Genomic DNA, 72,089 nt, shown 5'->3' on the forward strand with positions numbered 1-72,089 from the left:
ACGTATTAAACATGTCAAAAACGTGTTCAACGTGACAAAAACGTGAAAAACGTGTTATTAGTGTGAAAATGTGTTAAACATGTCAAAAACGTGTTAAACGTGTCAAAAACGTGAAAACATGTCAAAAACGTGAAAACGTGTTAAACGTGTCAAAAACGTGAAAACGTGTCAAAAATGTGAAAACGTGTGAAAAACGTATTAAACGTATGAAAAACGTGTTAAACGTGTTAAACGTGTGAAAAACGTGTTAAACATGTGAAAAACATGTTATAAGTGAAACGTGTTAAAAATATTAAAAACGTGTTAAATGTGTGCCAAACGTGTTAAACGTATGAAAAATATGTTAAATATGTCAAAAACGTGTTCGACTTAAAGTTGAAAGATGATTAGTTTATATTGGATTAATAATAGAGAATTAAACTAAATTTATATAATTTGGGTAATTTGGGTAACCCTAACCCAGCCCAAATTAAACTCAACCCATACTCAACCCAACCCATACTCAACCCAACCCATATTAACCAACCCAAATTAATATTTTGGGTTTGGGTTAGGGTTGGGTTTGGGTAAACCCATATTATGCTCACCCCTAGCTACCTGCGTTGTTTGGGGAGTCGAGAGTCAAGGGAGTTACAGCGTTGGGGAAATAAAATAAGGGTAATTTAGTCTTTTGATAGAACAAAATCTTTTGTCAGAAGAAAAAGGTTATTTTTGTAAATGACATTTGAGGCAAGTAACTTTCATCAAATTTCCCGTGCATTAGGCTTCGGGCTGAAGCCATTATCTATGACCCATAAGGGTCAAAACACAGCGACTCCACCAGCCACGGCCACCGCTCCATCCGTCATCTCCGTCGCCGACTTCTCTCTTTTCCCAGCGACTTCTATTAAACCCATTCCCCGCCTTTCTATTCTCTCTCTCATAACCACAAATGTCGACGCCAGAGTCTTCTCAAGAACATGACCAAGATTTCCACCACCAACCCATTCTCTCACCGAAGCCAGAGATCCACATCTCAGACTCACCGCCTTCCTCCGCCTCCACTCCGCCGCACCTATCAATCCCAATCCAAGCAGAGCCTATCCAATCTCTATCACATCCCAAGAAATCCACTCCTTTGCCCTGGTCCAACAAAGAAACCGTCAATCTAATACTCGCCTATCAGGAGAAATGGTACTCCCTCAAGAGAGGCCAATTGAAAGCAAATCAATGGGAGGAAGTATCCGTCACCGTCGCCATCCACTGCGGCTACGACGAACCATCTAAAACCGCCACTCAATGTCGCCACAAGATTGAGAAACTTCGAAAGCGATTTAAGGCTGAGAAGCAGAGACCAAACCCTCGAGCTTGGGAATTCTTTGACTTCATGGATAGTTTAGAGAAAGGCCCACTTCCAATTTCCGCTCGCCCTGTGGAGAACTATAGCGCTGATGAAGGCAACGGAGATGATGAGATCTACGAAGCTTTCTGCAATAGAAACCAGTCAAAAGCGGACGACCTAGATCACAACGTTCGAAGTAGGAAAGTTAGTAGATTTAGTGAGAGCTTTTCCGATTTTGGGAACAATAATCCGAACCCAAGTAACTTGAAAAGAAACAGATTCAAGAGATTTCAGACTGTAAGTGAGGATGAAGAAGATGGTGATGATGATGAAGAAGAAGAAGTAGCTGAGAAGAAAGAAGAGAATAAGGCTGCGTGGGCATTGGCTGGGGAAGTAAGGGCGTTTGCTGGGAAGTTTCAACAAATGGAGAATAAGAAAATTGAGATGATGAGGGAGATAGAGAAGTACAAATTGGATATGGAGACCAAGAGGTTCGACATGATCCGACAGTCTCAGAGGAGGATTATTGACACCATTAGCAAGGCTTTAGCAACTCGGAAAAATTGAATCTTTCCCAAGAAACAACTTGAAGGTTTCCTCCTATTATACCTCTGCCTTCTTATTGATTGATTAATTATATCTTTGTTTGGTAAAGTTAATCTATCTAGAAATGGGTATTCTTTGATGATTTTCTTTTGGTGTAGCCTCATGTAGTGAAGAATGAAAAGATCTCATTAGTGTCAGATACATTCATCAAATAAAGAAAATAAATAAATATTCTTCTAGATATTAGTTTCCTTCTATAAACTAACTATAGAGGTTATATGATTTCAAGTGAGCAGCAGAAATGAAGACATTTTATTAATTTGAAGCTGGGTTTTGTTCATCTTGGATTAACTTATTATGTTTCAATTGTTGAATCGAGCTAGTTTTTGAAGTCAAGACAAGTTTTCAGTTTCATAGAATTGAGTTTACTACTGTTTTCTTTGATGTTAAAGGGTTCATTGTTCAGGGAATGTATCAGAACAGTATGTAGTAATGAGGCATGTATAATGCAAATGATGAATTTTATTTTATTTATTGCACCTGGCCATTTGTTATTGGAGTCAATTGATGAGATTTATTTATTTTTTTACCAACTTTATCTTTGATCATCAATTGTTGTAACATGTCATTTATCATCATGCTTTATAGTTTTCTATCAAGCTCTTGCCATTTTCTTCTGGATTCTTAGTGCCTGTCAATAGTTAAATCCAAATATTGTGATTTCATTGATTGATGATGGGATAAGAGATTATTTAAATCCAAATAACACTTCATCAAACAAGGTCTAGAACAGGTCAATGCTTCTGAAGCACCATATTTGAGAGATGTTGAATATAACGGCCTTGTTTGATATGAGGTTATTTGAATAACTAGATGGGTATTTTCAAATAACCTTGTTTGATGTAGATTATGTAAAATCAGGTTAATACCGGGTTATTTGAGTAAAATGATATTAGGAATATAAATATATAATATTTTTCTTCCAAATAGATGATATTTTGATGGATGATTTCAATGATGTGATTATGACCTTACATTCCTAGGTATGGTAGGAACTGGGACACTTTGTTTTTGTTGGATCCTTGGTTAATAGTGGGAGGGTGTTCATAGATTCTCCAAACTTGAGAAATGATGTATTTGAGCATACAGTTGAATCGAAATAGATGATACCGGAATGGGGAAATTATAGAGACAGATGAATCAAAGTATAGAGGGGAATAAATGAGTTGAACCTAAAGGTGAATAATATCTGGAGTTCTGGTGTGTGAAGTTAGTTGGAGGAAGATTGTTTGGAACTGACTAAAGATCTTTTTTTTTGTCTTATTTTCGGATAAAAGATATGTTGTGCCCCATATGCAGATGACATGATTAAAGCCTTGAACATCTTAATCTTAGGTTTTATTGTTATGATTCTTAAAGGTTATTTGGAGATATATGATGATGAGAATAGCTTCATCTCAGGAGCTATTTGCACATGGATTATGAAGGATTTTACATTTTACATTCTATCCAAAAGAAATGATACATGTGTTCAAAGTTAAAAAGGTTGATTTTTTTAAAGTTAGGTTAAAAAGAGTTACTTGTTAGGGACATCACTATTCTTTGATTATTTTGGAAATTAATTATGTCATTACTCAAAACTAGTAGAATGGCCTTGCCTTGTAAGAAATTTCATACAAAGTGGTCATATCTCACTTCACAAGTTGATTGTCAAAGAACCATCTTTGTTTGATTACCCACAGAGGGATTGGACTGCACTTTTATTCGGTAAATTTGTAAAATTATCATAACATACTATTTATAGTTATATCTTACACTTTATGTATACAATAATCAAATGTAATCTTCAATGATTATTAGATTCATAAGTCGCATGAGTGTAATGAAAATATATATATCTTTCCATATAGAGGAATTGTATTACAATTTTCTTCTGTATATTGTAGAAACAATATAACACGCTATCTTTTAATAGTTATATTCAACACTTATATATATGACATTGACATTGGATTATAATTCGAAATATATGACATGTGTTACGTTTTTTTTTTTATAAAATTCGAAATATATGACATGTGTTACGTTTTCTTTTATAAAAAATTGAAACTGGATTATAATTCGAAGGATAATATTGATTAAGAATAACCATTTTTTTTTAAAATAAACTTAATTCTACCCTATGAGGTTTCATAATAACAAAAAAGATCACGATATTTTACATATTTTCTATTTAACTCTAGATATTAAAGATAAATCATAAATTGAAAGAAAAAATGGAAGTGAGAACTCACAAATATCAAAAGCACCTAAATTGCATGAGTGTAAAATAGAAAAACATATATCTTTTCATATAAGGAATTGTAATATAACTTTCTTTTGTATGTTTTTTAAAAATAATATAGCACACTATTTGTCAATAGTTATATTCAACACTTACCGCTTTGACATTTGTTGAGTTCTTTTTCATAAAAAAATTGACACTAAATTATAATTTGGAAAAAAATGCAATTACAAACTCACAAACATCATAATTATCTTATTCTTCAAAGTTTTGTTATTAACATCACTCTCACAATTCAAATCAAAATTTCAACAATCCCTCGAATTTGCACTCCTTCAAAGATTCATTATTAATATCACTCTTGATTCAAACTATAATTTCCCCCCAAATACCATAATATCTTATTGTTCAAAGATTTATTATTATATCACTTTTACAATTCAAACCACAATTTCATAAATCCCTCAAGTTCGTACCCCTTCAATGATTCATTATTAATATCACCCTTAATTCAAACAATAATTTTTTTGAAATTCGCACCCAATTCCATCCATATCATTGTTCATCCCTCTAATTTAAACTCTCACATATATCATCATATTTTATCATTAAAGGATTCATCACCTTCAAATTCGCATCATGCATTATTTCCCTCCATTTACATTCAAATATACTACCATCATTATCATTTTAAATTTTATAATACCCACTCTAAAATTTGAATATGAATATTTTAATTATTAGACCACTTGTGATGGTTGAATTTAATTTATAATTTTATGAATTTACATATATTTAACCCTCATTAATGAAGAAACAATATTTTTTTTGAAATTCGCACCCAATTCCATCCATATCATTGTTCATCCCTCTAATTTAAACTCTTGTATATATCATCATATTTTATCATTAAAGGGTCAAATTCGCATCATGCATTATTTCCCTCTATTTACATTTAAATATACTACCATCATTATCATTTTAAATTTTATAATACCCACTCTAAAATTTGCATATGAATATTTTAATTATTGGACATGTGATGGTTGAATTTAATTTATAATTTTATGAATTTATATATATTTAACCATCATTAATGAATAACAAATAAAAGATAGAATGAATAAAAGAAATTAAATTAATTATATAAATAATAAATATGCAGAAAGAATGTATAAAAAATTATTATTTTTTAATAAATTATTTGAACATTTTAGTTATATAGTGATGTGAAAATATTTTTAAAATTTATAAAAATAATTATATATTATAAAATAATTAATACAAATATAATTATTGATATGAACATGTAGGTATAACAAAAATAATAGAAGCAAAAGAATCTTCGCTCCATACCGTATCTCTAACTTCCTTTTTACATTGCGCCTAGACGAAGAATGTTTCGTTCGATACAGAAGTGAAGCATGCTTCACTGAAAACTGTCTTTTCATAATTTTTACATTGCACCTGGACGAAGAATGTTTCGCTCGATACAGAAGCGAAGCATGCTTCACTGAAAACTGTCTTTCCATAATTTTTACATTGCGCCTGGACGAAGAATGTTTCGCTCCATACAATATCTCTACTTTCCGTTAAGAGTGTTTATGGCTTTAAATATGAAAACGTAGATGTAAAAATTAATGATTGATTTCTGGTTGACATGAACTGATCAATAGGTTTTCATTCATTTGGTCATTTTTTACATAAACCCCCCATGCATACATTCTACCTTGTTCATGGTTTGAAATCAAATTTATATACAAATACATTTCAGCTTTCACATGAAACTGGAATTCGATAGTTGAGCTGACAAAAGAATAGTGAACGGAGTATCGGCGTCCATGCTGAAACTTTCGTCCCATTGTTGAGGAGTTGAGAATTGAGTAGTTGCAGTTGTTGTTGTTGGCATTGCATTTGATGGCTGGAACGGTATAACAACTTAAAGATTGTTAATAAATGAAGAGTAATAACCCAATTATTATTAAAGTAGTTAAGTCAGCAAATTCATACCAGATTTATTGGTGATTCGCTTGTTTTTCTTGTTAATTTTCTTTTTCTTGAATTTTTCTCTAGTCCACCTTTCCTTCTCTTACCAGACTTTGTTGTCTTCTTAGTTTTGATTTCTTTCGCTCAAACATGGGCACCCTCGGCAGACCATGATACAACTGGTGGAGTTTGCGTATTTATATCCTCTTGTAATTTTTTATCCACAAACTTACACTAGCTAAGCATTATTTCTTTCACATTCCTATACGTGTCATCTCTTTCTGCTGCCTTTGTAAATAAATGCATGAACAAGCCACACAAATCTCTGTATCCTATATTTTGAAGCTCACTCGGATCAACATTACTATTGTCCACTAGTGAATCAGTTCCAAAATATCTATCTTTTTTTGTTCTTATCCACCTCTTTAATATCAATGCAGGAGGAATCTTCAACACGTCAATCATCTTAAAAATCTTTAGAGTGTGAGCACCCATAATCCCGCCAAATTCAAATTTACAGCAGCTACACTCAATATTATCATCATTCTTATGAACTGTAAATGTATGAGAGTATCTCCTAGTGTGGGGGGTTACTTTATATTTTTTGTGTGTGTCGACATCCTCTATCATTTCTACACCACAATCATGCGACATAAATCATTGTTGTTCAAAGCACTTAAATACCTCTAGAGTGTAAACATTGCCTGCATCCTTTAAGATTAAAACTGGATAGTTCAGACTTGGTTGGCTAGTAATTGATTTGAAATCATCTTTCAACACATCATATATATCTTCTTTCGTCAATTAGTCTTTCAAAGTGTTTAAAAAATTCTAAGAACTTGTGTTTGTAGGAGCAATACATTTTTAGCACACTGTTTATGCTCTCACTTCTCTGTGTTGTCGTCATATCAGCACAAAATATATGTCGTCCATACACTAATGCCCACTTTTGCCTAATGCAAAACATACGTTTCAACCAATCGTTGTTTTTAAGCCCGTAGTTTGTCAACATTTGATTCCAAGCTTCAAGAAACTCTATCTCTTCTTCAAAATTATATATACATGAAGAAAAATCCTTTGAAAATTCTTTGAAATTATGAAACACGGAGCTTAGATGTATGGCTGCATTTTGAAATATGTGCCAAATACAGAGACGATGATTTGTTTCAGGCCATGTAGACGTTAAGGCCTTAGTCATGGCCGCATCTGGATCTGTAAGAATGATTTTAGGTTTTTTCCCACGCATAGCTGTGGTGAAAGTCTCAAACAATTATTCAAAAGTCATAGCAATTTCATCTTATAATAGAGCTGTACCAAAAATAATAGATTGTTTGTGATGATTCACACCTACAAAAATCACAATTAGACGACCTTCTTTATTCTTCTTGTAGGTCGTGTCAAAACTAACAACGTCTCCGAAGTATGAATAATCATATCGCATGTTGGAATCACACCAAAAAATATTCGTTATCAAATCCTCTACATCAAGTTGAAAAACATTATAAAAACCTAGATCATTCGATTGCTTTTTCTGCAAATACTCTAATACACCCCCTATATCCCCAAAATTATAGTCTTTGGTTCTTTTCGTTCGCAAGTAATTTTTATAATCATCAGGAAGAAAACCAATATTTTCCCGGCCACCGATTTGTTTGGCCATTAGAGCATGGGATGCCTTTGGAGGTATTCCCACATGAGTGGCCATCTCAATATGTAAGCCTGCAGCTGCAGAAATATTCCTATGGAATTTATACAGGTGAGTTTTCTTTGGACTTGCAAGAGGATGACAATGCTCACTAATAAAAGTTACCACTTCAAACTTTCCATTTGAAGACCTTTTTATCCTCAACTTCGTTTCACAACCGAACCTCATCAAAGAACGGCTACGTTTCACATAAACATCCCGTTTGTCTTTTCCCCGTTCACCCTGTGCACTACAACAAAAAACTCTATCCTATAATTTACCATCTTTGTCAACATATTTTGAACTGCGCCTTATACCAAACCCTATTAGTTTAGCGTATGCTAAATAGAATTCGTAGGCATCTTCTTCACTCTCAAATTCCCGACCTAAATGTGGAACCAAGTTGGCTGCAATATCCTCCAAAGGTTGACAATTTTCATCGAAATTCATTTGACGCCAACAACTCACAGATTCGCTGGTAAATTATAAAACATGGAGAAAATAAATATTGATCTCAACAAAATATAAAAATGCTTGTAAAATGAATGAAATATAAGTGAAGAGCGCTTCACTTCACTAGTATTTACAGTAATTCTATAAGTGAAGAGCGCTTCACTTCACTAGTATTCACATCAATCCTATAAGTGAAGAGTGCTTCACTTCACTAGTATTCACAACAATCCTATAAGTGAAGAGAGCTTCAATTTACTAGTATTTACAGCAATCCTATAAGTGAAGAGCGTTTCACTTCACTAGTATTTACAGCAATCCTATAAGTGAAGAGCACTTCACTTCACTAGTATTTACAGCAATCTTATAAGTGAAGAGCGTTTCACTTCAATATGAATAAAAACATCTTATAGTATTAGACAAAAGAAACACAAAAATATACCTTAAATCATGATTATCATTCTCGTTCATGTGGATTCCTTCCTGATAATTAACAAGAACAGAACATTTCAAGTCAAGTATTCAAAAAACAAACATTTATGAAGAAAACTTGAGAAGAAGATGACATTGAAAAACGTACCATTGTCACTCCAAGATTTTAATTTAGGAAAATGGATTGATTATCGTGAAGTATATTTTCGGCGAAGAAAAGTCGAAATACTGCTTCGCAGACCGAAGAGAGAGAAAATCATACAAAGCTAGACGACATGGCTGTATGGCAGCATTAAATGAAAATAGGTGTTAGGTGGGTTGAGGTGACTTGATAAAAATAATTTTGAATTTTAATAATTAAATGAATAACATAATTATAAATTAATATTAATCAATGTCAACACTTGATCAGAAAGTGAAGATTGCTTCACAATATTTGACAATTGAAAAACATGTACAACACATCACATTTAATTGAGATTTGTAAATACTTTAGGTGCGTTGGCTGCATAGATTGTTATGTATTAATCAAATTTATACTTTACTTTATATTACATGATTATTTCATGTTCAAAGATTTCATATTTGGTAATTTTTATATTACAAACTCATTCCATTGTTCATATATTAAATGAATATTACTACAATACTAAGAACCAAAAAATGAAATCTGAAATCATAAATACAGAAAACAAATTCCATTAGGAATGCAAATATTCAGTATTGTCAATAAAACAAGTCTAAGTAAACAAATGCTGCAAATCACAAGCAACAATAGATTCAAGCAAGCTTGTGTGAGGAACACCATATTCATCCAAATATGCTGACAAAGGATCCACTACCTCAAATATCCAAATGACTTCATTAATATCGTGTCTCGTCTCATCGTATACTACTATAGTTTTTTCGTCCTCGGGCTCAACAAATGGATTCTCCATTTCTTTAGTGGTACCTCCTCCAGCAATTACAAACTCTATCAAATCCTATTTGTAAGTCGAGATGAAATCCCCTATAAAAATGAAAGTGTAACTGTCGAACAGTTTTGACAGCTGAAAAACAAACAAAACATTTTTATTTAACATGGAGAATAATGAAGATATAGAGGAGGAATCAGATCAAACTTACATTGTTCAAATACCACATTCTGCCAGCTTTTGGACCGCCTACAGCCCCATGATTATCTTGTTGCACCTCGTACGGTTTCTCATCAACTTAACATTTTGATCTCATTGATGATTTTATCCCTGTACAAAAACAATTGGTATTTAGTTTCATATATGTGAAAATAAATATTGCGTTAAGAGTTAAGACTAACAGAGTCTCACAATCAATGGTAAGGACCCATCTCCCGTTCAATATTGCCTTCAATACTTTGATAGTTCGACCACATCCACCATTAGCATCGGTGGAAGCTATGACGTGAGTTACATTGTCTCGCCACCTCATTGTCACCATGGCACCACAAGTATCAGCATATTGCACCATTAACTACTGTGTAAAAACAATAATATTATCTCATACAAACATGGTCATTACAATGAAAACTTACACAATATGAATAAAATGGATATAGGTCAAGAATAGTACTATATCTTCACTTGTTAATTGATTTGGGCATAAAATTCATTCTTTGCCAATAGTGTTTTGGATGATTGCGTTGTTGGTTGCCTGCACATGAAAAAAATAGTAGTTGTTAATAAATACTAGAGTTTTGTGGAAATAATATACACAACCCTAACCCTATGTACGTTTTCCTAAATACGAAGAATTTTCATTGAACGTGATATTTTCGAAGTAGGGTTTTCTAATTATGAACGAGATAACGACCTCATTGTGGGTACATAATCCTAGGGTTTAGTGGTTTCATAATCCTAAATATGAAAAGTTTACTATTTTGGTGTACGTACCATTGTCGAGACGTCAAGATCTTCTAGTCTGGTAGACGGGGAGAGCTGAATGCTAATAGCCGTGAAAGGAGACAGAAGCTTGAAGAGAGAGAGAGATTAATCGGACGGAAGTGTTTATAAAATAATCATATTATGGTTTATATATATTAATGATGTTAATACAAGTGAAGTATGCTTCACTGAAAAGCGTCTCTTCAGAATTTAACATGTCACCTGGACGAGGGAGTCTTTGCTCGAAAAGCGTCTATTCATTACATTTAACATGGCACCTGGGCGAAGGATGGTTCGCTCGAAAAGAGTCTTTTCAATACGTTTTACATGACACCTGGGCGAAGGACAGTTCGCTCGAAAATATTCTATTCAATACGTTTTACATGGCACCTGGGCGAAGGGCGGTTTGCTCGAAACTAGTATATTCATTAAATCTTACATGGCGCATGGGCGAAGTATGCTTCGCTGCAAAGCGTCTCCTCATAAATAAATTTTTTAACTTTTTTTATATAAAAATAAGTAACTGAAGCGAATGATGCTTCACTGAAAAGCGTCTATTCATAAATTTATTAATTTAAAAATATTTTATTTTTGTTAATTTTTGTATTTACATAAATGAGTAAGTGTATTTACATGATAGATAAACAGTCTTTTCATGGGTGTGTTGGGAGTTTTACATGAACGTTAGAGTACGTCATGTTATTAAAATAATGGAAGCGAAGTATGCTTCGCTGCAAAACGTCTCCTCGTAAATAAAATTTTTAAATTTTTTTCAATATAAAAATAAGTAATTGAAGCGAAGTATGCTTCGCTGCAAAGCGTCTCCTCGTAAATAAAATTTTAATTTTTTTTAAATATGAAAATAAGTAATTGAAGCGAAGAATGCTTCACTGAATGTTATTTTTAATAATTTTTTTAATTTTTAATATAAAAATATTTTATTTTTATTAATTTTTGTATTTACATACATGAGTAAGTGTATTTTTTTTTTGAGAACGCTGGGTTCCGCTGCTCCCATGGAGTGCGACTAATCCCCGCGGGATAAGTACATAGCCCGCAAACATACTTATCCATTTAACCAGGCGCAGAACTTGCCGCCTGACAGGCTCGAACCCAGGACCTCATAGTGTATTTACATGATAGGTAAACGGTCTTTTCATGGGTGTCTAGGGGTTTTACATGAACATCAGGGTATTAAAAACATTTGATGCGAAGTATGCTTCGATCTAAAAGCATTTCTTCATTCCGTTGAACGGGGCGCCTGTGCGGAGTATGCTTCGCTCCTTACCGCTTCTCTCCATTCCTTCTTACATGGTGCCTGGAGAGAAGTGAGCTTCGCTCGTAACAATATATCTTTATTCCTTTTGACCTGGAAGCTGGGGGAAGGGAGCTTCGCTCCATATGTTATCTAGACATTCCGTTAACGCCGTTTGGGGTGAACCCAGAATGAAACTCGGGTTCCGGATTCTCCCTCCATTCTTTTCAACCCAGCTTGATTTATTAATATAATAATGCTCCTGCATTTTGATTGGTCCGCAACAGGGGAACACGACAATCGGTAGCAGAGGATCCTGATTGTTTTTATAATGTCTTTTTCGGTTGGAATTATAAATAAATTAAAATTTATTTTTATTTCTTTATTATTAATTATATTATTTAATTCATTACCTAAAATACTAATATAAATCATTTATTTTAAATTTTAAAATTTTATTATATATATATATATATATATATATATATATATTCCCTTTTATTTTTTTACTAAAAAAATAATTACTTTCTTAAAACAGAACTAGCTTAATTGACAACGCAAACAACCTTTTGTTTTTTATTTTGATTCAAAATCCAAATTCCACCTTCTGTTTCTTCTTTGATCTGATCCCAGCCTTTTGTTTTATTTTGATTGAAAGTCCAATTCCACCTTCTGTCTCTTATTAAGTCGGAATTTAAGGGAAATTTGACAAAATGAACCTTATAATAAGGATAGATGAGCGGTTGATGAGCGCATAATTTTAAATGCGCGTAATTTTAAATGCGCTAGTGACCACTTCATATTTTTTTGACGAAATTGTCCCTGTCGCGAAACGCAACCAGATGCCATGTGAAAAATCCACAATCGCGAGATGCACCCCGGTTGCGAGAAGCAACCGGCATTCGCAAGACACAACCGGCAATCGCGAGACGCAACCGGTAATCGCGAGACGCAACCGGCAATCGCGAAAGGCAACCGACAATTTCGAGATGCATTCGCGAGACGCAACCGGAAATCGCGAGACGCAATCCAATCACGAGACGTAACCGACAATCCGAGTGTGAACTTTTCACATGACATCCGGTTTCGTCGACAGGGACAATTTCTTTAAAAAAATATGAAATGATCACCAGTGCAGTCACCCGCTCATTTACTCCCTATTTTAGGGTTATTTCGTCAAATTTTCCGAAATTTAATGGATGCAAAGTTATTTTTAAAATAATTATTTATTTTGTTTTTATTCAAGATTTTAATTTGAATTATATAATTAATTATTACAAATATTATCTCAATTAATTATTTCTTTTAACCCTTATATTAATTATTTTTAATTTATAATTTCAACATTTATTTAAAAATAATTTTAAAATTTATAAATTAGGATATGAGAATTTCAGTGCTTAATAAATTTTTAAATTACATTCATATTAAGTTATCATACCCAACAAATTGAACAAATTACAAACAACAATTAGCTAAACATATCATTACAGGTACCTGGTACCTCGAGAAAGAATAAAACAAAAAAAAAACAACCCAAAAAAAAAATTAGGATTCAAACAAATCATTTGTTGAGACAAAAAAATTCCCATAATTGGTTGAAATGCAAGATCATAAAGTCGGGTAGTTTACTCCAAAAGAATAAAGTCGGGTAAAAGAAAATCAATATTAATACCAAAATTTATCGAATTTAAAGAAAAACCATGCTTAAAGTACAGTAATCCTTTGTAAAACAAAAAATACCTTCCATTATATATTACAGTCAGTTTAAACTTATTATTACAAAAGGCAAGTCAATTATTATACACTTTAATGTACTATAAACGTGTTATCTTCAAATGGGTAAGTTTGGATAAACAGAAAACCAAATTAAAGAAATCCGACTGGTCATATAAGCTACATATTTTGTGTGTTCTTCTGATGATTCCCTTAAGATAGATCTTCAATGCTGTAACAGGCAATAAATTAATTATATCATTGCCTTTCTAGATATAAAATGGCTTCACTAAAAGCTCTCACTCTAATTTAAGATATAAAAGATAATTTGAAAGTGGGTAATTTGAGACTAATTTCAAATAACCTGCAATTTAATCAACCAAAATACCCTACTTTACAACTACTTTGTCAAACAAAGCAAAGATTAATAATCTATATGAATCACAAACACAAGATTATAAGGTTATCAATGAACCAATTCATAATATAACTCAGGATGATCTTTACCTTAGACCAGAAAGAGGACTCTAGTAGTTGATTCAATAGATTATGCAAAGGACACCAATTCCTTTTGGTCTGCACCATCTCTTCCTCCTCTAAGAATGCTGTCAAGACAAACTGTTGAACAAAAACTAATGATTTTGTGGAAATTATTTTCGGTGTCAGGCAAGCTCGGGATTCTTCTCCAGCTGCAGCGACCAGAATCACCATTGAACTCACAAACACAAGCTGGGTAATTCTTATGATGCTCTTCATTGAATATGTATATAAGGTTTCCAAATCCAACGCATTTCAGGCTAGCAAATTTATCATCTTCATCACTGTCGAAAACACAATGAAGAAGTTCTTGAGGCATTATAGCTATTTCACTGAACTCCATTGTTTTCTCGTCAATTTGCCACAGGTTAAAAGATGGTCCGCGAGGAGAATTGCATAATCCAGCCAAGACAAGTCTATCTTGGCACGAAACTAAGAATGAAAACAAGACGCCAGGAGGTCTCAACGTTTGGACCTCACTCCAGAAATGTTCAGATAAATCGAAAGATGAAATAAAGAAAGAAGAAATGCCGAACACATAGAATTTTCCTCTGAACAAGGCTGATGAAAGCCACTGAGATGAGTTTCCTGATGGGAAATCTGCAGGCAGAGGAGGACAGAGCTCCCATGAATCAGAACGGGGATCGTAAATCTCAACCGCTAATCGTTCCTCTATGTCGACTAATCCGCCGATGAATCTAACACCACCGACGACGATGAACCTTGGAACATCAGATTCGTCACTGTATACGCCAACGAGAGGATTGCAGCGGGAGAAATTGAGAGGAGAAGTGTCACGCCAATTGCGTTTGAGAATCTTGGCGAAACTAAACCTAGCAAATGTGGATGAGAAAAGATAGCCGCTAGAGCCGACGAAAGACTCCTCCTGGGAGGACGGCAAGGGGAATAAGGAAGTTGGAAGCTTGATCCATTCGTTGGCCTCGGGATCGAATGCGAAGGCTTGGTTATTCTTGAGATATATGTTATTCTGGCCGTAGAGGAAGAACCAAGGCTTCTTAGAGGCGGAGAAGCGGGCAGAGGCGATGATGGAGTGCCAGGGTTTGCAGACAGATGTAGCGCGTACGATTGATCGGGTTGGAAGTTTAGAGAAGATTACCTCGGCTAGGTCAGAACCTAGATATTCCCAATCTAGTGAAGAAGATAATTGCGGATTCAATTCTCTAAGTGACTTGAATTCTTCCATAGCTGTAATCAACAGCGAGAGTTTGTAATTCTTTATCGTCAGAGAGAGAGAGAAATGGAAAGGGAGATTGCAAGAAGAATTGAATCTGAATCGGTGGTTGAGATTCGAACTCGAGACGACCACAAAAGACCGTATGGACTCTAAATAGAGAGAGAGAGAGAGGAATTATTGTTTAGATTGGTTGGTGGTTAGAATAGTTAACTATAATAAATAATTCATATTGTCAAACTTTAAATTATACTTATAATACTCCACCGAATCAAACGGTAAATTTAAGAAAATTGTTTTAAAAAATGCTTTCAATGCGGAAAGTACAGTGATTAAAAAAAAAAAAAACGTTGTTGACCCTTTTACTATTTTTGGACAAATTTGTCCATGTCGGAGGTTGTGTGAAGTAACCGAAATTGCGAGATGAATTTTTTTTTCGTCTCGCGATTGTGTGACACAACTGGGGCATTTTCTTCCAAAAAAAATTCATAAATAAATTTTTTTGAAAAATTAAAAATTAAAAATTGCGTGACGCAACTGGGGCATTTTCGTCAAAAAAAATAAAAGTGTCACTAGCGCATTAAAAATAATGCGCTGACACTTTCCGCATTTAAAGCCTTTTTAAGGGCCGTTTCCTCAAATTTCTCATTCTAACGACTTTCACAAAATAAAAATAAAAATATATTATATTATATTATGAATAATAATCGTCGAACTAATCTTATTAGATAGTTTTCTTTCAGCCAAATAATCCAAAAACTAGTTATATCATATTAGTTGTCTCAATTCAAACTTCGTAACAAAATTCAGAAATCATCTAGTGAATCTTAGTTATGTTTCATAATAGACTTCAAATACTAGCTAATACCTTCTAGGGCTCTATAATGTAAAATTAGGTAAATTGTCGATTCCACCTTCATATATTGACACATCTACTAGTCATTATAAAACATTTTTCATTCAAGTGTGGCATGTCATTAGTAAGAATTTCACCATTAACAACGTTTCATTCAAAAAAATAAGATCATGATGAAAATTTTAACTCACAACACTTATCCAAACAAAAATTATACGAACAAGTTTATTGAGCAAAATGTAACAATGCCACGTTAAATTATCAATGTTTATGCCAATGAATATTGTTCCTATTCAGCCAAGTAAATTTGTTTGCGCACTTAACGAAATTAAAACTTTATTATAAGAAAAAACTATAGCTATGATAAATTTTAAAACTAGGTTAAAAATAGTATTGATTTACGTAATTAATAAATATTTGAAAAATATGATTACGAATGTAATTTAAAATGTGTTGCTAACAAAACTTGTGAAGCATGAGTTTCAAACAAATTGAAACTATCAACGGAGTCACTAAGTGCATGCATATGAGTTTGTAACCCCCGAGAATTGGCTCCCCATTCGTAGTTTAGCACGTGTCGAGAACGACGCATGGCAATACGGGGGAATTCATTGCGGGGTGGCTTGATGTTCGATTCGTTTTAACCTTGGTTTGCGTGCCAGTGGTGTCATCAACTTCAATTAATATAGAGAATTCTCTTTGCCGAAATGATGAATGCATATACTGATAATGATTCCTCCTAATAAGGTGAAGATTAAATTGATAAGTAATAATCTCAATAATACTTTTTTCTTAAACAGTAATAATTGTTCAACTTCAATTGTTGACCTTCACCAAAGTTGTTCCCATTGTTCATACGAGCTATGCATAACTTATTGCCGTGAGATTTGGGGAGGAGTTGGATTTGAAGTTGATGAAAGAATAGAAATTGAGTACCAAGATAAAGGTCCAAATTACATCCATGGAGAAGATTCAATTAAAAAAATTCCAAATTTGGAGAATATTTTCAAGAAAAATGTAGATATCAAATGGAAATAAAATGATGATATGAGTATTAATTGTGCTCTAAAGGTGATGGGGATGTAACAACAATTGTGCGCTAAAACTCAAATCTATTCTACCAAAAGATTGGGTTTTAGATCTAATAGATAAAGCAAGTGATATACTGAAGAATTATGAAGGAGATGATATCATTCATAATAATCTCGGGGAGGAAGACATGCTAGGAAACGAAGATAACTACATGTGTTGTTTGGACTCAGCTGATACCCAAAAAAGGAAAAGTCTAGAACAATTCCAGAAGCATTTGACGAAAGGTGAACCTATAATTGTTCGTGATGTTCTTAACGAAACTGTTGGGATTCTTGAATTGATGATGAAGGAAAAAGAATATTGAATAAAAGGAAAGTATATCTTTTTGGTGTGTAATCTTGATTTAAGGAAATAAGATTAACACAAAAGGAAATGTGATCTTTTGTTATGATATTATAACTAGGAAAGTATTGTGATAATATTTTGGAGATTATTTGTCAAAATATTGTATTGACCTAGTTGAAGCTTATTTAAAGGTTTAGTCAGGCATTTCAGAAAGTTGAAGTTTTTACCTTGAGAGCATCGTTTCATGTCCCTGTTCTATATCTGTTAGGGTTTTGGGGGACCGAGTATTATATAAACTCGTGTCATAACCCTAGTCTGTACTGTTCTAATCTCTGTTCTGATCTCCTAATAAGAATCTCTTTCTGGTGGACGTAACTAAGTTTTATCATGTTAAAATCTGTGTCGTTCTTTATTTCTTACGTCATCTATTGCATTTCGTTACAACATAGACAAATGGGTTAAGTTGGGAGCCAATGGTTATATGACGTGCACTTTGTGAAAGACAAAAAATGACTTCCAATATGTCTAAAGTGAAGGCTATCGAGTGTTTGACTAGTTGCGAGGTTGGTTTATTAAACTAAGTCGTTTATCATTTTTAATGTCAAACCATGTAGAATTTGTGCAGATTATTTTTTGTATTAAGTTTTATTTGTTATTTGTAGGTGGATATAAATACTCGCGATTTTTTCAATGGTTATTTACAAGGTAGAAGATACGATAATGGGTGGCTTGAAATGCTTAAGCTTGAAGATTGGCCTCCATTAGACAAATTTGAGAACTTACTGCCACGTCACTATGACGAGTTCATAAGTGTGTTGCCATTTAAGGAGTTTACGGATCCTAGGGATGGAATTTTAAGCTTTGTCGTAAAGATGTCGTCGGATGTTCTAAAGCCGGAGTTGGGTCCAAAAAGCTACATCACTTATGGAACAATTGAAGAACTATGAAGGGGAGATTCCGTAACAAAACTTCACCTTGATATGTCGGATGCAGTAAATATATTAACGCATATAGCTGATTTGGAGGTGGATTATGAGCAACAATATGCAATCCAAACATTGAAGAAGGTACATTGGGCTCAAAATTTAGAGGAAAAATGTATAATAGCCAGAGATGTAACAATCAAGGAAAGTGAAATTGAAACAATAGAAAAAGGAGCTGCTTTGTGGGATATTTTCAAAAGGGAGGATGTTGGAAAATTAAAAGATTGCCTTCTAAACCATTCTAGTGAATTTAGACACATTTTATGTTCCCTTGTTGAACAAGTTTTTTATTTGACTATGTGTCACAAGCAAAAACTCAAAGAGGAATATGGTTAGTATGTTCGAATTTTTTATTTATTAACTATATGCTTCAAACAATTTTAAATAATATAATTCAATGACACAATATTTACTGTCATTTCAGGTGTAGAACCATGAAAGTTTGAACAAAGATTTGGTGAAGCCATATTTATTCGAACCAAGTGTCCCCATCAAGTTAGGAATTTAAAAGTAAGTTATCTCTATCTATTTTGTATCACTATTGAAAAATCAAGCGAGTTCAATAGTTTTTTAATATTTTATTTTGATTTTACAATTATAAAAAAAGAATAAGATGTTTGATTTAGATAAATTATTAAATTTAAGTAAATTCTCAATTTTAAAACTTTATTATTGTTTGTATTATTCTTATGACTATAGTCATGCACAAAGGTTGCAGTAGATTTTGTTTTGTCTGAAAATATTAGAAGATGTATTCGATTGGGTGAGGAATTTAGACAACTCCCTAAATTTCATAGAGCTAAGGAGGATAAATTAGAGGTATCTTGTTTTCTCTATAAGAAACTATATATATATTTTCTAATAAGAAAAAATAAACATTTTTTAAATTGATTTTATTTCTCACCGCATATTAAAAAAATGATAATTCATACCATGGACAAAGCTATTAAAAGATTACAAAAATTTGACATTCACGAATAAATAACTTTGAAGGCTCTTACCAATATACCTTGTTTTGTACAACCAAGTGTTAAAGACTTTTATTTGAATTTATATTTTCTTAATTCTTTTGTAATGATAAATGATTGTTTCTAGTTAAAGTTCTCTCAATTTTATTACTTATTCTATATTTTTGTTCACATATTAGTGAAAAAATATAACCTAATTACTAACAATTATTCAATTGCATAAGAAAATGATTTTCAAATGACCTCTTCAACAGTAGCTTCTTCACCCAAAATCTCAACCTATTTTATTACATGATAATCACTTTCTATTTTACTTAATAATGAAATATGAAAGGCGAATCGAATTTTATATATGTTTTGACAATTAATTATATAGTCGTTCATTTATTTTGGTAAAACCACAAAAAATCGCAAAATAGAACCAATTAGTAATAAAACAAACCTTCTTTATTCTTTATACTGTCGTCTAGGATTCATCTCCTTGTTTGGAGAATATTTCGGATGGGCCCAAGGATCACAACCATAAGGCTTCGTGGTGAAAATATATAAACATGAAAGAAAACAATTAATTTTGTGCCAAAACAAATAAAACACATGATAAACAATTTTTTTCAACTGCCATGAAACATATTTTGATTCTCTTCCACTAGATTTTTAATTCTTAACGATAAAATGATGGTTCTTAGACGTCATGAAATCGAACAATATAATTGATATAGAGTTTTGGAGTGGGATTGATTTCATATTAATGCAAAATCTGATGTATAATTCTATAAAATGCCATGCATATATCCCATATATATCTTAATCAACACTAAATTTGAATGTGGATTTCAATCAAATTTACAACCAATTTCTTTACTTTTGAACTATCCAAATTCTCTTTAAAAGCAAACATATTAAGGTACTTAAAATCTCTATAAAGATTTATGCAAAGTAAACAATAATATAAATTCAGAACATATATATCAATATCAATGGTATACATGTATAATAAGGAAGCTTGATATAAAAACATATCTTCCAAAGTATACATAAGATAATCGATCAAAATAAAAACACAAGAAAATAAACACCCTAATTGATAAAAGTAGTTAAGGTATAAAGAGATAGTTACAATTTTTATGGTCTCTATTTCGGCGCCATATGGACGAGCGGCGTTGACAACTTTCTCATCCTTGCGGGTGGCGGTTGATCTTAGAGTCCTTCTAACTGCACAATGCTCCCCGATAGAGGATTGATCCCTGAGAAATTCAACGGCTCAAGAAGAGACAGTCGGACGATGGTTTTGTTAGTGCGGAAAATATTATAAATAAGAAAATAGGATTTTATTGATATAAATCTTAAGTAGCTACATCTCACTTAATTTTGATATTAAAAAACTAATGTGTGATTCTCAATTTAAAGGATAAGATAGAAGGATCTAGAACTCAAAGTAAATACAATTCTTGACATTAAACAATGCATCTCTTAAGCTTCATCTTCCTCTCACGCTTCATCTCCAACTCTTGAACTTCATCATCACATTTAATGTTTTCCAAGATTATTAATTATTTATTATTTTTAACACCCCTTCTTAATTAGTAATCTTGAGTTTCTTCTTGAATTTTCGAACTTGTCAATCAAGACGACTTTGGTCATGATATCTGCTAACTAATCCTCCGTCTTGATAAACTTCATGGAAATTACTTCTTGAGTAACCAAATATCAAATAAAATATTGTCGTAGTTCAATATGTTTGGACCGAACATGAAAAATGGGATTCTTTGTCATTGTAATAGCTGACATATTGTCACAATGAATAATTGTCGGCTCACATTGCTCAAATTTCACGTCCTTTAAAATTCTTTGAAGCCAAACAGCTTCACAAGCTGCATCAGTACATGTTATATACACTCCTTCGGTTGATGATAATACCACAAATTTATATTTTCTTGAGCTCCATGATATTACATTTGATCCAAGACAAAAGATATAAACGAAGGTACATTTTCGATCATCAATTGAGCCTGCCCAATCACTATCTGTATACCCAACCAACTTACATTCACTTTCCTTTTTAAATTCAATGCCTTGAGTTTTTGTGCCTTTAAGATATCTAAGTATTCTTTTTGCGGCTACAAAATGAATTTGACTTGGCTCATTCAAAAATCTAGAAAGCAAGCTTACCGAATGTGTGATATCCGGTCTTGTATTGAGATAAATTAAAGAACCAATCAACTTTATATAACTAGTTGAGTCAGCTTTCTCACCATCGTCGTTAACTTGAAAATTTTCATTTATAGGGGATAGAAAGATATGCCCAACCATAGAGGAATTCAAAGTCATCTTAATGATTAACAACAAGAACATTCTACATCTCAAACCCTTTGTAGAATCAATGTCACTATCAAAGCTCCTACAAGAGGAATACGGATACACCAAGACGATATCCAAGACTATCCTCAAGAAAGCCTATATAGACTTCTAAAAATGGACGAAAATGGAAGTCAGAAATGGAGAAATCCCTTTGACATTGGGATTATCCATGATGACGGTAACGATCCTATTGGCTCACTTATTTTTGGCTTCAATGGATGACAAACCATCCTTCAAAATCCTGGATGTAACATACCACATGCGTAGGGAAACAAACACCCATCGGGCATCATCCTAACTGAAATATTAATGGGGTTAAATGACTCATATTTAACTTCCACCATGAGTAGAAGAGGTTAAACATTGATCCTCTACATCTGGCTTCTCGACAAACTCGAACGCCTTCTTCCAATTGGCCTCAAAGACATTATGACCCCTACTCTTCAGTACTGGAGAATGAGTAAAGCCATGTGTGGATCTCTCATAGACAACGATGATGAAAGTCAAGGAATTACTTATGTGGTATCCCATCAAAAAATTGACCTACATGATGAATGACGAACCCATGATCACACTCATGGGTTTGGAATGAGTCACTTCTTATTACACTCACGACTTATTTAGACAATTTGGTCGTGACTTCATGACCCCTTATACAGGAAATGTCATCGCCATAGACAGGTCGATTGACGATAAGGCCTACGTTGGCTATTTGGAAAAGTGGCACAACGTATCCAAAATGCGAATCCTGAAGGAGTGAAGGAATTATCTGACTAATATTCTCAAAGAATACGAGTGTACCATGACAAAAGGAAGAAAGTTCAAATGTAGGAACGGGCTATAATATGACATAAAACGTATAACCTCTATCGTCACTTTTCTTTCCATCGAACTCTATTTATGAATACCAACAAGAGATATATGCATGTAACGAACTCGGTGGGTATTTTGTATAATAACTCATATGTTCTTAACTTCTGAATTACAAGGAGATGTTCATTCTCTAGGATTCATTTTATATGCATATGCATTGCATTGTACTTACATTATAACGGTAAATCCTCATCTCTTTCTCCTTACTATTGTCCACGACTACAAACAGTCGATACGGCCTCGAGAAAGTGAGATCCGAAAACCATACACTTAATCCCCCATGAGATGACAGAGGAAACAAGGACACATGAAATGGTCTCTACAACCGAATTTAGAGAAATGAAGGAAGCTCTACAACATGTGACGGAACAATTCGCGTTGACCACGAGTTCTTTAGCTAATAAGAAAATACCGTCTACATCCCAAAACATGTCTTATTCCTCTCAATTTCCTACCCAATACATCTTGGTTATGTTCACTCCCATCACTCCCAATCCTACTAGTCCTCGAACTTAGGAGGAAGTATCCTAATATGAAGATTTCGACTAAACCACACAAGCACAATACGGGACACACAAGGATGAACTCAACCCTATGGGACCACATGGGAGATCATTCTAGTGGTTAAACAACCACCTTCTATAAAATATGAACGCTAAATGGCTCAAGTTCAAGCCATGTAGGTTGAAATTCAAACCCAACTAAACAAGATGGCCTAGGGAAAAAACATCGATGAACACTACGACTAGAAAGATTCCATGAAAAGTGTTGAAAGAGTAGTCATTCCACATGACATAAAACTACCAGCCATATCCAAATACATTGAAAAAAGCAATTTGTCTCTCTTTTTCAAAATTTATACTTTTTCAATGACCCCATTGCGACTCGAAGAACCAACGGTTCTCTACCTATTTCCCCAATACCTGGATACAGTCACTCTACGCTGGTATCATACATAAAAGGTAGGATATTTGTAAACCATCGAAGAGTTGGCTGCAACATTTTTACCTGAAACATTAATCAAGGGGAAAATGAGAAGTTCTCAGTCTTCTTAGAAAGATCGAAGGTTGTTGCTGAAGAAATTATCTCCCGAGTGAATAGCGACAAATTAATATGATTCTAGAAAGTGTTAACAATCGATATTCGATAGGATTCACCGTCAAAACCTTTCAGAACATGAAAAATATGTTGAAAACCATCAACAATCTCGATGACGCAATCAAGAAAGAGAGAAAAGAGGGAATGGTAGTTAAAGCCTATCAACCTTTGAGTTGCTTCCCTGAAAATGAAAAGACAAAAGTGCACCAGATGACAATCGCTTGACAGGAACGTCCTCCCCAAAGACGAACCATAATAACCCTCCACAGACGAAGACATGTACACCAACTCCTACTAAATCTGCAATTCCAAAGGCACTTAGACCCCTTAGAGTCGTTGACGACTTAGGTGTGCTTTTAAGTCAGGTAATAAAAATTCTTCAAGAGAATAATCTAATCAAACTCATTGCCCTAAGAGCAAACATACCACTCTTAGGAAAGTATGAGAATGTATAGTGCAATTATCACAAAGCAAAGGGACATGCTACTAACATTTGTAGCGCCCTCAAACATCTATCTTAGGAGTTAATTGATCATAACATTATCGTCAAGCCCGAAATAACAAAGAATATGCTACCGGATCATCAAGTTAGTATACTCACAATAAATGAAATAATATTATACGTTAATGTGTTGTTGGATATAATCCATGATGTTGAACTAGAGGTCAACATGATTGCCCATTGGCCCAAGAAGAAGTCCAAAGTCCATCTAGGCAAAATTTCTAAATGGTAGGTAAAGATGAGTAAAAATGACCGCCCAAGTCCACACCCCGATCGATATCACGGTAACTTGTGGTGGAGCTAATTTCCAACCAAATTTTATGAAAACCGTCATGATCGATATCGCGGTAACTCGTGGTGGAGCTAATTTCCAACCAAATTTTATGAAAACCACGATGCCCAATGTGCCATCAACTTCCTAACATCCATTATGGAAAAGAAAGGAAGATGAATCCAAAGCTCTCAACCTTAGAGACAATCTCTTGAACAAACTTAGACGGACAAACTCTGACATTTCCATATATGATATCTTAATGTACTCCATCGAGCATAGGAAAGTTGTCCTCAACGAGTTAAGAAAGGTCAATGTCCTTGCCAACACTATTCTAAAAGAACTAGTAGGAATCATATCCGTTAGTTCGCAACACAACATAATCGGCTTCGAAGATAAAGATCTTTTAATAGTCGAGACAAATCACTCTAAAGCCCTTATATTTCTAAGGAAATGGAGGAGAAAACCACCCCGATGGTCCTAATAGACAATGAATCGGCTCTCAACATATGTCCTTGGAGGACTCTTGAGAGGATATGCGTGTCTAGAGATAAGATCTTACCATCTGACTTGTGTGTTAAAAGTTTTGACAGCTCTCGACGAGAGATAATGGGTTGCCTCAAATGCACCATTCAAGTGGATGGCATACCCTTCAGGGTTGACTTTTGTGTCATTAATACGCAATCCTCTAACAACCTTGTTAGAATATAAGATAATATATAATGTAAGATATTATCACAATATTATAAATTGTGATAATATCATTAGTATATTATATTATATCAATATTATATTATATTATATTATTAGTTTCCTTATAAGCTTAATGTAATGTCTATATAATAGACATAACTTATGTAATTCAATATAACATTCAATACAATCTCTTTCTTTATTCTAACATTGTATTAGAGCCTTGTTATCGTTCTTGAGTCAAGTCAATCAAGTGATAGTCTTCCGCTGCCTCCATCAATGGTTACTTTAGCCATTGATGGAGGGCTCTAATAATTCTTTATCAATTATTATTACTATCTCTTAATAATATTTTCTTTTTCCAAATAATTATGTTGATGTTCTTACTTTTTCGACAATTATATTCTCTGAGTTTGTTTTCAGTTGTTGTTTTATCCCAGTAGTTAATGCCATATTTTTTGGTATCAATCCAATCATATGTACTCCTTTACTGGTTATTTTGTCAACACACTTCCATTCTCTCGTTAGAATGAGTTTTACAGGTATTGTTTCACTCCAACATTCTATTCCCATAGCATTCTACATACATTCTTCGCTGGTTTTTTTTAATGCAACACACTGCCATCCCGTCGTTGGATGGATTTCGAGACTCGCGAATAACTTCGGAGTTTATTCGGTTGTTGTTTCACCCCAGCATTCTATTCCCACGGGATTTTACCTCTTTGTTGGTTTATCCTTCAACGCACTGCCATCTTTTAACTGGATGAAGCTCACGAGTTTTTGAAGTTTGAAGAATACATTATCAACATTTCATCATCTCGTCTTCAACCTCAAGTTGATCAAACGTTTTCCATCTTGAGTTTGAGGAGGGATGTTAGAATATAAGATAATATATAATGTAAGATATTATCACAATATTATAAATTGTGATAATATCATTAGTATATTATATTATATCAATATTATATTATATTATATTATATTATTAGTTTCCTTATAAGCTTAATGTAATGTCTATATAATAGACATAACTTTTGTAATTCAATATAACATTCAATACAATCTTTCTTTTTTTATTCTAACAAACTTTATTCTAGGAAGACTATGGATACATCAAACTAAGACTTTGGCCTCTACACTTCATAAAAAACTGATATTTATCACCAACGACCAAGTCATCACGGTCAACGGTGAAACAAACACTAATGATGTCATTTGGTCCACCCACGCCAATGCCCCGAGGTTGAATTAAGCGGATTTAAGATATTCCTAATCTTCTAAGAAGGTAAGGACTCCTCTAACAATCCCGACTTTAGTTCATTTTGCCTCCCTTCCATTAGAATGATGTAAAAAATGAGATATTTTTCTAGCATAGGCTTAGGCCCAAACGCCAACGACATACATTCTTTTCCCCAACCATGTTGCAATTCGGACTGCCACGGTTTAGGATATATGCCTATGGAATTTGAATAAATTCGCAAGAAGAAAATATTCAAACAGCGCATAGCGATTCTGCCAACCTTAAATGGATAGTTCATCCGCAAAGGACAAACCACCTTATGCTTCGACTTCTCTGAACCCTTTATGGTCGTCGACGTCAGTGTACAAAACCAACAACCTACATGAATTACAACATTATCAAGCTAAGAGAAACCAACCTCAAGTAATAGAATAAAAAAGAAACGAATTGGAATAGAAACTTACCGAAATCGCCTTCTGATGTTCTTCGTTTGGTTGTTTTGCTCTCAAGTCTATCTCTAAATGAATCATCTATGTTCATAACTGCCTTGGCCCCAATGAGGCAATATTCTTAAATACTCTTGGCAAGGGTAACTTAAGAATTGGTATTTTTTAGGTTAATTGGTAACTCCTTTGATGAGTTGAACCGACCTAATTTCATCTTGAGCCGCACCTTTTATTATTTTATTCTTATAGGTAACCGGTCAAGCTACACTTTGAGCCTTTGTTTGAGCCAAATGGTCAAGTGTGGATCGAGTTACATATTTTTGAAGTTAGGCCTTTTCTAGTTTTAGTTTTAAACTAACATGGATCAACTAAGACATCTAATGGCGATAAATTTTTATTCAAACCATCATTGAGACTGAGCCATGATACGTTGGAAATGTGAGTCTGTTATATTCCACTTTCGTGTTGGAGGAAATTTTCAAAATTAGACGCAAGTCCATGCAATTCTTAATGGGGTGAGGATCTTAAAGTGAACAACTTGACTTAGGACGACCTCACGTGGGATATAGGTTGAACCATGAGTGTTACTTGGTATCAAATGAAAGCTAACTCAAAGGCCTTTCTAATGGTTTCTCGTTTTCTCAAAATGGTTGGGCCAAATAAAGGATATGAATTTTCGAATTCACCATATGCGTCAGTTCACTCCAAGAATGAAGTGGGTGAACCTGCATCGGGTTATCGGATTAAAGTGATCATATTAGTTGTAGAATAGAGACACGGAATCAGTGACATTCAGACGAGCTACGTTTTAACTTTCCAACCATAGGTCACAATCTAAAAACTAAACACTACATCTTTAGTTATGAATTAAACACTACGGGCATGTCTAGTTTGATCTTATCTTGATTGCATTGACTTCTACCATTGATTATGAGGGGTTAAGACCGTCAACTTTAGTCTCAATACAAACGAACATCGTAGAGGACTCTTTAGGCTTTCGAAAACATCTAAGTGCAATTAATTCTATTGAGTGTAGCGAGCTGAGTGATTTTTCCAAGTTGAGAGTGTCTTCAGGATTCTTTAGTAGAAAAACACTCCAAATGTACCAAATTTTAGTGTTTTTCAAATAATCCCGTGCCTAGCGTCAGCATGACATCAGCTCGCATGCGTTTTTGAATTATTTGGAGTGCCACCTGGTTCAACTCGGTTTTTTACGTTTTTGCTATTTTTAAGGTCTTATACATAAAATCGCTAACAACAATTTTATGCTCAAAATTTATGATTTTTCGAGCTGGACAATTTGAACGTTTTAGGTTTCCCAAATTTTGACTTTTTATGAAAAATGACGTTTGGACACACAAACAAGCTAAATTGGTTGTTTGGTACATTTTGTCCAACAATAATATTATACTCAAAGTTCGTGATTATTCAAGAAGGTCATTCTGAACGTATGAAAACATATGATGCTCGAGTATTTTTTAAAATTGGTGTTTGGACCACTACTTGAGGGTCACTCCGAGGAAATTCGAAAAAATGATTTTTTTAATTTTTTTTCTCCCATATCATACTAGATTGGGCATACTTATTTTAATTGCAATAAAAATTGAGTGTCTACAGGTAATAAAAAATAGATAAATAATTGGGGGAGGAAATTTGAATTAGGAAATGGGAGAGAGAATGACATGGCGCAATCTGATTGGTTGAAAAACAAAATAATTTCTCTTTTCTCTCTTCCGTCACATGTTTTCTATTTTTTAACTAATTAGGTGATGTCACGTCATTCACTCTTTAATTCCATCTCTGTATCACTCTTCTAAAAATAATTTTCTTTCATATGTATATATATAAATTTAATAATATATGTATAGCCGTAAAAAATGTGTTTATTTATTATATATATATATATATATATATTAATAAATAGAAATCTATTACGTGTATATATATAATAAAACAAATAATAAATATATAATAACATAATAGGACTTATTATTTATTTATTTATTTTATTTTATTTTATTTTATTTTATTTTATTTTATTTACCTATCAACAAAATAAAATTAAACCCTAGAAACTCAAAAGTTATTTCTTTCGTTTAAAAAAACTATATTTCATAATCATAATCTTAACATCAACAAATTAACATAGAGATTGACTTTGATACCACTTATTAGTAATTTTCTTAGTTTTAAACTATGATCATTATCAACTTGTTAGAATTTCCTTTTATTCTTGATCTATAATCACATAGATAATATTTAACATGGAATTTCATTTTGTTCCTAATTTATAATTCTATAGATAATATCTAACATGTATCGTGAATGATAAACATAATCTGATAGAAAAATTAAGTAGATTAATTTTAAACCGGCCACACATTACAAGTTTTGAATATTTATTCTAAATAATCAAAAAGGGAGAAATTGATAGAAAAATTAAGTAGATTAATTTTAAACCGGTTAGAAAATAATTGTTATAACTTATGAAAAATATATGTTAAACCGCTAAGTTATATCAAATATATTAATTGGTTTAAATATAACAAGAAGCTGTTGTAGCGCAGTGGTAAACGCCTCTGCCTGTCACACAGGTGACCAGGGATCAAATCCCACTGGCTGTAAATAATATTTAAAGTTTTGCTGTTTCAGGGAAATTGAGCAAAATCCATTCGGTTGGAAATATATATACCGTTCCGGTTGTTTGACTTCGGTTTGAAGTAAAAGCAACCGCAACCGGTTTGTCCAAGAAGTTCAGTCAAGGAGTCCGGAACTGGTCAACCGGAGTTCAGTCAAGGAATCCGGAACCGGTCAGTAAAGTTCAGTCAAACCGGATTGGTCAACCGACAATTAACTGCAGCCGCTCAGTCATAAATGCTCCGGCCGCTCAGTCATAAATGCTCCTGTTGATTAAGTGCAACCGCCCAGTCATAAATGCTCCGGTTGATTAAGTGCAACCGCTCAGTCATAAATGTTCCGGTTGATTAACTGCAGCCGCTCAGTCATAAATGTTCCGGTTGATTAAATGCTGCCAAGCTCCGGTTATTAAATGAGTAATTCAAATCCAGAAGCAATCTCCAGGCAGCAGGTAGCTGTCAGGCATGCTTGTCCAAATCCAGAAGCAATCTCTAGGCAGCAGGTAGCTGTCAGGCGGCCGGCTAAGAGCTGACATGTGTCCAAAATGCAAACCGGCTAAGTGCATGTCTGCCATGTGTCCAACATGCAAACCGGCTAAAACGCATGTCTGCCATGTGTCCAAATTGATCTATCCAAGAGGGAAGGCGTGCAAGCCTCTTGATCATTACCAGGAGAGAGAAAATATGACCGTTGTGTCCTCTCAGCTATAAAAGGAAGAGGAGACGTCTTCATTTGTGGCAGTGATCAAGCGAAAAATATCAATCACATCCTTTTAAGAAAATCATTAAGTTAGAGAGATAAAGTCATATATTCCAAAAACCGGTTTGCCTAAAACCGGAAGCTTTTTTGTGTGTTTGTGTTGAGTTATTGTATTACATCAAAGAGTGAGTTTGGTGTAACCGGCGAGTAGCGAAGTTGGGCTCGACCGGCAGTGCTGTTGTAACTCTAAAGAGTTAGTGGAGATCCTTCTCATAATTTGAGAAGAAGGGGTGACGTAGGAGGGTTTGCTCCGAACATCCATAAAAAATCTTGTCTCGTGTTATTTTCTTTATTTCCAGCTTACTCACTCTAAAAACCGAACCATTACCAACCTAAACATAATCCTTAACCAAATCGGTCCATCTATCTTCTCTAGCCGATCACTTACAAATATCATCCAAAGTCTTGTGTGTTGCTTCAAGCCGAAACAAACTACTTCCGCACTTGAACTCGGTTCAAGAAGTTTGTAACGGTTTGCGTAGTGTTAAGAAAGGTTTTAGTCTCTAACCGGACTATCACCAACTAGTGTGTGTTGTGTTGTTGTAAGCGGCCACCCTTACCGAAACCGGAAAACACCCCGGTCCTCCAAGGGCGTCCCCGATCCTAACAAGTGGTATCAGAGCGAGGTTCTTAACACTCAAGCAACCGAATACCATCATGTCTTTCATCAACGAGCCCCCCATGTTCTGCATCGAAGAATATGTTGATTGGAAGATACGGATGGAAGTGCATTTGGCCTCACAAGACGACGACATGTGGTATGTTATTACCGATGGCCCGATAAAGATTGATAAGCCAAGATATAAATGGACGACGGAAGATAAGAAGATGAATAACTTGGATAATGTTGCCAAAAACATTTTGTTCAAGTCGTTGGACAAAAACATGTTTAGTAAGATCAAACTGTGCTCCTCTGCTAAAGAAATTTGGGAGAAGTTGATCCAACTGTGTGAGGGCAGCGACCAAATAAAGGAGAACCGGAAAGATCATAAGGCTCTGATAGCTTATGAAATCAATAGCAAATGGGCCGATAGCGATTCGGACGACTCATCATCCAGCGACGGCGATGATAAAGTTGATGCATGCTTCATGGCGGAGAAAGAATCTGAGGTATTTGATTTCTCTTCTGAAGAATTTACTAAAGAAGACTTAGTTATTGCACTCAACGACATGGTCGATGAGTTCAAAAAATTGGCTGTTTTAATACCGACCCAAACAAAATATGAAACCGGAAAGTCAAGTGGTACCGCTGGTGAGCCAAGCGGAACCGAGACTTACGAACCGGTTGGACTATCCTTAGAGAATGAGAAGCTCAAGGAGACAGTCCAATCGTTAACCGAAGAAAATGAGAGAATTAAATATGTCACGGCTTCTTGGAAGAGATCTAGTGAAGCGGTAAGCCAGATGTCTAATTACCAAAGACATCCCAAATGTAAATTTGGTATTGGTTATAACAAATCCGCCACTCACAAGCATTCCAGCGGGATGAAACTCACAAAAGACAATCTTCCTTTCATAAGATTTGTCAAGAGTTCATCAACCGACAATGAGGCAGAATGTGATCTAAAACCGGAAAAAGAAATAAAATATGTAAATCCAACCGAATCGGAAAAATGGCTTTATCCTGAGAGAAGGAAAGCCAACCGGCCAGCAGGTAAACAAACTGATACACACTCACATAAAATCAATCAAAAGTCACCACAAAATAAGGCACTCTTAGGACAACAGAAAGATATCAAGCCAAACACCGGAAAAATAATTAGAACCATAACCGGGAAAGTTATCCGACTTATTAAAGTCTGGATTCCCAAGGGACTAATAAGCCACGGACCCAAAGAAAAATGGGGACCAGATTCTTTATTGTCTATAAATGCAGGTAAATCAAGACAGAAGCTTGGAAGAGATAGCATGGCATCCGGACAGCCGGCTGCTGACGAACACATCATTTGAAGGGAACAAGCATGAAATGGCTAACATCCTCACAAAGCCACTTCTTGAGTCTAAGTTTTCTTCCCTTAGAAATATTTTAGAATTGTTAGATTACAAAATTTGAAGAAAACTTGTTAAAAAAAAAAAAAAAAAAAAAAACGGCCAAACAAGTGTAAGTTTTTCAAAAACCGGCCAAACAAGTGTAAGTTCTTCAAAAACCGGCCAAACAAGTGTAAGTTTTTCAAAAACCGGCCAAACAAGTGTAAGTTTTTCAAAAACCGGCCAAACAAGTGTAAGTTCTTCAAAAACCGGCCAAACAAGTGTAAGTTCTTTAAAACCGGCCAAACAAATATAAGATTTTTAAAAAAAACCGGCCACACATTACAAGTTTTGAATATTTATTCTAAATAATCAAAAAGGGAGAAATTGATAGAAAAATTAAGTAGATTAATTTTAAACCGGCCACACATTACAAGTTTTGAATATTTATTCTAAATAATCAAAAAGGGAGAAATTGATAGAAAAATTAAGTAGATTAATTTTAAACCGGTTAGAAAATAATTGTTATAACTTATGAAAAATATATGTTAAACCGCTAAGTTATATCAAATATATTAATTGGTTTAAATATAACAAGAAGCTGTTGTAGCGCAGTGGTAAACGCCTCTGCCTGTCACACAGGTGACCAGGGATCAAATCCCACTGGCTGTAAATAATATTTAAAGTTTTGCTGTTTCAGGGAAATTGAGCAAAATCCATTCGGTTGGAAATATATATACCGTTCCGGTTGTTTGACTTCGGTTTGAAGTAAAAGCAACCGCAACCGGTTTGTCCAAGAAGTTCAGTCAAGGAGTCCGGAACTGGTCAACCGGAGTTCAGTCAAGGAATCCGGAACCGGTCAGTAAAGTTCAGTCAAACCGGATTGGTCAACCGACAATTAACTGCAGCCGCTCAGTCATAAATGCTCCGGTTGATTAAGTGCAGCCGCTCAGTCATAAATGCTCCTGTTGATTAAGTGCAACCGCCCAGTCATAAATGCTCCGGTTGATTAAGTGCAATCGCTCAGTCATAAATGTTCCGGTTGATTAACTGCAGCCGCTCAGTCATAAATGTTCCGGTTGATTAAATGCTGCCAAGCTCCGGTTATTAAATGAGTAATCCAAATCCAGAAGCAATCTCCAGGCAGCAGGTAGCTGTCAGGCATGCTTGTCCAAATCCAGAAGCAATCTCTAGGCAGCAGGTAGCTGTCAGGCGGCCGGCTAAGAGCTGCCATGTGTCCAAAATGCAAACCGGCTAAGTGCATGTCTGCCATGTGTCCAACATGCAAACCGGCTAAAACGCATGTCTGCCATGTGTCCAAATTGATCTATCCAAGAGGGAAGGCGTGCAAGCCTCTTGATCATTACCAGGAAAGAGAAAATATGACCGTTGTGTCCTTTCAGCTATAAAAGGAAGACGAGACGTCTTCATTTGTGGCAGTGATCAAGCGAAAAATATCAATCACATCCTTTTAAGAAAATCATTAAGTTAGAGAGATAAAGTCATATATTCCAAAAACCGGTTTGCCTAAAACCGGAAGCTTTTTTGTGTGTTTGTGTTGAGTTATTGTATTACATCAAAGAGTGAGTTTGGTGTAACCGGCGAGTAGCGAAGTTGGGCTCGACCGGCAGTGCTGTTGTAACTCTAAAGAGTTAGTGGAGATCCTTCTCATAATTTGAGAAGAAGGGGTGACGTAGGAGGGTTTGCTCCGAACATCCATAAAAAATCTTGTCTCGTGTTATTTTCTTTATTTCCAGCTTACTCACTCTAAAAACCGAACCATTACCAACCTAAACATAATCCTTAACCAAATCGGTCCATCTATCTTCTCTAGCCGATCACTTACAAATATCATCCAAAGTCTTGTGTGTTGCTTCAAGCCGAAACAAACTACTTCCGCACTTGAACTCGGTTCAAGAAGTTTGTAACGGTTTGCGTAGTGTTAAGAAAGGTTTTAGTCTCTAACCGGACTATCACCAACTAGTGTGTGTTGTGTTGTTGTAAGCGGCCACCCTTACCGAAACCGGAAAACACCCCGGTCCTCCAAGGGCGTCCCCGATCCTAACATAATCATAACTCTAATATCAATAAGTTGGGATTATTAATTATGCAGAAACATATCTGAATTCATTGACAAAGATTTTGAGTTACTACAGGCTGCCTCTTCTAATTTAATAGATAGTTAATCTTACTTCTCTTTAATGATGAAAGTGATGAGAAATGAAACTCACGCCTATAATCATGAAATCCAGGATATGCTCAAATCTGATATTGGATGCAGGGATTCCCGAAATTCCTGTTAGCTTCCTATTCGTGTGTAGTCTCCTGAGGAAGAAGACGAGGACTCGTTGAGTTAAACCACGATTTGTGTTGACTCACGGCCTGGTTTGATCTACAACAAGCCAGAACCTATTCCAGCTTCAAAAGGCCCCATCTCTAATGCAGTCTGGAGGCTCATGCTCCTATCCGGTTCAATCCCTAATGTGGCAACGGGTATCCTACTCGTTGGGTAGTGAAGTACCCATCCTCGAACCCGATTTCTATTTAACTACCCGAATCCAACGGGTATCACTATTTCTATCCCCATCCTCGATTCATCGGGTACCCGATCTCCGACGGGTACCCCATTACCCGATTAAAAATTTAAAAGATTATAAAGGTTGAAGAAAAAGAAACATAACTGTAATACATAAAAAAAAATTGTAATATCGAAAGATTAAAATACAAACAAAAACATTACTTACATGTATACTTATGCTGTAGATCTTGAAAAAGATAATAACTTTGTTGTGCTAAAATGAAGAAAATTGTAGAATGAATGTTGAAGGAATAATTTAAAGATTGAATATGAAGAGTTTAAGAGGAAAATATATTTTGTTATTAAATGAAACTATTGAGAGAAATAATTTTTGGGGGAATATAAACAAAATAATGTTTGAGTGAAGTGTAGATAAAAAAAAAAATATTTATGATGATATTTGTAATTATGATGTATTTGAAATGTCATATTAAATTTTAATAAAAAATATTTTATTTTTTTATATTTAGTTGGGTATTGGGTTTGAGTTTCGCACACTTCCTCATCCTGACTCCGTATCCGATTGAGTACCTTTTTCCATACCCATGTCCGGCCCCAACCCCGTACCCGATTTGAAATATCCGAACCCGATTATCGGGTTTCACAGATATCGGGCATACTGATACCATTACCATCTCTACCCTAATGTAGTCTTGAGGCCCATACTCTTGTCTAGCCCAATCTTAATACAGTCGGTAGGTAGACTTAAATCCATGTTTGCTTTCTATTATTTATTCACTTTATTTTATTTTCTTATTTTGATATTTAAATACCTTGAATTAATTTATAAAAAAAGTTCATCTAAAAATAAATTATTTTTCTCCTTTAGGGCTTGTTTGGCTCATTTTAAATATTTTTAAATATTCAATTTTCTTTTGTGCCTATAAATGAACTAAAAAAAACTTTAAAAATATATGGATGGACTTATTATAGTTATAAGAAAAAATTCTAATTTGGAGCATTTTTCTCATTTTTTCCTATGTTCAAGATATTAATTTATTTAATTATAATAAATTATAATTATAGTCTAAAGCTATATAGACCAGATATTTTAGACTAGATAAAGATTGACAAATAAACCTAAATAAATGTAAAATATTTTTAAAAATGATTAAAATATTATCAATAGAGAGCGTTTCTAATAAATGATATTTCTCACGTGTAATCAAGCACCGAACCTTTAAAGAATATTTTTCTGAGAACGTTATTGTTTTACACGACAAAAATTTATTTTTCTTAATTTTTACAAGAAAAATTATAAAAATTAGGTGAAGACTCTTAAATTATAAACTGTTTTTTAACCAATTTCTCGATTTAATTTAATTTATTTTAAAATTTTCAACAATATTTATATTTTATATTTATTTTTAAAATTAAAAAAAATAAAAGTATTTTTTAAATGAACATTTTAAAAGCTTAATATACAATTATCTATGATTTATTTTTATTACCATGTAACCTCCCTAGGCAGTCTATAAAACTATCAATTATTATTATTATTATTATTATTTTATTTTTAAAGATATTTTAGTTTTCTCGTTTTTTAAACGGTGATAATAACTCAATTAATTTTCATTTGTAAAATATGTGCCTCATATAAATCTTTTGTTTTTAGTTATTTTATATGGTAGTTTTTAAAATTAATTTATAACATGTACTTGTATTTTATTTTTTTAATTTGAAGATAAATTTTTTAACATTAACTAACACATATAAAATTTGAACTTAATGTCTACTCTCAAATCAATCCGGATCTTCTGTTATCGATTCTCGTGTTCCCCTGTTGCGGACCAATCAAATTACAACATTATTATTATATTAATAAATTAATCTGGGTAGGAGAGGGAGGAGGGAGAATCCAGAATCCGGGTTTCATTCCGGGTTCACCCCAGACGCCGTTAACGGAAGGGCCAGTTAACGTACGGAAATAATATATTATTCATATGCTCCAGCGAAGACCACTTCTCTCCGGGCCCCATGTGAGAGGGAAGGGTGAGAAGCGAAGGGAGCGAAGATTTCCCAACCCAGGAGCCCTGACCTTCATGTAAACCCACCAACCCACCCATGAGAAGACCGTTTGTCTGTATGTAAAGACTAAAATTAACATGAATTTAATATTTCCATTTATTAAATATTAATTCAATTTATTAAAAATGACATGCAGCGAAGAAATCTTCGCTTAAATTACTTCATTCTTTTTTTTTAATTTTTTTATTAAATTTTTATTTACGAGGAGACGCTCGGAAGCGAAGACTTATTCGCTTCAATTATTTTTAAACTGACCTGCATGTAAACCCCCCAACTCACCCATGAGAAGACCGCTTGCCTGTCATGGAAATACACTTACTCATGTATGTAAAGACCAAAATTACATTGAATTTTATATTTCGGTTTATTAAATATTAATTCAATTTATTAAAAATGACATGCAGCGATGAAATCTTCGCTTCAATTACTTATTTTTATATTTTAATTTCTTTATGAAATGTTACGAGCATACGATTTGCATTATTAAATATTAATTAAATTTATTAAAAATAATATGCAGCGAATAAATATTCACTTCGATTACTTCATTTTAGTTTTAATTTTTTTTTTTGTAATTTTTATTTAAGAGGAGATGATTAACATGAATTTAATATTTCCATTTATTAAATATTAATTCAATTTATTAAAAATGACATGTAGCGAAGAAATCTTCGCTTAAATTACTTCATTATTTTTTTTTAATTTTTTTATTAAATTTTTATTTACGAGGAGAAGCTCGGAAGCGAAGACTTATTCGCTTCAATTATTTTTAAACTGACATGCATGTAAACCCCCCAACTCACCCATGAGAAGACCGCTTGCCTGTTATGAAAATACACTTACTCATGTATGTAAAGACCAAAATTACATTGAATTTTATATTTCGGTTTATTAAATATTAATTCAATTTATTAAAAATGACATGCAGCGATGAAATCTTCGCTTCAATTACTTATTTTTATATTTTAATTTCTTTATGAAATGTTACGAGCATACGATTTGCATTATTAAATATTAATTAAATTTATTAAAAATAATATGCAGCGAATAAATATTTACTTCGATTACTTCATTTTAGTTTTAAATTTTTTTTTGTAATTTTTGTTTAAGAGGAGATGATTTGTAGCGAAGAAATATTCGCTTAAATTACATAATTTAATATTTAAAAAAAATTCAATTTTAAATTTACGAGGAGACTGTTTAAAGCGAATAAATCTTCGCTTCAATTATTTTAACATGACGTTCATGTAAAACCCCATTCCCTCCCATGAGAAGACCGATTACCTCTCATGTAAATACACTTAATGAGGGAATTTACATGCAGCGAATAAATCTTCGCTTCAATTACTTATTTTTATATTTAAAATAATTTATGAATTTTTTTACGAGGATACGATATAGAACAAATATTTCTTCGCTTCAATTACTTATTGTTATAATTTCAATTTCCCGTTACAATCCCACTCTTCATTTTCATAAGCAACTGTTCATATTTTTCTCTCTCTATCTCCCGGCGATCATCAAATATTCAACGTTGAAATCCTAGAGATTTCTTCTATTCTACAAGGATTTCTTCTGAAAATGTCAGAAAACCAAGGCAACAACATGGAAGTGGATACCTTCGACTCCCGAGAGGTCGTCTTGTCAGTTTGTAACAGCATAAACGAAAACGAAACTGCCCTCAATCCTGTATCCAACGTCAATCCCCGCAATAAACTAGAGAGGTAGGTTAATCTTATTTTGTTTATATGTTTTCTACTAATTTTACACCCGTTGATTCCATTTATTTAGTTGAATATTGATTTATGTTATCCCACGGAAAATAATGACTTCGAGGTTTAACTTGGTTACATATGAAAGGAAGAGAAATACGAAGACGAACACGAAGACGAATACGAAGTCATCGACTGATGAATCAGTTTCCACAGTTGTTGTCGAAGCTACTGATATTGCTGCAAGTACTACACATGTTGACGAGATTTTACCACCACATTTTCCCCCAAAAAAAACTAATGTTATTCCTACATCCACTCCACTAGTTGATGAAGAGTTACCAGCACCACCCCAGAAACCACTAATATTGCTCCATGTACTACACTAGTTGATGAAGATTTATCACCATCTCCCTAAAAAATCAAAACCATCAAAAAAAAGGAAAGTGGCATTTCTAACAAAATCATCCCCTCATGGCCTTTATCAAATGATTCCTAAATTGAGCGTAGAATAGAGGGAAGCTGTGAAGCAAATCGGGTTTGGTTCTCTTCTTACATTGGGTGTCTCCACTTGCCTGGGGCATTTTTCGAGACACGTAATCAAATCTTTTGACCCGGATAAGAGTTCTCTGGTATTGGCCAACGGTGAGGAGATCCTTATCGATGAAGATCTCGTCCAACTCGTGATAAACCTCCCGAGAGGGCCAATGAACGTAGTTGAGTCCGCTGGGGGGACAAGACTAATGACCCTGATTTTTTTAATTTCTTGAGGGATTAGAAGACCAGATGGACCAGGGAAGACACAAAAGCTCCTGAAACATTTTCTATGATACACAAGATATTAAGTAACACAAGTGCAGACAACGATTTCAAAATCGACTTTGTTGTCTTTGTTGTCTCAAGTTTTTTATGTCCAGTTCAAAATTCACGAGCTAGGTAAACATGTATTCAAACCTATTATATATCTAATTGTATTTGTGATTACTCACACATGTATTTTATTCATTTCAGGTTCAAAATTCTCAAATCCTTAATGGATGTTGATAACATAAAGGAGCTGAACTGGTGCCACTTCACACTACAACGATTGGTTGAAAGTGTAAGAAGTTGGAAAGAAAAAGAAAGTAAAGATAAAAATCCATATTTTGATGGACCTATAACCCTTTTATTGGTAAATAATTCCTCTCTTGTATATGATTTATAATTATAGGTATCAAATATTTACTAACATGTTTCTCATTCCCTTACTCCAGATTTGCTACCTAGATGGTGTTTTTGTGGAAGGTGTACGTCAGCCTTATGAAAGGAAATTTCCAATCATCTCTTGTTGGGATGACATCACAGTGTTAGAGTTTACCACCTTAGAAGCTCGTGCCGGGGGTTTTGAGCAGGGCAGGGCAAGGGCGCGCCTAGCAAATAAAGAACCCGAGAATCCAGTTGATTTGGTGGAAGTAAATGAAGACAATGATGAGGTATGTGGAAACAAGAAATTGACTCACATTTGTATATAGTTTCTTGTTTTCGAGACTAATAAAATATGTTTTTCATAATCTACAGATGTTGACATCCAAAATCCTGCAAACTTTTAAAGATACAGCCCAACAACTTAATTACCTATCAGGGGAGTTAGAGAAACGCAACATTGATCCGAAGCCTTTTTTGGGGCTGGTTTCCTGAACCTAAGAGAGTCTGAAGGGTTCATGAAACACTTGAAGGTGGTGAATGATGCTGAGGTTCGTATAAGTGGGGAAGATCCTCCAAGTGAGGCACTTGGGGACACTTTAGAGAGTGTGGGCTTGAAAATCAGTAGTCCCCTGGTTGAATACACCTGTGAGAATGCAGCTGAGGAGAATCAACATAATCCATCACCCCGTGCAACACTGAATGAGTTTGAGGATTCAGTTGAGCACAATGAAGATAATCCATCACCCGTGCAACACCGAATGATTTTGAGGATTCAGTTGAGCACAATCAAGATGATCAGTCACTCCCTCTTCAACCAAAAGATCTTGAGGATGCAGTTCTGCACAATGAAGATCAATCCCTCCTTGTTCAACAGAAAGATCTTGAGGATGCAGTTCTGCACAATGAAGATCAATCACTCACTGTTCAACAGAAAGACCTTGAGGATGCAGTTCTTCACAATGAAGATCAATCACTCCCTGTTCAATAGGAAGATCTTGAGGATGCAGTTCTGCCCAACAAAGCTCAGTCACCCCTTGTTGAACCAAATGATAAGGGTGAACGGAAGGAAGAGGTTGAGGAAAACAAAGCTCAGTCACCTACTATTGAACCAAATGATCAGGGTGAAGGGAAGGAACAGGGTGAGGCTTCTAAAGCTGTTGAATCTTCTGGAGATGAAGATGAAGATGATGGGGGGGGGGGGGACGCGTCAACATTAGAGACTATCCTAAGAGGAAGATCACAAAAATTCCTGTGCACCTTTGATCCCCTTACATGAAAGAAGTTGCGGATAAGTTGGACCACAAAATAACCAACAAGGAATAGAGATTGACCGATTTTGTGTTTTCTGAAGACCTGCCTGAAAGGTAAGTTACTTAGCATACTTTTAGAAATTTAAAATATGAAAGTAGTTATGTTCTTCTAAATGAATCTATTTTGCAGTGACGTTCTGTACGAAGGTGCACCGGGTAATATTACTCGTCAACTATTTCAAACATTGAAACTACAGGAAGAAATTGCGAGCAAAGTGGTGGACGCTTGGGCCATACTTCTGCACTACAAATTCAGTAGGTTTCCAAGGCATGAACAACGAATAATTTGTTTTTCATCAATATCACATGTAAGTGCTTCTCTTGTTTTTGTTCTATGTATCCTTCAATGTACTTGACTTTGATACTCTAGACTTATTTTGCAGGTTAATATGCAGTATGGTTGCACCTTATTTTGCGAATCCCTTGAAGAAGACATGATAAACTTCAAAGTCTCAAAAGAAGACCTAATTTTCGCTGACCCGGTATGTACATATCCCTCAATTCCAAGTAACGAGTATGCAATCAAATAATAAATGTTTGTGTTCTTCTTATAGATATTCCTACCTGTCGTCCATGCCCGTCATTTCTATTTTGTATGTGTGAATACTAAAGCCTCCCGAATCGATATACTAGACAACTCCCGTCGTCCGCATAAAATGAAAATTCTGGACAAGTATACCACTTTGAAGAAACACATCGATAGTTTTGGGACTTTCTTGGAAAGGCAAGGCCTAGAAAAAATTGCTGAAAAGGTTAAAAAATACAGGAAAACGGCCCCAAAGCTGAATTGGCAAGACAATACAAAAAAGAAAGACTGTGGTGTATATTTAATGAGACATATGGAAACATATAGAGGAGCGGTGAAGGATTGGGATATTGACATCAACGAAGAAAATGTAAGTGTTATACCATATGTTAGTCTATGACATTTAAAAATTATATATGTTCTTATACTTTCTCTTGTTTTTTTGAAGGCCGAAGAAGCTTTGAGTACATTGAGGATCAAATATTTATACAGAATTCTTATGTCTGAGCACAATGTCAATAGGTTTAAGTTAAAGAAGGCAATTAGATCAAGATTTTAGAGATATGAATGTGTTATACGGAATTATACTTGTACAGTAATTCTTATGTGTAACTAGTCAATTGACATTAGTGTACTAATGTACTTTATGGAATTATAACTTATAATTTATTGATTTTTGTTATGTCTTCTTGTACCCATATTTTTAAAATCAGAAACGAAGTTATCTTCGTAACTATATGTTTTCAAATTCATAAACGAAGATATGTTCTTAACTATATATTTTCAAATTCAAAAACGAAGATATCTTCTTATGTCTTATTGTACCCATATTTTTAAATTCAGAAACGAAGTTATCTTCGTAACTATATGGTTTCAAATTCATAAACGAAGATATCTTCTTATGTCTTCTTGTACCCATATTTTTAAATTTAGAAACGAAGATATCCTCTTATGTCTTCTTGTACCCATATTTTTAAATTCATAAACGAAGATATCTTCGTAACTATATGTTTTTAAATTCATAAACGAAGATATCTTCTTAACTATATATTTTCAAATTACTAAACGAAGATATCTTCTTATGTCTTCTTGGGTACAAGCCATATTTTTAAAATCGGAAACGAATATATATTCTTATGTCTTCTTGGGTACAAGTCATAATTTTAAAATCAGAAACAAAGATATCTTCGTAACTATATGTTATCAAATTCATAAACGAAGATATCTTCTTAACTATATATTTTCAAATTCCTAAACGAAAATATCTTCACAACATGTAATGCCCCTACCGGAGTTATGTAAGGATGTGAATTCATGAATGAAAAATCATTTACTACATCAACTACTGCTGATAAACATCATCACTCTCACACCCTCACTCTTACTCTCACTCTCCACTCTCACTCTCACCTCTCTTTCTGTTTTGACTATTTCCTTCCCAAATCTCTCTCTACCGGTGTCTACACTAGATTCATTCTCTTCATTCATTTAGTGTAATGCTCATAAGATGGAGGTAGAGATGGACCTAGACATGCTGGTTTATCGCAGCAACAGCTGGAGCGATACTTAAGTCTGATCAACGATGACCCTATCCCTTTTAGTGTCTATCATGTAGATGAGATTCTACCTCTTTTACGAATAAACGTTCACGACGGAATGATGGCCCACATGCAAAGCCGATGGAATACGCAGACTCGTTCTTTTGTTATTGGGGAAATGCACATATGCCCGACGATTGAGGACTTCGCTTCAATCCTTAGGTGTGGGAGTCTTGCACTCATGATTTTGCCTGTCAATCATGAACCTAATATTGCATTCGAAATTTTCCAAAGCTTCTATGGAGGTACAATGTTTGACGCTGTTTTGTTTACCCTCCAACATGGATTTCTCAATATGACAAACATAGACGAGTACATTTGGCGTGTCCAGGGAGCTGAGAGGACCATCAGCCACACACAAAGCAAACTAATCATGCTTGTGGTTCTTGCTCATTTTTTTTGTGTCCGGCTGCAGGACGACGGCCTTCGGATAGGCTCCTGGAGGTAGTTCCTGCACTGATGGGAAACGCCCCAAACATGGCTAGCCTTGTACTTGCTGAGACATTACTTGGTCTTAACGAATTTGTCCCAGAGGCAAATAACTATTCCCGTCGTGGATCACCTTTGGTTCTTTACCTCTGGTTGTTAGACAAATTGCATTGGTTGCCCCGTCCTTCAATTCCCTACCCTTCCTTTACAAATCTGCAATTGCAAAGGGTCGTTGGAATCGTGCTTCATAATTCTATTTTTGATATTCACCCAATTCGGTTCATTGTTCCGTGGTATCTCTTTAGTCAAATGATGTACGAGATGAGGGGTTCTCCATTCATCATTGTGTTGGGCCTGGAGGGAACTACCTCTTACTGCACAACTGTCATATATAGACAATTTGGCCTACGGAATCCCCTACCTTCTAATGGACTGAATCCTCCGGTGGACTTGATGCATATTCCTCATCATCTTTACCTAGAGTACGCATCAATAATAGATAATTCTTTTACGGTTTCATTTCCCAATCGATAGATTAATGTTGTGAACGAAGCAATTCAGCTATACATTCCACCCGTCATCGAATAAGAGGTCGTGTCGATGACAGGACCGATTGACGAGTCATCCTCTGATGAATCAGACTAGAGCTTAATTTATATTTTTGAACCGCTATTTGGTTGCTTAATCTGTGTAGTAATTATGTAAACGGATTATGAAATGTTTTTGTGTAGTAATTATATTCTGAAGTTATATAAATCGAATCATTGTCGTTATGTTTGATTGCAATTTGGATGTCATTTTCAATTCAAACTATAATGTAAAACAACTAATGTGTTCATGTAAACCCCTTATAATGATATATCGAAGCGTTGTTCGCTTCATAACACCGTATCTAATCAGTAAATCGAACGAACATATCTTCATTTGTTTGTTAGTGTATTACTTTTAACTAGGTGCTTGAAAATGAAGAATAATTGGCCTGATAATTTTATTTAAATAATATTGTATTTGTGACACGTTCATGTAAAACTCTAATGATTTTATGAACGAAGATTGATTCGCTTGTTAGTTTGTTTATTAAACCAACCAGTGTTAGGAAACAAAGTCCAATTTGCTTGTTACTAAGATTTGACAACGACAACATTGAACGAATGTGGATTCGCTTGTATAATAAATCCCATCCATGGTTAAATGATTGAAGAAGCGCCAAAACATTTTACATTACATGTCCCTTCAGATTACAATTATGGCAATGATTGCAATTATGGGAAACGTATACTTAGCCAGAATTACATATTATAATACTTTCTTATTTATTCATTCGTTATTTTATAAATGTTTAATGAAATCTGAATGAAAATATATATAACAAATATTTTTTATAATTCGATGAACAAAATTTCATTACAACGTTTCATAAACATTTCTACGTTTCATAAACATTTCTACATTATAACAATATTCATCTGCATCTCCATTGAAGCGACCACAGCGGATCTCTCACACATAAATGTGGTCATACACCTGTTGAGTTATCTCTTGAGATGTTTTCCATCCTAGGGAATCTCCAAAAGCTGACTCTTCCCACCAGCAGTGGACACGTATGATCTTCATTTGATCAGTAGTTTCTACTTGAAGTATGAAGAATTTGTAGTAACTGAAGATGTTTTCCACCAGTTAATCTTCATTGAAGAAGTTTTCCACCACATAGAATCTCCCAAAGGATAGATCGAAACAAAATATCTTAAACAAATACACACTCTCAACAACAATGCTCATGCTCACGAATTTCATGTGGACCAATATTGTTTATGTAATCCCTACATTTATAGCAAATAAAAAAGATTTTTTTAAAAAAAAATTATATCTATGCATTCAGAAAAAGTAAATTTCCCGTGATCAAATATCAAATCAGACCAGTTTGCAGTCCTTTTGTCACATCATTCATAAATTATATTTTATTATTGAAAAAGTAATAACAATAGCATTTGTGTGTTTTTGTATAAAACCCCAAATTTTATCAAAATCACGCTCAATCTTCTAATCATAAAACAAATAATTCAATATTTTAATTAACATTATATTAAATAATAAATTATTTTTATATAAATAAAATTATATTTAATAAATAAGTATAAAATTATATTAAATATAATATTATTTCTATATGAAGAAAATTATATTAAATATAAATAAGATTTAAAATATATTTAATTAAAAAAATTCAATCGAAGCACCAAAACATTTTAATAACCCACAAATTACAGAAATTAACATGAATTTTATATTTCCGTTTATTAAATGCTAAATAAATTAATTGGAAATGACATGCAGCGAAGAAATCTTCGCTAAAATTACTTCATGTTTATGTTTTAATTTTTTTTTAATTTTTATTTACGGGGATATGCATTTTCTAAAAATTAAATTTCCCGTGATCATCAAATATCAAATCAGACCAGTCTACAGTCCTTTTGACAGGACACATCATTCATAATATATATTTTATTAAAAACTAATCACAATACCATTAGGTGCTGTTTGATCTTTGTGTGTTTTTGTATGAAATCCCAATTTTTTCCAAAAACACGCTCAATCTTCTAATCAAAAATCAAATAATTCAATATTTTTATTACCATTATAGTATTTCTATATAAATAAATATTTAATTTAATAAATAAGTATAAAATTATATTAAATATAATATTATTTCTATATGAAGAAAATTATATTAAATATAAATAAGATTTAAAATATATTTAATTAAAAAAATTGAATTGAATCGTCAAAACATTTTATTAACCCACAAATTACCAAAATTAACATGAATTTTATATTTCCGTTTATTAAATATTAAATAAATTAATTGGAAATGGCATGCAGCGAGAAATCTTCGCTAAAATTACTTCATGTTTATGTTTTAATTTTTTTTTAAAATTTTATTTACGGGGAGTCGTTCAGGAGCGAAGAAATCTTCGCTTCATTCCTTTTTTATCTGTCCTACATATAAACCCCCCAACCAACCCATGAGAAGACCATTTGTTTTTCATGGAAATACACTTACCCTTGTATGTAAAGGCCAAAATTAACATGAATTTTATATTTCCATTTATTAAATATTAATTCAATTTATTAAAAATGACATGCAGCGAATAAATCTTCGCTCAAATTACTTGAAATTTATTTTTAATTTTTTAATGAAAATTATAATTTAGAGGAGATGATTTACAGCGAAGAATTCTTCGTCTCAATTATTTCTAACCTGATGTTCATGTAAAACCCCCTACCCTTCCATGAGAAGACCGTTTACCTCTCATGTAAGTACACTGACGCATGTATGTAAAGACCAAAATTACCATGAAATTTATTTTTCCATTTATTAAATATTAATGAAATTTATTGGAAATGACATACAGCGAAAAAATCTTCGCTCAAATTATTTGAAACTTATTTTTTAATTTTTTACTTGAAACTTCATTCATATTTTTAATTTATTAATGAAATATGTTTTTACGGGGATATGCATTTTCTTAAAGTAATCATCAAATATCAAACCGGACTAGTTTACAGTCTTTTTGACAGGAAACATCATTCATAATTTATATATTGTTAATGAAAAAATAAAAACAATACCATTAGGTGCTGTTTGATCTTTGTGTGTTTTTGTATAAAAACTCAAAATTTCTCCAAATACACGCTCAATCTTCTAATCATAAATCAAATAATTCAATATTTTAATTAACATTATATTAAATATTAAATTATTTCTATATAAATAAAATTATATTTAATACATAAGTGGAAAATTAAATTAAATATATTATTATTTATATATACAGAAAAATATATTAAATATAATTAAGATTTAAATTATATTAAATTTAAAAATAAAATGAAGCGCCAAAACCTTTTTTTCATGTCAATTCACCTGTCTTGTATGAAATAGTCTCAGTTTGTGTGAAACCCGTATACGGCAAGTCATTTCAACTGCTACCATCCAATCAAATGTCAATCCTTCAGATTGTATTATATATGTTAGATTTGCTGATCGAAGATTTCTTCGCTTCTTCCGCATTTAAACGCGAAGAGTTGCTCACCTTTTCGAATGTCTTTTTTTCATAATGATGAATCATATAAAATATTTACTGAGCGAAGATATATTCGCACAATCCGGCGTTCAACACGAATAATACTTCGCCTATTCGAGTATCTTTTATTTTCATAATGCTGAATTATATGTTACATTTCATGAGCGAATAATGCTTCGCCTCATATGAAGTTCATGAAAAACTACTTATTCATGTTTGTAAAAACCGAAACGGGCTCATGAAAATACATTCACACTGAGCACGTATTTAGAAAAAAGAATATCTCAAGCCCGACTCTGGCCGTTATACCCCAAGGTCACTCTGCTATTTGACCTAGCGTTGTCGTCTCCGCTCGTTCGACTCCGAATCCATTTCTCTTCCGGTTAGTATCTTCTGCTGCTGCGAAAATGGTAAGAAGTGTTTACGGTTGCATGCGTGGGTCTTTTTCGATTGCTTATTTGAATTCGTTTGAATCTAAATGTGACTCTATCATTTCAGAATCAGGATTCCTATAAGCAAATAGTTCCATATACTGAATCGACGACGGAAGTTAACACACTGAGGTAATTGCGCTAATGTTAGAAAATGTACATATTTGCTTCTTTTTTGATTATGTAGTTCATCGAATTTTTGGAATAAATGTGTGCAACATGTTAATGTAGGGTTAAACAAAGGAAAAGAAAACCTGAGGCATCAGGCACGCCCACAAAACCATTGGATATTCTGGCCACAGATGCTAATGAAGCACTTAATGATAACCAGGTTAAGAAGAAAAGAAGAAAGACTCGTGACCCTGATGTTAATTTTAAGAGCAGAACCTCTCCATCGCGCCTTCATTACCTGGTTAACAGGTTATCCGAAGAACAGAAGGATGATGTGAGGGACATAGGATTTGGTTCCCTTCTTTCACTGGGCATATCAAAATGCCCACTTGAATTCTCACGGTGCATTGTGAGTCTCTTCAATCCCAAAAGGAGGAGCATCGTCCTACATAGTGGAGAGGAGATGCAAATTGATGAAGAGGATATTCAATGTGTATTGAACATCCCTAGAGGGGAATTAAAAGTGGCAGAGTGTTTAGGAATTCGCACGGACGACAAGGAGTACAAGGACCATCTCACGGCGTGGAGAAGGAGATGAGATTCGAGAACAGTGGAGGTCCTTCTACCTACAAAATGCCGGACAAAATTCTACAGAATACAGCCGGAGACAGTAACTTCAAGATGGACTTCGTGGTGTTTGTGGTATCCAGTTTTTTGTGGACATTCCAAAATCCACAGTGCAGGTATACTACCTAGCAGTAATTTTGTAATTTCATTTCAAACTTAAATGATTTGAGGCACTCCTCTTTTATATACAGATTCAAAGTACTGAAATCCCTATAAGATGTATCTAAGATTAAAGACTACAACTGGTGCAAGTTTACTTTAGACGGACTAGTTGACAGTGTTTATAAGTGGAAAGAAAAAAAGACATCATATTTCCATGGACCATTAACGTTTCTTTTGGTGAGTGTAGAAATTTATTTGTTGTATGTTCTAGCTTCATAATTTTTCCTTTAGTTTAACGTAATATATATTTGTTTATGTTAATGTATCAGTTGTGCTACTTGGACCGGGTGGTTGAGTTCAAGGTAAACAGTCAGATCTCAAGGAATTTTCCTATTTTGGGATGCTGGGACGAGAAGAAGATGTACGAGAGGGTTGATTATGAGGCTGCCCATGGGGGGTTTGGACATAGTAGGGTAGTTGCTCGCATGGCCATTCCGAATGAACAACCACTGATTCAACAAAATGTGGAGCCACCACTACCACAAGCTGGGGATGACATTACATCCAATCTTACTGAGCAGCCACCGATTCCACAAAATCTTGCATCATGTTTGAGGAAGGTTGCGGCCGCTGCAGACGAATTGGCACAAGGGGCTAAATATCTAATTGAGATGCACCAGATTAACGCAATGGAACTTGTACAATCTGCCTTTGAGCCATTTTCCACAGTACTAAACTCCCATTCAATCCTGATGGAAGGCTTACAAAGGAGCTTGGACAAGACAAAGCATCAGCAACCAAGAGAAAAATGCATTCCTCCCACAACAGGATCCAACAAGAACACCATTACCCCCACCACCCAAACCAATACCCAAGCCAAAGCCAACACCCTTCCTCCCAACACCCAAGCCAACACCAAAGCCAACACCACTCCAACATCACAATCCAACAAGGACATCATAACCCCAACACCCAAACCAACACCCAAGTCAGAGCCAACACCCTTCCTCCCAACACCCAAGACAACACCCAAGCCAAAGACAACACCCTTCCTCCCAACACCCAAGACAACACCAAAGCCAACACCACTTCAACAGTCCAATCCAACAAGAACACCATAACCCCCAACACCCAAACCAACACCCAAGCCAACACCCAAGCCAAAGCCAACACCCTTCCTCCCAACACCCAAGCCAACACCCAAACCACCACCACTCCAACACCCCAAGCCAACAAGAACACCATAACCCCCAACACCCAAACCAACACCCAAGCCAAAGCCAACACCATTCCTCCCAACACCCAAGACAACACCCAAACCACCATCACTTCAACAGCCCCAGCCAATCAAAACACAATTCCTCCCAAAACAGAAACGAACCCCAAAACCACAACCACTCCAACAGCCCCAGCCAACCAAAACACAATTCCTCCCAAAACAGAAACCAACACCAAAACCACAACCACTCCAACAGCCCCAGCCAACCAAAACACCATTCCTCCCAAAATAGAAACCAACACCAAAACCACAACCACTACAACCGCCCAAGCCAAAGCCAACACCATTCCTCCCAAAACAAAAACCAACACCAAAACCAGCACTCCAAAAACCCAAGACTTGCCTCCTACCCAAATTATTCAACAAACAGAAGAAACTGGATCATCAAAGGCCTTAAATGTCTGCAAAAAAGTCCCCCAAAATTTGAAAACGGATTGGTTAACCGAGGTCATCAACACCGAAATCAACAACAAATCCCCTTCATTGGCGATAGTAAAAATTGAAGAAGAATGCATCTCTAGTCTACCACCGCCACTTCAAACTGCCTCGTCTCGTCCACAAATGACATTGAATGAATGGCTTGGAGCATTGGAATTACCTCCAGTATTGAAAACCCCATATTACAGTAAAATGTTTAGGGATGTCAAAGAAATGACAAACATTGAGAAGATTTTTGTGGGTTTCATATTTGCTACAAGACTTGATAAAAGGTAATGTTTCCTGGACATTCTTACTTATTCCTAAAAAATATACTTTGTACCCCATTCTGAAACATGTTTTTCTGGTTTTATGCAGTGAAATGTTATTTTTGGGTGAGAGACTAAGTTTACACGTGACGCGCGGGGACATGCTTACAATGGCTGATCAAACCTGGATAGACAGTATGATTATTGACATTTAGTCGTACATGTTGAACGACTTTTGTAAGAGAAATGTAAAAAGTCGTTGCAATAAGATTTTCTACACAACCGAGCTCATCGTAAGTTGTACTAGCACTATTGTTTATCAATTATGTTATTCGTGTGAGACTGAAGACTATGCTGTAAACAGATTTTTCATGCAAGTGGGATAACTTGCCAAAAAGAATTCGATGAGAGGTTCTATCGTGAAGGTCGGGCTTTCAAGATTTCGAAAAGGGACCTCTTGGATGTGGACCTCGTAAGTACATCTCTCGCTGTGATATCTTATAATAGCATGTACACCTCTATGCAATCTTATTTGTTTTAATTCTATTCACAGATATTTTTCCCAATCATTGATGACTCCCATTTCTACTTGGTTTACTATAACTTCATATAAAATGAAATTCAAGTAATTGACAACAAGGAGTCACCTATGCAATCGCCCTTCGAGAAAAGATATAAGAATGTCAAAATCTTGGTATGACACTAAAATTTTATTTTAAACTAGTTAAGTGAATGAATTACTGTTAGCACTAAATTACATTACATCATGTTGTTTGTAATTATGTATCAGGATGACTACATTCAACGGTTTATGAATGACGTAGATCCCGTTCTTGCTGAAAAGTATGGCAGTTTGGAAAAGACATGTTTGAAATTGTCATGGCAGGATTCCAAGAATTACACTGACTGCGGCATTTTTGCATGAGACACATGGAGACGTATGAAGGTCAAATGAAGGGTTGGAAAAGTGACTTCGACATTAAAAAAATGTGCGCGCACAAATAAAGACCTTGAGGATGATATATTGTTGGCGTGTCATTGGCTCGGAGCTCAACAGAGCCAGGAACAAGGTCTACGAATCCTGCAGTAAATGGATTAGTCAATGAATTTGGAAATGTATATAGATTGTGTAATTAAAGTTTTCAAATAATTTTAGTTGACATTTGTACAATAATGAAGATGCATACAGATTGTGTAATTAAACGTTTCATATAATTTTAATTGGCATTTGTACAATAATGAAGATGTTGTGTAATTAAAATTTTCAAATAATTTTACTTGACATTTTTACAATAATGAAGATGTATATACAGATTGTTTTTAATGAAATTTGATTTTTGTAAATTAATTTGTTATCAACACTGTGACATTCATGTTAAAATGTTTTCATGTAATTTTTATGTAAGGAGTGGAATTGGTGCGAAGAATTCTTCGCTTCATGTTATTTTAAACCTGGCGTTCATGTAAAACCCCCACCTACCCATGAGAAGCCGGGTTACTTGACATGTAATTACACTTACTCTAACATGTGAATACCAAATTTTACAAAAATATAATACTTGTTTATTTATGTATTAAATAAATAAATTAATTGAAAGAAACTTGAAGCGCATAAATATTCGCTTCAACTACTTTTTTTTATTTTATAAATGTTGATAAAAAAATTTCTGTGAGGAGTCGAATTGGAGCGAATAATTCTTCGCTTCAATTAATTGTTTTTATTTTTACAATATTATATGAAAACTTTTAATTTAGAGTAATCGAATTGGAGCGAAGAATTCTTCGCTTCATGTTATTTTAAACCTGACGTTCATGTAAAACCCCACCCCTCCCATGAGAAGTCGGGTTACTTGACATGTAATTACACTTACTCTAACATGTAAATACCAAATGTTACAAAAATATAATACTTGTTTATTTATGTATTAAATAAATAAATTAATTGAAAGAAACTTGAAGCGCATAAATATTCGCTTCAACTACTTTTTTTTTATTTTATAAATGTTGATAAAAAAATTTCTGTGAGGAGTCGAATTGGAGCGAATAAATCTTCGCTTCAATTACTTGTTTTTATTTTTACAATATTATATGAAAACTTTTAATTTAGAGTAATCGAATTGGAGCGAAGAATTCTTCGCTTCATGTTATTTTAAACCTGGCGTTCATGTAAAAACCCCACCCCACCCATGAGAAGCCGAGTTACTTGACATTTAATTACACTTACTCTAACATGTAAATACCAAATGTTACAAAAATATTAATTTATTGAAAGAAACATGAAGCGCATAAATATTCGCTTCAAATACTTATTTTTATTTTAGCGAATAATTATTCGCTTAAATTTTAGGTTTTTATTTTTAAATTTTTAATGAAAATTATAATTAAGAGGAGTCGACTAGGAGTGGACAATTATTCGCTTCATTTACATATTTTTATTTTTAGAAGGAAATTAGTGTTGTCATTCATTTGGTATTACATAAAACATCGCATGCATACATTCTACCTTGTTCATGGTTTCAAATCAAATATACATACAAATACATATCAGATTTCACATGAAACTTGAATTCGATAGTTGAGATGACAAAAGAACAGTGAACGGAGTATTGGCATCCATGCTGAAACTTTCGTCCCATTGTTGAGGAGTTGAGAACTGAGGAGTTGTCGTTGGCATTGCATTTGATGGCTGGAACGGTATATCAATTTAGAAGTATGTTAATATATGAAGAGTAATAACCCAATTATTAGTAAAGAAGTTAAGTGAGCAAATTCATACCGGATTTTGTGATTCGCTTGTTATTCTTGTTGATTTTCTTTTTCTTGAGTTCTTCTCTAGTCCACCTTTCCTTCTCTTACCTGACTTTGTTGGCTTCTTAGTTTTGATTCCTTTCGCTTGAACATGGGCACCCTCGGCAGAACATGATACACCAGTTGGTAGAGTTTGCATATTTATACTCTCTTGTAATTTTTTATCCATAAACTTACACTGGCTAAGCATAATTTCTTTGACATGCCTATACGTGTCATCTCTTTCGCCTGCCTTTGTAAATAAATGCATGGACAAGCCACACAAATCTTTGTATCTTATGTTATGAAGCTCACTCAGATCAACATTACTATTGTCCGCGATTGGATCAGTTCCAAATAATCCATCTTTTGTTGTTCTTGTCCACCTCTTCAATATCAACGCAGGAGGAATCTTTAACACGTCAATCGTAGTGAAAATCTTTAGGATGTGAGCACACAAAATCCCGCCAAATTCAAATTTACAGCAGCTACACTCGATATTCTTATCATCATTCTTATGAACTGTAACTGTATGAGAGCATCTCCTAGTGTGGAGGGTTACCTTATATTTTCTGTGTGTGTCGACATCCTCTAACATTTCTACACCACAGTCATGCGACATAAACCATTGTTGTTTAAAATACTTAAATACCTATGGAGTGTAAACTTTGCATGCATCCTTTAAGATCAAAACTGGATAGTTCAGACTTGATTGGCTGGTAATTGATTTGAAATCAGCCTTCAACACATCATATCTTCTTTCATCGATTAGTCTTTCAAAGTGTTTGAAAAATTCTAAAAACTTGTGTTTGTAGGAGCAGTACCTTTTCAACACACTGTTCATACTCTCACTTCTCTGTGTTGTCGTCATATCAGCACAAAACATTTGTCGTCCATAGACTAATGCCCACTTTCGCCTAATGCAAAACATACGTTTCAACTAGTCGTTGTTTTCAAGCCCGTAGTTTGTCAACATTTGATTCCAAGCTTCAACAAACTCTATCTCTTCTTCAAAATCATATATACATGAAGAAAAATCCTTGGAAAATTCTCTGAAGTTATGGAACACGGTGTTGGAATTTTTAAACTAGTTCTATAAATTCCATTAATGAATGGAAATTAGAATATGGATAATAAAATCAAATCAAATTCACATGAAATTCAAACGTGAATTAAAGGGTGAAATTTGATCCAAATGTATAATTTAAATCAATTAATTTAAATTAATTGATCTAAAATGCCTTGATGACCAATTAACAAAATGTTGTTAATTTGTAGTGTAACTTACATGAGTTTGTTATTATTATTATTATTTGTTATGATAATTTATATTATTATTAACAAATTGGAAAACCATGTAATGTTAGTATTGAATTGTAAATGCCTTAATTGTTTTGGCAAACAATTACTCTATAATGAAGAGAAAAACGTTAAGGTAATGAAGAGGCAGACAATGCCAACCGTTGGATCAAATGATGATTTTATTTAATGGTTTAACTTTCAACAATATAAGACCTCTTATCTCTAATCAAAAACACCTACTTCATCCTTCAAACTTTCTCACTCTAGAATTCCAAAAGTTTTCTTCTTGTTTTGTGAGTGTTCTTCGAGTTCTTCGCTCGATATTTTCCGTTGAAACCCGGTGATAGTTCAGGTACTTTATCAAGCTCGTTGTGTAGTGATTCCGGTGCTGAATCACTATTAGATTCGTTGTACCCTGGGAGACAGCCATCTGTGATAAGCTCTAGCACATGGGGAGACGGTGGAACTGTTTTAAGGGAAATGTGCTAAGCACATGCCTCGAATCAACAATTTATTCGGTGATATTGTTTTTCATATATTTTATTTATTTCATCTATTTGTAACACAATTTATATATATATTTCTGTTATTTTTCAAGACAAGATTTCTAACAATCTTAAAACAGGTTCTTTGTGCTAAGCTATTTAAGAGCTTGCACCATCGAATATATTTTTTGTCTTTGATGTTTCAGAAATACGAGTCGCGGTGTTGCGGAAGAGATGATATTCATTTCAAAAAAAATGAAAAAAGATTCATCTTAAGGAATCAACAAATAAAGATAAGTCTTTATTACATATAAATATGTTTGATTATTAACACATATGTTCTTATGCTGTTAAAGCTTAGTTTTATAAGCTAATATATTTTGATAGGAAAATTTTCTCAAGAAACATTAATTTGTATATTCATTATACAAATGTTATATAGAAAATAAATTAGAACACAATAATTTAATTTGTTCTAGTCTTATTTAAAGATTTGTTTGGTTATTAAAATTATTAATAATAATGAATGAAAATAAGAAAGTAACTAATATGTTAACTTTCAATTTTTATAAAATTTATGGTGTTAAAATTAATTATAATTGAAACATATGGTTTCAGTTTTAAAATAATTAATTATAATATATACCTTCTTTTTAATTAAACAATATAATTAATAAGAATATGGTAGGATGATTTAATAAATAAAGAGAGATGATATCTTTATTTATACATTGTTTTATATATTAAATTTTATAATGATAATAAGTTATGGTTTTAAATGTGTATATATTCATTGTTTGACAGAGTTTAAGTCAAAAAGAAGAGAAAGTTAAGTTTCTCTAGAAAGAAGACAAAAGGTCATAAAAGCGGTACAACAATGAAATGGCGCATTGGTGCAGTGGTTCAAAGTTCAGACGCAATGATGCGTAACGGAAGGGAGGTCCCCTGTTCAAATCCAACTGATAAGATGATTTCTTTTGTAGAAATCAGACGTGATAAAATGACATTAGTCATTTACGTTGATTTCTTTTATAGAAATCGGACGTGATAAAATGACACTAGTCATTTATGGTGGAACCATTCAAATTTCTTGTATAGAAATTATTAGATGAATGGAGCCAATGATTTCTTTCATAGAAATCTGATGTGTTATAAAATGACACTAGTCATTTATGTTGAAACCATTCCAATTTCTTTTGTAGAAATTTTGAGTTGAATGGGGGTAGTCAATGATTTTTTTTATATAGAAATCAGATTTGTTAAAATGACTTTAGTCATTGATATTAAAACTATTTTAATTTCTTATGTATAAGTTATGAGTTGAATGTGTAGTCAATGATTTCTTGGTAGAAATCAGACTCGTTAAAATGACTCTATCCATTAATGTTGGAGATGAATGAGATAGTTAATGATTTCTTTATAGAAATCAGACTTGAGTCATTGATGTGAAAATCATTATAATTTCTTGTGTAAAAATTATTAAATGAAATGAAATGGGGCACTATAGAAATTATGTGATTCATAATGACAGAAAATGAAGGTCATATGTATAATGAGATTAAATAAGTTATTTGTTTTAGAACTTATTCTAATCATGCATTTAAAGAGACATGACTATGTTAGTCAAAATTTTCTTCGCAAAAATTGTCTCAGTGAGAACAATCTACTAAGATTTATTTTGAGCATGCATAGTCGCTTCACGCCGATTATTGTTCAAAACATGGCAATGTAAGTGCTTCGATTAATATATGAAATATATTTGATTATGTGCTAATTGATTATTAATATAAATCATGCATATTAGCTAATAATATGATGATTCATGTTATTCATAATAAGTATGATTATCTAGAAATTTATATATATATATAAATTAAGATTTATTTTCTATCTATTTTTATTTCAATAGATAATTTTGAAATTTGTCACAAATCATGTGTTCTTTAATTGGCAAAAAATTGTTATAGAATGTTAAAGGTCATCTAATTAATTAAGAAACGAATAATTGATGACATGAATATTTATTTTTATAATTAGTTAGTTTTATATTCGATTAAAGATAAATGATCAACATTCTAATTAAGTGTAATAATTAATATTCTAATTAATTATTATGTATTTTTTAAACGGTATTTTTAATGATAAATGAAGTTGTATATATATTTGTGTAAGAATATATATGACATATTATTTATCTGATTACGTTTCTATGTTATTGACTATATATATATTATAGTTGTTTTGTCATCGTGGTGACTAAAATGAAAGAAGAATAATATATAATATCATATATATGAATATATTAATTTTGGTTTAAATATATTTGATAATTTTGAAATCAAATAATTACAAGCAAAGTATTGTTTGATTTGAGAATAATGTGGCAAACGTGCCGATATTCCGGGATGCAAACGTGCAACCGGAAATAAATGTTTAAGCGACTTCGGTCAAAGATGCTTGAAACATTATGATTTATTTTGTATAAATCATGTGATATGGTGAATATTTATTTGATTAAATATTCTAATTTCTTTTATAGAAATTAAGTGAGAAATAAATATTTTAATTGATTAAATATTTTAATTTCTTATGTAGAGATTATGTGAAGAATGATTTATATATGAATAAACATTCTAATCTCTTGTATAGAAATTATATTTTATTCAATTAAATATTTATGATATAGTTATCTTATTCATTGTATGATAAGTATAACAAAAGAAATTTATAAAAGAATTGTGTGACAATTTCTTGATTAGAAAATCATTGATTTAAATCATATAAGTGTGTGATTTAAAAAAATGGTACCAACACGAATGTGGGGGCAAATATTTTTATTGATTATAACACAAAAATAATTGTGTATATTATGATAAATAAAAAGATAATTTATTGTTAGAGAAATATGTTCTCTATAAAAGATAAAGTTGCGCAACTTTACAAAAAAGAAAGAAAATAACAAGAAAATGTCTTGTTTATATTTGCTGAGTTGGTGTTCAAATCGATATTTTAGATTTGAGGATTTTGAAATCAAGAAACGTGTCATATTTTGACATTATTTTCATAAAACTTTGAAGAACCAATGTCTTCAAAAGGATTTTATGAAATAAATGAAAAGGAAAGTTTATAAAGTCTTGATATGACTTATAACAAATTTTATAATAATGATATGAAAATTTGATCATATTTTTATTAAAAAGTGGATGTGACAATTATATATATCATGAAGACAATGAAAATTATTTCATTACGTGTCTTTTGTATGATATTTTTATCGTTGAAAATTACGATAAAAATGATTAAATCCATAAAGGATATGAATTGCACTGAACGAAATATCATGTTGTTATCAAATGATATATTGATATTATTAAATGAAAGACTTTACGTCTTAAAGTGAATATGTTTACACTTAGAAGTGCAATCTACGTATGGAAATCTTCTAATAAACTTATGATGGATAGATTAAACGTTATAATCTATATTTTTGACTTATGTCGAAAAATAAAATATTTTTATGTAAAATATATAATCGTTTACACGAAGGCAGAATAGTTCAAAGACATTTTGTCTACTAGTTAGCCAAGTAAACAATATTTTCATAAAAAAATAAAATGTTTAAATGGTAAGCATGTACGAATGACTATGCTTTTATTAGAAGATATTCCAAGATTATCAGAAATTTCTAATTATTGTAATAATAATTTGAAATTAGATAAACTTAGAGTCAATGACAAGTCTAGACATACACGTCTTAGACATAATGTCATTAGACTATACTCTCTAATGCAGTTATCAAATTTGACTATGTAAGTCAAAGATAACATTGTGGATCCACTAATCAGATTATTGAATAGAGAGATAGTTTGAAGTCTTGTGAGACATTAGCCTACTATAAGTTGGTATGAAGGAAAACCCAACCTATGCAGACTGGAGATCCCAAGAACTAGGTTCAATGGGACAACCTAATTGTACTAACTTGGAAAGTTATTGTTGAGGATTAATCCTATAACGAAACAATATATATTTTGACGAGGATAAGCATATCGCTTTTAATGATTCTTTGTGAGAAAAGAGATCACCTATGTGAGGGAGAAGTGGGGCCGCTTCGAAAGAATTGCACGGCTCAATTCTAGACCCTCTCACAGAACCAGGCGCGTGTTCCATGGCCAAAATGGACACATCCATGAGAGCTTGACATGTATCAGGGAGAATTCTATGTGAAAGTGTGTAATCGTTTACACAAAATGCAGAATAGTTCAAGGACATCGTGTCTACTAATCAGCTAGTAAAGTTATATGCTTTCACAAGGGAAGGTTCAAAGGGTTACACCTACCTATCCTATGTAGAATTCAACTGTTGAACCTTCACCGGGTTAATCTTTCAATTTCCATTAATGTGGGGGATTGTTGGAATTTTTAAACTAGTTCTATAAATTCCATTAATGAATGGAAATTAGAATATGGATAATAAAATCAAATCAAATTCACATGAAATTCAAACGTGAATTAAAGGGTGAAATTTGATTTGATTTTATTATCCATATTCTAATTTCCATTCATTAATGGAATTTATAGAACTAGTTTAAAAATTCCAACAATCCCCCACATTAATGGAAATTGAAAGATTAACCCGGTGAAGGTTCAACAGTTGAATTCTACATAGGATAGGTAGGTGTAACCCTTTGAACCTTCCCTTGTGAAAGCATATAACTTTACTAGCTGATTAGTAGACACGATGTCCTTGAACTATTCTGCATTTTGTGTAAACGATTACACACTTTCACATAGAATTCTCCCTGATACATGTCAAGCTCTCATGGATGTGTCCATTTTGGCCATGGAACACGCGCCTGGTTCTGTGAGAGGGTCTAGAATTGAGCCGTGCAATTCTTTCGAAGCGGCCCCACTTCTTAAAGGGTGAAATTTGATCCAAATGTATAATTTAAATCAATTAATTTAAATTAATTGATCTAAAATGCCTTGATGACCAATTAACAAAATGTTGTTAATTTGTAGTGTAACTTACATGAGTTTGTTATTATTATTATTATTTGTTATGATAATTTATATTATTATTAACAAATTGGAAAACCATGTAATGTTAGTATTTAATTGTAAATGCCTTAATTGTTTTGGCAAACAATTACTCTATAATGAAGAGAAAAACGTTAAGGTAATGAAGAGGCAGACAATGCCAACCGTTGGATCAAATGATGATTTTATTTAATGGTTTAACTTTCAACAATATAAGACCTCTTATCTCTAATCAAAAACACCTACTTCATCCTTCAAACTTTCTCACTCTAAAATTCCAAAAGTTTTCTTCTTGTTTTGTGAGTGTTCTTCGAGTTCTTCGCTCGATATTTTCCGTTGAAACCCGGTGATAGTTCAGGTACTTTATCAAGCTCGTTGTGTAGTGATTCCGGTGCTGAATCACTATTAGATTCGTTGTACCCTGGGAGACAGCCATCTGTGATAAGATCTAGCACATGGGGAGACGGTGGAACTGTTTTAAGGGAAATGTGCTAAGCACATGCCTCGAATCAACAATTTATTCGGTGATATTGTTTTTCATATATTTTATTTATTTCATCTATTTGTAACACAATTTATATATATATTTCTGTTATTTTTCAAGACAAGATTTCTAACACACGGAGCTTAGATGTATGGCTGCATTTTGAAATATGTGCCAAATACATAGACGATGATTTGTTTCGGGCCATGTAGACGCCAAGGCCTTAGCCATGGCCGCGTCTTGATCTGTAAGAATGGTTTTTGGTTTTTTCCCACGCATAACTTTGGTGAAAGTATCAAACAACCATTCAAAAGTTATTGCAGTTTCATCGTATAATAGAGCTGTACCAAAAATAATAGATTGTTTGTGATGATTCACACCTACAAAAGCGCAACTGGACGACCTTTCTTATTCTTCTTGTAGGTCGTGTCAAAACTGACAACGTCTCCGAAGTATGAATAATCAGACCGCATGTTGGAATCACACCAAAAAATATTCGTTATCAAATCGTCCGCATCAAGTTGAAAAGCATTATAAAAACCTAGATCATTTGATTGTTTTTTCTGCAAATACTCTAATACACCCCCTGTATCCCCAAAATTACAGTCTCTGGTTATTTTCGTTCGCAAGTATTTTTTGTAATCCTCAGGAAGAAAACCAAGATTCTCCCTTCCACCGATTTGTTTAAACATTAGAGCATGGGATGCCTTAGGAGGAATTCCCACGTTAGTGGTAATCTCGATATGTAAGCCTGCAACTACAGAAATGTTCCTATGGCATCTATACAGGTGAGTTTTCTTTGGAATTGCAAGAGGATGACAATGCTCACTAATAAAATTTACCACTTGGAACTTTCCATTCTCTGCCCTCTTTATCCTCAATTTCGCTTCACAACCGAACCTCGTCAAAGAACGGCTACGTCTCACATAGACATCCCGTTTGTCTTTTACCCATTCACCCTGTGCACTACAACAAAAAAATTTTATCCAGTATTTTACCATCGTTGTCAACATGTTTTGAACTGCGTCTTATACCAAATCCTATTAGTTTAGCGTATACTAAATAGAATACGTAGCCTTCTTCTTCACTCTCAAATTCCCTACCTAAATGTGGAATTAAGTTGGCTTCGATGTCCTCCAAAGGTTGGCCCGTTTTCATCGAAATTCAATTGACGACGACAACTAGAAGATTCGCTGTTAAATTTTAGAACACGTAGAAAATAAATCTTCATCTCACCAAAAACTTATAAATGATTGTAAAATGAAGGAAATATAAGCGAAGAGCGCTTCACTTCACTATTATTCACATTTATCCAATAAGCGAAGAGAGCTTCGCTTTACAAGCTATTATCAAAAATCCTATAAGTGAAGAGATCTTCGCTTAAATATGAACGAAAACAATTAGAGAAGTTAAACAAAATACCTTAAATCATTAATATCATTCTCGTTCATGTGTATTCCTTCCTGATAATCAACAAGAACAGAACATTTCATGTCGAGTATTCAAAAAACATAAAAAAACGTTGTGAAGAAAAGTAGAGAAGGAAGATGACATTCAAAAACGTACCATTTTAATTTAGGAAGATGGATTGATATTATAATGAACTCTCCGGCGAAGGAAAGGTCGATGGTAGACAATGGAGTATCACTCCGGCGAAGAAATTGTCGACTACTTCTCAGACAGGTGAGAGAGAAAATAGTACAAATCTGGCAGCATGGCTGCATGGCAGCATTTAATGAAAAAGTGGTGTTAGGTGGCGGTGAGGTGACTTGATAAAAAAAAATATTTGATTTTAATAATTAAATGAATAACATTATTATGAATTAATATTAATTAATCAAGCGCTTCATCAGAAAGCGAAGATTGCTTCACAATATTATTTTGACAATTGAAAAACATATATAAATTTATCACATTAGGGGCGCTTATTACATAGATTGCTATGTATTAATAAATTAATACAAATTTATATACTTTAAGTTATACATTATTTCATGTTTAAAGATTTCGTTTATGATAATGTTGCTGTTTAAAAAAAATACAATTCTAAGAACAAAAAAGCGAAATCTGAAATCAAAAATAACATTAACAAATTCAAGAATGTCAAATATTCAAATATTCAGTAACAAATTCAACCAACACATGTCTATGTAAATAAAGGCTGCAAATCACAAGCAACAATGGATTCAAGCAAGCTTGTGTGAGGAACACCAAATACATTCAAATATGTCGTCAAAGGATTCACTTCCTCAAATACCCAAACAAGTTCATTAACATCGTGCCAAGACCCGTCATATACAACTATAGTTTTGTCGTCCTCGGGCTCAACAAATGGATTCTCCATTTCTTTAGTCGTACCTCCTCCAGCAATTACAAACTCCATCAGATCCTGTTTGTAAGCCGGGATGAATTCCCCTGCAAACATAAAGGTGTAACTGTCGAACAGTTTCGGCAGCTGAAATAAAATACAAAACATTTTCAGTTATCATGGAGAATTGAAGATATGGAGGAGGAGGAGGAGGAATCAGAAAAAACTTACATTGTTCAAATACCGCATTCTGCCAGCTCTTGGACCGCCCATAGTCCCATGATTATCTCGCTGCACCTCGTACGGTTCCTCGTCGACGTAACATTTTGATCTCAATGATGATTTTATCCCTGTACAAAAGCAATTGGTATTTTTAGTTTCATATATGTGAAAATGAATATTGTGTTAACAGTTAAGAATAACAGAGTCTCACAATCAATGGTAAGGACCCAACTCCCGTTCAATATTGCCTTTAATACTTTGATAGTTCGACCACATCTACCATTAGCATCGGTGGATGCTATGACATGGGTTACATCGTCTCGCCACCTCATTGTCACCGTGGCACCACATGTGTTAGCATATTGTTGCATCAAGTGCTGTGTAAGAACAATAATAAATATTTCAAGAATATGGAAAACTTACACAATATGGAAAAAAAGGGATATATGTCAAGAATAGTACTATATCTTCACTTGTTAATTGATTTGGGCATAAAATCCAGTCTTTGCCAAAGTTTTGGACGAATGCATTGTCGGTTGCCTGCACATGCATGAAAAAAAACAGTTTTTGTTAGTATTTACTAGGGTTTCGTGGAAATAATATACAAAACCCTAACACTATGTACGTTTTCCTAAATAAGATGGATTTTCATTGAACGTGACATTTTGAGAGTAGGGTTTCCTAAAGATTAACGAGACAACGACATCCCATAACATAATCTAGGGTTTAGTGGTTTAATAATCCTAAATATGAAAAGTTTACTATTTAGGAGTACGTACCATTGTGGAGACGTGAAGATGTTGCTTCTGGTCTTGTCGACGGGGAGCCGGATGCGAATCGCCGTGAAAGGAGGCAGGCTTGAAGAGAGAGAGATGAATCAGGCGGAAATGATTATAAAATAATCATATTATGGTGTATATATATTCATGGAATTTGGGCGAACAAGTCTTCTCTCGAAAAGCGACTATTCATTCCATTTCACATGACACCTGGACTAGGGGCGAATAAGTATTCTCTCGAAAAGCGACTATTCATTCCATTTTACATGGAACCTGGTCTAGGCAAACAAATTTTCTCTCACAAAGCGTCTATTCATTCCATTGAATCTGGGCGAAGGGGTATTCGCTATAAAAATGAATTAATTGAAGCGAATAAGTCTCCGCTTTCAATCGTCTCCTCGTAAATAAAAATATAATAAAAAAATAAAAAATAAGAGTGAAGTAATTGAAACGAAGATTTCATCGCTGCATTTCATTTTTAATAAATTGAATTAATATTTAATAAACCGAAATATAAAGTTCAATGTAATTTTGGTCTTTACATACATGAGTAAGTGTATTTCTATGACATGCAAGCGGTCTTCTCATGGGTGAGTTGGGGGGTTTACATGCAGGTCAGGTTAAAATTAATTGAAGCGAATAAGTCTTCGCTTTAAATCGTCTCCTCGTAAAAAAAATTAATTAAAAATTAAAATATAAAAATAAGTAATTGAAGCGAAGATTTCATCGCTGCATGTCATTTTTAATAAATTGAATTAATATTTAATAAACCGAAATATAAAATTCAATGTAATTTTGGTCTTTACATACATGAGTAAATGTATTTCCATGACAGGCAAGCGGTCTTCTCATGGGTGAGTTGAGGGGTTTACATGCGGGTCAGTTTAAAAATAATTGAAGCGAATAAGTCTTCGCTTCCGAGCGTCTCCTCGTAAATAAAAATTTAATAAAAAATTTAAAAAAATGAAGTAATTTAAGCGAAGATTTCTTCGTTGCATGTCATTTTTAATAAATTGAATTAATATTTAATAAATGGAAATATTAAATTCATGTTAATTTTAGTCTTTACATACAAGGGTAAATGTATTTCCATGATAGGCAAACGGTCTTCTCATGGGTGGGTTGAGGGGTTTACATGAAGGTCAGGGCTCCTGGGCGGGGAAATTTTCGCTCCCTTCGATTCTCACCCTTCCCTCTCACATGGGGCCCGGAGAGAAGTGATCTTCGCTGGAGCATATGAATAATATATTAATTCCGTACGTTAACTGGTCCTTCCGTTAACGGCGTCTGGGTGAACCCAGAATGAAACCCGGATTCCGGATTCTCCCTCCTCCCTTTCCTACCCAGATTGATTTATTAATATAATAATAATGCTGCAATTTGATTGGTCCGCAACAGAGGAACACGGGAATCGATAGCAGAAGATTCGGATTGCTCTCCAGGATATATTATGAATCTTAACAAAATCTTACTTATGTGTTGATTGATTTTATATAAATTGATGATTCTTGTAAATCTTAAAGTTAGCTAGTAAGTTTTTTTTTTAAAGATTTTGTTCAATGGTGAGGGTGCCCTATATTCTCAATTGACTATTTTATAAAGTTATTTTACTATTATTAATATTGAAACTAACATCATCTCGCATTTAAAAATTAAGTTTGACATTAATATTTTTTATTTAAAAAAAAAAATATTCTTATTATTTAAGTTACCTTAATAAATTAACTATTATATAAAATTATAAATAATTTTATATTTTATATTTATTTCTCATTAATAAAAATTAAACAGGAAAAATAATTGTAGAATGTCATAACTCAGTAAAAACAATATTATAAACAAGAAATAATTGACACATAAAATATTAGGTAATTTATATTCACAAAATTTTGTGGTGAGAGTTTTATTATTGAATACTAAAACCGGTTCTATCAATTTTTATTATTATATTCTATTACACTAACAAATCTTAACTTAAATAAAATATATTTTTATCAAATACATTTTTTCATTTAAATAAAAACTCAAATAAACAAACATGGTCTAAATTAAAAATGTTCCTTTATGGGTTGATTAATTTTATCATGATTCAAACATGACAAATTAATATGTATATATTTTGTGGAAAAAATAAATGAGAAAACCAATTAAGTATTTAGCACGCTAGAATAGAACGCTAGAATAGAAGAGAGGATATATTTATATATTAGTTTAAACCACTTTTGCTCCATCTTCTATTTTTATTTTAGTTTGTCGGATTCGTGTTATTTGAATAACCAATTATTTAAATGATTGGTGATAATTTTGAGATAAGAATATTTTTGGTAAAATGATTTAAAAGGTATTAATATATAATGATAAAATAAAAAATAATAATTTAAAATATATGGTATTTTAGTATTTTAGATAATAAATTAAATGATGTGAAGGAGGAAAGGTGTTTTGGAATTATAAAAAACTTATTCTCACTTAATATGCAGTTGTTACATCAAATAATAATTTATTTCCAACCTAAAAACTCATTTTCAAATTCAAAAGAATAATCTTAAAATATTTTTTTTACACTATTTTTTTTTTCAATAATACATTTATAATATATTTACCAACTTTACAAATTAAACTCTATAAATAAATTATATAAAATTAAATATATGATATTAACCTATTTTACTAATGAGAGAACTAATTTATATTTATAAAACATTTTGGGTAAACACACAAATATGTGAGAGAGAATGGAAATAAACCTTTGAGAATGGAGATTTGAGAATGCAGTTCAGATCTTCTGCTACCGATTGCCGTGTTCCCCTGTGGCGCACCAATCAGATTGCAGCATTATTAATTTAATAATAAATCAATCTGGGCAGGAGACGGAGGGAGGGAGAATCCGGAATCCGGGTTTAGGCCCGGGTTCACACAAGACGCCGTTAACGGAAGCGCCCGTTAACGCCAGGAAATAATATAATATTCAGATAATACCCAGATAAGATATCTTCGCTCTGATCTACACGCCCGTCGCCATGACCCTCATGTAAACCCCGCATACCCACCCATGAGAAGAACGCCTGCCGTTCATGAAAATACACTTACACGTCCATGTAAAGACGGAATTGACAGTCATATTATATTTACGTTTTTTAAATATTAGTTTAATTTATTAAATAATACAGGCAGCGATATAATATTCGCTTCAATTAATTCAATCTTTTATTTTCTAGGATTTTATATTTTTTTTTTATTTAATTATTTTTTACCTCGAGACTCTCTGGAGCGAAGATATATATGCTTCAATTCATTTTAATAAAAACCTCATGTAAAACCCCCTTACCCACCCATGTGAAGACGGCTTGCCTACAATGTAAAGACACTTACCCGTTTATGTGAAGACCAAAATGACATGGATTTTATATTTCCGTTTATTAAATATTAATTCAATTAATTGAAGATGACATGCAGCGACCGAACAAATCTTCGCCTCAATTACCGGCTTGTTTTCTTTTCCAATTTTTTTTTTATTTCATTTTTTTTGCCCCGAGACTCTCTGGAGCGAAGATATATTTGCTTCCATTAAGTTTAATAAAAACCTCATGTAAAACCCCCCTACCCACCCATGTAAAGACCTATTGCCTACCATGTAAAGACACTTACCCGTTTATGTAAAGACCAGAATGACATGGATTTTATATTCCCGTTTATTAAATATTAATTCAATTAATTGAAGATGACATGCAGCAACCGAACAAATCTTCGCTTCCATTCCTTGGCTACATTTTTTTATTTTTTTTCCGTTTATTAATAAATGTTAATTTAATTAATTTAAATTGAAAATCAGTACACGACCAAATATTCGCTTGAATTTTGTTTTTCGAGTAGACGATTGAAAGCGAAGATTTCTTATTTTCCAATAATTTTAGCCTGACGTTCATGTAAAACAACCTCCCCTCACATGAGAAGCCAACTTGACTGTCATGTAAATTCACTTACCCGTGCATTTACATTCCACGAATAAATCTTCGCTTCTATGAATAGTTTTTATTTTACATTTATTTTTATCATTTTTTTATGAATTTACGATATCGAACGAATATTTATTCGCTTCCATGACTAGTTGATATAATTTCAATTTCCCGCTACAAGCCGACTATCCCTCAATTTCATTTTCATAAGCAACTGTTCATATTCTTCTCTCTATCTCCCGGCGATAATCCAAACACTGAACGTCGAAACCCTAGATATTTCGTTTATACTACAAGGATTTCTTCTGAACATGTCGGGTAACCAAGGCAACAACATGGAAGTGGATCATCCCATCGACTCCCGAGAGGTCGTCTTGCAAGTTTGTAGGAGCATAACCGAAAACGAAACTGCACCCACTCCGGCATCCAACGTCAATCCCAGCACTAAACCAGAGAGGTATGTTCATCTTATTGTGTTTATACTAATTTTACACATGTTTATTCAATTTATTTCGTTGAATACTGATTTATGCTATCCCACCCAAAATAATGACTTCGAGGTTTAATAACTTTACATATGAAAGGAAGAGGAAGAGAAATCCGAAGACGAATACTAAGTCGTCGATGACTGCTGAATCAGTTTCCACAGTTGCTGTCGAAGCTACTGATGTTGCTGCAGGTACTGATGAGATTTTACCACCACCTTTTCCCCCTAAAAAAAAACCAAATGTTATTCCTACCTCCACTCCAACTGTCGATGAAGAGTTACCAGAACCACCCCCAGAAACCACTAATATTTCTCCGTCTACTACCCCATTCGATGAAGAGTTTCCCCCATCTCCCCAAAAAACCAAAACCCGCAAGAAACGTAAACTGACATTTCTAACCAGATCATCACCTCATGGCCTCGCTCAACTCATTCCTCAATTGAGCGTAGAACAGAGGGAAGCCGTGAAGGAAATCGGGTTTGGTTCTCTTCTTACAATGGGCGTCTCCAAGTGCCTGGCTCATTTTTCCAGACACGTAGTCCAATGTTTTGACCCGGATAAGAGTTCTCTGGTATTGGCCAACGGTGATGAGATCCGTATCGATGAAGATCTCGTACAGCTCGTGATGAACCTCCCTAGAGGGGCAACGAACGTAGTCGAGTCTGTTGGGTTGGACAAGACTAAGGACCCGGATTACTTTAATTTCTTGAGGGATTGGAAGACCAGATGGACCGGGGATGACTCAAAACCTCCCGAAACACTTTCTATGATCCCCAAGATGTTAAGTAACACAAGTGCAGACAACGATTTCAAAATCGACTTTGTTGTCTTTGTTGTCTCAAGTTTTTTATGTCCAGTTCAAAATTCACGAGCAAGGTAAACATGTAGTCAAACCTATTATATGTGTAATTGTATTTGTGAATACTAACACATTTATTTTTTTCATTTCAGGTTCAAAATTCTGAAATCCTTAATGAATGTTGATAACATAAAGGAACTGAACTGGTGCCACTTCACACTACAACGATTGCTTGACAGTGTAAGAAGTTGGAAAGAAAAAGCCAGTAAAGATAAAAATCCATATTTCGATGGACCTATAACACTTTTATCGGTAAGTATTGTTGCCTCTCTTATATATGATTTATAGATATGTAATATTTTCTAACATGTTTCCCACTCCTTTACTCAAGATTTGCTACCTAGATGGTGTTTTTGTGGAAGGTGAACGTATCCCCTACGAGAGAAAATTTCCAATTATCTCCTGTTGGGATGACGTCAGTGTGTTAGAGTTTACCAACTTAGAAGGTCGTGCCGGTGGTTTTGGGCTGGGCAGGGCAAGGGCGCGCCTAGCAGTTGGACAACCCGAGAATCCAGTTGACTCGGTTGAAGTAAAAGAAGACGATAATGAGGTATGTGGAAACAATAAATTGACTCCCATTGTTCATTATTAGCCTGTTTTCAAGATTAATGAAGTCTGTTTTTCATAATGTACAGTTGCTGACCGCCAAAATCCTACAAACTTTTAAAGATACAGCCCAACAGTTGAATTACCTATCCGGGGAGTTGGAGAAACGCAACATCGATCCGAAGCCCTTTTTTGAGGCCGGTTTCCTGAACCTCAGAGAGTCTGAAGGGTTCATGAAACACTTGAAGGTGGTGATCGATGGTCCGGTTCATGTAGGTGTGGAAGATCCTACAAGGGAGGCACTTGTGGACACTTTACCGTGTGCGGGCTTGAAAGTCATTAGTCCCCGGGTTGATTACACATGTGAGACTGCATTGGAGGACCATGCAGACAATCAAACAACACGGGTTGAACAGAATGATTTAGAGGATGCAGTTATGCCCCATCAAGAAAATCGTTCAGATCAGGTGGAACCGAATGATCTCGATGATGCAGTTCTGCACAATGAAGATCAGTCACTCCCTCTTGAAACGAAAGATGTTGAGGATGTAGGTCATGACATTGACGATGAATCACTCCTTGTTGAACAGGAAGTTGTACAGGCTGCATTTCATCCCATTCAAGCCAAGTCACCCCCTTTTCAACCGGACGAACCTGAGGATGCAGTTATGCCCCATCAAGAAAATTGTTCGGATCACGTGGAACCGAATGATCTCGATGATGCAGTTCTGCACAATGAAGATCAGTCACTCCCTGTTCAACCGAAAGATGTTGAGGATGTAGGTCATGACATTGACGAAGAATCACTCCTTGTTGAACTGGAAGATGTACAGGCTGCATTTCAGCCCATTCAAGGAAAGTCACCCCCTTTTCAACCGGACGAACCTGAGGATGCAGTTCTTCCCAACAAAGATGCCTCACCCCGTGTTGAACCAACTGATCATGATGGCGAAGTCAAGGAACCGGATGAGGTACAACCAGTGCAGACACCCACTCTTGAAGACGATGATCAGGGTGAAGGGAAGGAACCGGTTGAGGAACCCAAAGCGCAGCATGTTGAACCAAATGCTCAGGGTGAAGGGAATGAACATGTTGCGGAACCCAAAGCTGTTGCACCAAATGATCAGGTTAAAGGCAAGGAAAAGGTTGAGGCTTCTGATGCCGTTGAATCTTCTGAAGATGAAGATGAAGGTGATGGGGGGGGATGCATCAACATTAGAGAATATCCTAAGAGGAAGATCACGAAAATTCCTGTGCACCTTCGATCCCCCTACATGCAACAAGTTGCAGATATGTTGGACCACAACATAACCATCAAAGAACAGAGATTAGCCGATTTTATGTTCGATGAAGACCTGCCTGAAATGTAAGTTACCTCTCATGCTTTTCGGAATTTCAAATATGAAATTAGTTAGTTATGGTCTTGTAAATGAATGTATTTTGCAGGGACGTTCTGTACGTAGGTGCACCGGGTAATATCACCCGTAAGCTCTTTCAAACGGTGAAAATGGGTCGTGAAATTGCGAGCGAAGTTGTGGACGCTTGGTCCATAATTGTGCACTTCAAATGCCGTAGGTTGCCAAGGCATGAGCCACGAATAATATGTTTTTCAACAATTTCACATGTAAGTGCTTCTCTTGTTTTGTTCTATGTATCCTTCAATGTTCATGACTTTGAGTCTCCCCCCTTATTTTGCAGGTTAATCTGCAGTATGATAGGACCTTATTTTGTCAATCCCTTGAAGAAGACATGAGAAACTACCATGTCACAAAAGAAGACATCATCTTCGCTGACCTGGTATGTACATATCCCTCAATTCC

General features: G+C 33.9%; 2 protein-coding genes and 1 pseudogene across 2 annotated transcripts; 2 read left to right on the top strand and 1 right to left on the bottom strand.

Annotated features, from left to right (window-relative positions):
• The first annotated feature begins 780 nt into the window (after positions 1-780).
• Positions 781-2,438, top strand: LOC124938041. The gene has a single exon (XM_047478407.1). It carries the CDS (start codon positions 932-934, stop codon positions 1,886-1,888), a length of 957 nt encoding a protein of 318 aa, XP_047334363.1. The 5' UTR covers positions 781-931; the 3' UTR covers positions 1,889-2,438.
• An 11,142-nt stretch (positions 2,439-13,580) lies between these two features.
• LOC124937975 (F-box/kelch-repeat protein At3g24760) lies at positions 13,581-15,484 on the bottom strand. The gene is made up of 2 exons (XM_047478320.1): positions 14,080-15,484; positions 13,581-13,804 (listed from the first exon to the last, which is right to left on the bottom strand). The coding sequence occupies exon 1, from the start codon at positions 15,311-15,313 to the stop codon at positions 14,120-14,122; it is 1,194 nt and encodes a 397-aa protein (XP_047334276.1). The 5' UTR covers positions 15,314-15,484; the 3' UTR covers positions 13,581-13,804; positions 14,080-14,119.
• Positions 15,485-16,886: 1,402 nt separating this feature from the next.
• Positions 16,887-19,498, top strand: LOC124939221 (annotated as a pseudogene).
• Positions 19,499-72,089: the final 52,591 nt, after the last annotated feature.

This window comes from Impatiens glandulifera, chromosome 5 (assembly GCF_907164915.1).
Source record: "Impatiens glandulifera chromosome 5, dImpGla2.1, whole genome shotgun sequence".
Lineage (NCBI taxonomy): Eukaryota > Viridiplantae > Streptophyta > Magnoliopsida > Ericales > Balsaminaceae > Impatiens > Impatiens glandulifera.

Bases quoted from the DNA above. Each gene is read 5' to 3' on its own strand.
- LOC124938041 (XM_047478407.1), top strand. From the start codon at position 932: ATGTCGACGCCAGAGTCTTCTCAAGAACATGACCAAGATTTCCACCAC.
- LOC124937975 (XM_047478320.1), bottom strand. From the start codon at position 15,313: ATGGAAGAATTCAAGTCACTTAGAGAATTGAATCCGCAATTATCTTCT.